The sequence below is a fragment of the Fundulus heteroclitus genome, chromosome 21 (genome assembly GCF_011125445.2).
Source record: "Fundulus heteroclitus isolate FHET01 chromosome 21, MU-UCD_Fhet_4.1, whole genome shotgun sequence".
Lineage (NCBI taxonomy): Eukaryota > Metazoa > Chordata > Actinopteri > Cyprinodontiformes > Fundulidae > Fundulus > Fundulus heteroclitus.
The window spans coordinates 471,674-543,762 of record NC_046381.1 but is presented as its reverse complement, the minus strand read 5'-3'; the positions used below and the strand labels follow the sequence as shown (position 1 = coordinate 543,762).

At 40.5% G+C, this 72,089-nt stretch overlaps 1 long non-coding RNA gene across 1 annotated transcript; it reads right to left on the bottom strand.

Annotated features, from left to right (window-relative positions):
- Window positions 1-42,304: 42,304 nt before the first annotated feature.
- LOC118556913 lies at window positions 42,305-60,215 on the bottom strand. The gene is made up of 3 exons (XR_004927485.1): window positions 60,193-60,215; window positions 55,518-55,606; window positions 42,305-42,432 (listed from the first exon to the last, which is right to left on the bottom strand). It is a non-coding gene; the product is annotated as an uncharacterized LOC118556913 (long non-coding RNA).
- Between the last annotated feature and the right edge of the window lie 11,874 nt (window positions 60,216-72,089).

Here is a 72,089-nt window from a genome sequence, read left to right as displayed (position 1 = left end):
CGTCCCAACAAGTCAAACCTATTTGGAATCGTAATTAATATTATTGCTTTTGATCTAAAAAGAAAAAACAACAAGTTATCTGGATGTGATAAAAGCCGGTGTGATTTGGAGACGATGATAGAGTGCCTCCTTCTTGACCCTGAAGCCAGAAGTTTGTTTGGATGTAAGTGGAGAATTAGTCCTTTAATCACTCAAGTCTTTGATCATTAAGAGGCTCTTCAGTTGGACTGATTTACCACGCTGCAGTTATTTGTGGTGCTCTCTGAATGCAAAATTGTGTAAACTAACAGGAATGTCTCCCAAACAAGCAGTTGCTGCCGTTTACCCGTCATCTATAAGAAAACCTTTAAAGAGGCTTTGAAAAGGTTCATTGTCTGCATCTTGAGGTGAACTTTGTGCTTTTAAAAGGTCTTGGGCCACTTTTTTTACTTTCCCAACACAAAGTAAATATGAATAAACAAAAAACATAATAAATGAGCACATATCTAAAACACTGACAAGTTTGAATGAGGAGAAGTGTTTTAAAAAACTTCTTTGTTGCATTTTTTCTGTTTTTTTTTTTATTCTTTTTACATGTTCTGTCTGGCATTGTAGCAATAAGAACGGTTGTCTTAATACCAAAGAGAGCTCGACAGATTTCACTTTCACAAGTGGAGCCTTTACTGCTTTCGCTATGGTGCTCCGCTTGATTTTAATACAAAAAGCTTTATTAGATTTATCCATAAGAGAAAATGGTCAAAGGTGGTTGTGAGGAGGCCAAAAAAAAACAACAACAACAGAGCGCTGAGGCAGACACCGGGCAAACCAGAACCCCAGACACATGAAAGGACCCCCACAGCAAGGGGGCCCAAGAGGGACCAACACAGGGATACCTGCCTCCCCCATCCCAGGGAAGAGCAGAGAGGAGCCCCAGGAAGCGAGTGCACCAGCCAGCCACACCGGAGCGGATCCAGCTATGGGCCCAGAGACCCTCCCCCACACCCTACCCTCCATTCTTAAAGCCCTACACCCATATTCCTGGGGAGAGCAGAGGCACCAGCCCCAGCGGACCCCCAGAACCCAAAGCCCATGCCCAGCCTAGACCCCGACCAGGTGGCCTGCTCCTTCTCCGCGCCCCAAACTCCGAATGGCAAACGGAGGGGTGTGAGACAGACAGACCCCGAGTCTGCCTCCATCTCCTCAACCTGGGAGGGCCAAAGGTTGCATTTTTTCCAATCAGCGAAACGTTGCAAATAATCTCCCCTGCCAAAGAAGGGCAGTGACATTATCAGGGTGAGGCATATCTCTGTTATCTCTTGTTAGCCCACAGTGAGTTGGGACAGTTGTTGCCAAATGGGTCTATTGCTCAGTACTATCCAAACAAGGTACAGGATGGTGAGAGTACACATACTTTACTAAAAGATGCCACGCTCCAGTAACCTGACTCTAGCCAGATGGATGTCGCTCCGCCTAGCTCCACTCACATCCATCTGGGACCTATCCATAGGAATTGCCTTTATTGAAGGCTGGGCCTTATCAAACATCCTTGCATATGATTGGATAAGCCACTTGTCTGTCATCTTTATCGACGTGCTATTTCAACCAATCACACCGAAGCTAACCCGTGACGCTGATGAGAGCGACGCAGGAAAAAAAAAACAATTTTTTTTTTTTTTAAATGTGTTTGTGGCTCTAGTGGAACGCGTTTTATTGACAGTGAGCTGACAGGAAGAGGGGGGAGACAGGCGGCAAAGCGCCGCGGGTCGGAGTCGATCCCGGTCCGACTGCGTTGAGGACTAAAGGCCTCCTAACATGGTTCACGCTAACCGCTAACTGCTCCAGGACGCGCCCCGGAAAACAAAACTTGCCAAATCCGGTCGGGAGAAGGGCGAAAACATGGTTTCCACCAACAAAAGCCTTCAGAGCCGTTCTCTGATGTTCTTTTAATGAAACAATATTAGGTAGATTGGACAACACGGAAGAAATAGCAGCATCAATGTTAACGCTTGCTTCCTCAACGAGCCGCCATTGTTATCTGAATCAAAACAGTCTCACGTCACGGTCGCGTCTCCACTACGTCACATCTATGAAACTCCAGCCCTGCGTCCTGATTGGTCAGACAATAAAATTGGTTGGAGAAATCACTCTCTATAGAAGATGGATGTGAGTGAAGCTAGGCGGCGCTAAATTCAGCTGGCTAGAGTCAGGTTAACGCTCCAGAGGAAGCATAACTTCTTGCCATGGCTACAAGTGCCACTCCTATCAAAGGACCGAAACCAAAAGTCACCAAGGTCTCATCCCACCTGTAAGACCCTAATTAGATGTACACAGCATGCATAGGCAATCAAAAAGCTTAGAGGTTGTTGGTTAACCCCTGGACATGCTCACACATCCCTTCAATGCCCCCCCCCCCAAAAAAAAAAAGAATAGGCCGCCACAGAAATGGGGCATAAATATCTCTTCTTCATCAGCTACAAGCTCCAGAGACCGAGGAGGATTTGATGGAAGATGGGTCACTTTTTGAGGAGCTTATGGACCTGCGACATACACCATATGGTGGAAGAGTCCACCTTCGGGTTAGAGGTGTGCAAAGAAGCCAATAGGAAACAAAATACATTGTTCTTTAGTTATAAAAGATCAGTCTAACACAGGAGTGTCAAACATACGGACCGCGGGCCGGATCCGGCCCGCCGAACAATTTAGTCCGGCCCTGTGGCTAAATGCATTATCATTATAAAAAATGATAATGTGTCCTGTCTGGCAATGTGGCAATAAGATGCCACAAAGAGCTCATCAGATTTGACTTTCACAAGTGGACAAGATAAAAGGAAGAGAATGATAAAACAATTATTGAAAAAAACATGTACTTCGTTTAATTGAAAATATGCAGTTCCTATATTGTCCACGAGGGGCGCTGTGTTTTAATTAGCAGATTAAGCTTCAGGTGTGGCAAAATTCAAATCATTTCTTAATTTTTATCTGTTTGATGTATTTTGTCATGCAGGACAGTGTTTTTAAGTTCCAAAAAATGTGAATAAACATTTTTCAACATTGTACAATCACTGTGATCAGTTCTTATGCATAATGCACAAGTAAATGTTTAACTGAGTAAAAGTATTGTTGAAATTGCACATACTTTTCTTAAAAACGCTGAGGTTATTCATAATATATTGTGTAAAAGTGAAATTAACTTAATATAAAAATCAACAACAAGTCCACATTTATTAGTTCTATTTAATCTTGCAATGAGTTTACTCGTGTGGCCCTCTTGAGATCAGATTAAGCTGAATGTGGCCCCTAAACCAAAATGAGTTTGACACCCCTGGTCTAACATATCCTTTTGTCCAAAGCTTAGAACAACAAAGGCCTGTTGGACGGAGAAGTCATCTGATTATCAACTTTTTTTCCAAGAACTTTTAGCCTTAGTAACAGCTGTAAAAGTAAAATCATTGATTTCTGCCTGTAGCAGGCCGATTACACGGTAGTTTGTCAGCTTTAAACAACATCACAGTTGCGTGTCACAAGGTCTCTGCTGAGATGTCCCACGGACATGTTTGGGATAATGACTTCGCTGTCACAGTTTTAATAAAGAAGGCTTCTCTTTCTGCGCTCCTCTTGCCAATATCCCCTGCAGCCTGCTTTAGCTTTTTCCACGGGAGTCCTGTGACTCCTCAAGAAGCAACATCAATCTGAGTGCTTATGTGATAACCTCCTCCATCTCCCAAAAAAAAAAAAAAAAAGATGAAAAACGTCGAAAGAACTGAGAATTTTTCACTCTCAGGTTAGAAATCACGGCAGCGATACATCAGTGCCTTTACTACCTTTTAGGGTAAACAGCCACTCGTCAGACCTGGTCCAGGGAAAGCAAAGTGAAGCTGAAGAAAAGACACTATATAAGAAAATCCTTAAAAGGACAATTAGCCATCAGGAGAAGCCATTAGGGTAGATTATTGATGTATGTGTGTATTTATGTGGGTAATAGTAGAAACAGAGTTAATCTACTCATCCTGCCCACAGAATAAAGTCCCTCCATCATGATCCAAACTCGCAGACTTTAATTTTAATCAGAAACAAACAGAAAGGAAGGCTTCAGCGTCGAACTGTGAGTTCTGACAGGGTCACAAGAATTACATCATGGCATGATATTTCCAGACCAGCAATCCATCATACAGTGACAAGGTCCGCTAAAGGTCAGAGGTTATCCGTTTAGCAATGAGGAAACCACTTCTGTCAAAAGGGTCTGTTTGAAAACGAAGGTTATGACGGGTTTTCTGAACTGCAGGGATTTCCACACACATCCATGCCTTTGGTTTACAGATAATAGTCCGAAACAGAAAATGTCCATTGAGTGGTACTGGTGTGGATGAAAATGATGCCCTGCTGATGTCAGAGGAGAACGGACAGACTCGTTGGAGATGGTAGAAAGGGGAAAACAGAATGAATCCATATTTTCTTGCATCAGTGGTTCAGACGGTGGTGGTGGTGTTATGGTGTGGGGGGTGTTTTTAGGCATAAGCTAAACCATTTATTGCCAGCCATGCAACATTTTAACACCACAGCCTGAGTGCTATTGCTGACCATATCTTTTAACATATGACCCATCTTGTGAAGGTTGTCCCCAGCTGGATGTTGCAGCATGTCATAAAGCTTATATCATCTCAAATTGGGTTTTTGAACATGGTGATACTTTCAATCACTCCATTGGCCTACACAGCCACCAAATCTTATTTCAACAGAACCACTTTGGAATGTGGCGGAACGAAACATAGAGACCAAGATCTGAGCAAAACTGGTTCTGATACCTTTTCGAATCAATGCCATGAGTCTTTAAGGTCTCTCTGGAAGAAAAATGTGTCCAACCTGGTTCTATTTAATACGGTGTACCTAATACATTGGCCAGTGAGTGTAGTTAGTGTGCTCATCTATTTTTGATACGAATAAAGGAACTCAACAGAAGCAAATGTAGAGAAACAACCGGCTATCTTCACGCTATTTGTTGTCACTGTTATAGAATATTTAGCTAATTTTGTTAGCTTCATGCTAACAATATTAGCTTAGCCTAGAGTGACCAAATTTCCTTGTTTTTCTGGACATCGCTTTTCATGTTCTGCCAAGGTTATCCAAGGGAGAGATTCAGAGATAAATGAAAATGTCTCGTTTTCATAGTTATTCACTGGACCAATAGGCCGGGGCAATGCGACAGTCTCTCTTGTGTGAATTCATCCACAGATATGTGGGTGACTCTTCTCCGCTTAGAGACAGAAAGGAACTGCTGCGCTTCACAATTAGTCAAAGCTTAAGTGTAACTTTAACGCCAAAATGCAAAATAAATTTCCCTTGTACTGTCCTGGAGCAGAGTTCACTGTGTGCGACCTGGGCATTAAAGATCTACCATAATTAACAGTGGGTATGAAGTGCTCGTGTTTATCCTATGTTTCCCACCTGGAGTTATTCCTAAAAAGCTGGATCGTAGTCTCATCTCACCAAAGCTCACAGCTCCAGTTAAAGTCCCAGTAGTGTTTACATTTGTGATGGTAGGTCAGAAAAGGCGTTTAAAGGTTTTCCAGGAGATTGGTGACCCAAACTTAGACTTAGAGACTTAGACAACTTTATTTGTCATTTTGTATGTACAGAGCGCATACAGAACAAAATTTCGTTGCATACAGCTTGTAAATTACAGTATAAAGTGCAGCAGTGGTTAAAAAGTAAACAATTGAAATGTAAACAATGCAGGAGAAAGAAACAATATGCGATCACAGTGTACAGGAGAATATTTAAAGATGCCACTCATGTAAAATAATTATTAACAACAAGTTGATACAAAACTCTGAATTTTAATAGGTAAATTTTTGTGTTAAAACATTTCCTTTCTTACCTAACTGAAACAAATAAAAACACATTTTAAAAAGTTTTATGATGAGATGCTACTGTAATATACGATGAATTCATGATTTTTATTATTGCATCATATCTAATAAATTGCTCTTTATAACTAATCGGTACGTTTGCTCCGATCACCGAGGCCAATGTAAGTTGGAGAAGGCTCTCAGAAAGTAACCTGCCACAGACCTTCAGCTGTAATTTATATAAAATAAAATAAAAAAAAACGGCAACCTGAACGGCTGCATGTGGTCTCCAGAGATAAAACACAAGGATGGAGAGAGAAGGGCTGACATTTATTTATAAACCCTCAGAGGGGGGAAAGCCCTCCTCCCTTCAACCTCCTTAAAACCCACTTGAATTAAACTAATCCACTTTTTACTTTCGCCGCAACTTGAATGCTTCCAGAGGGTCTCGGTGACACTTGACCACATGATGCACTGCCCTTCCCTCGCCGCCTTTATTTCACCCTCTGAGACGCAGCTGTTTTAAGTCGCACCACTGTGCGTATGAAAGGGAGGCGATTAAAGCTCCAGCGTCCCCGCTTTCCCCCACTGACAACTCTAATGAGGAGCATATTTCAACCCAACGTAAACGCTGTTTTCCTTCTTTAGTTCCCACTAAGTGCATTTAAATGGAGCCTACGAAGCAAGAAATAGGAGGTTTAGATTTTTTTTCTTGGACAGCCGTGTCACAAGTTACTCAATTTTAGCGCCTTTGCAGAGCATATGTTTGATTTTATGACAACTCCTGCCTTTCCTCCAGCAAGGATTATTGCATCAGGCTTTATGGGGTTTCTAAGGCAAACAGGCCTGTCATCCTGCAGCATATTCACTGAGTTATAACATTTCTAACCCTATTGTAATGCCAAGTCGATGGTTGCCTCTCGCCTCATTTATCCTCAAGGTTTCTCAATGACATGTTAAGCCTGGGATGGCAGAGAGAAGAGGAGAGGCGGAGATTGAGAGGCAGCGAGCGAAAATAAAGAATACCGAAGCGGGGAGACGGAGTACATAATGGGAGTTAAGGAGGGTGGTAACTGGAGAGACGCAGACGGAGATGGGATGGAGAGGCGCGGAGAGAAAAAAAGAGGCCGAGAGTGAAAGTCGCTCCGTCGTGTTCGGCGGCCGGCTGACCTTCACGTCTCCAAACCCACAATTGTTATTTCTGAACCGGGCGGCTTTGGAGGGAGTGCGTTTCAAAGAAGAAGTATAGGTGTGTAGGAGCGCCGACTGCTCCGGCTGTCAGAAGCAATGATTAAAGGGTCAGAGCGGTTTGTTTATCAGACAACAGCCGACCGTGGCTGAAAAGCCAGAGAAACACAGACTTTCTGGCCGGACTGATGGAAGACAAAACACCTGGGAAACAACTACCTTAAAGCAGCTGGAAACCAGCAATAATTCAGAAGCAAGACAATAGGGCCGAGCGATATAGACTTTAAATATATGTCCATATCGCCCATATGTTAAATATGTCATTTCAGCTTTTAACTTTTTAACTCTCTCTCTTTTTTCTTCATAGAAGGTACACCTGGTCTGGCGTTCTGTTAACTGTGACATCATCCAGAGAAGACAGATCACCCGCTACTACCATCTAATGTAGAACAGATTATTGGATCAATGTGTGCTTCTGTGCTTTTTTGTCTCTCTTGTTGTGTCTCTGCTCTGTCTTCTGTAACCCCAGTCGGTCGAGGCAGATGACCGTTCATACTGAGCCTGGTTCTGCTGGAGGTTTTCCTTCCCGTTAATGGGGAGTTTTTCTTCCCACTGTCGCTTCATGCTTGCTCAGTATGAGGGATTGCAGCAAAGCTATGTACAATGCAGACGACTCTTCCTGTGGCTCTACGCTTCCCCAGGAGTGAATGCTGCTTGTCTGGACTTTGATGCAATCAACTGGTTTCCTTATATAGGACATTTTTGACCAATCTGTATAATCTGATTGAATTTGACTTTGTAAAGTGCCTCGAGATGACATGTTTCATGATTTGGCGCTATATAAATAAAATTGAATTGAATTGAATTAAATTTATCACGATATATTGCGGTAATGTTGCAATAACAATAAAAGCGATGATTAAAGACTATTTACATTGTTTTTTTTAGCAGTGACTGGACATGTAGCCCAATAACCACAAATACGATCCTCAAAAAAAAAAAAAAAACACTCAAACATGTAAAATATATAAAAACAAAAATCAAATCATGTTTCATCGGGCCTCTGGTCACATATCAAAGTGTGATTTTTATTACCAAACTGCACACAGTAAACTGCATTTAACTATTTTTTTTGAATATATTGATATTCATTGATGCTCTCAATAAAAAAAATACAACAATACCGACAGTTTTGGTTTTTTTCAGACAACACTAGTTGGAATTTATCGTTCCAAATTCTTCTCATGGTAAAAAATTTTCCACGATAACGATAAAACGATACGATACAAAGAGAATATACCTTCTACCTTCCATGTCTTTCTGTTGAAATCAATACAATAGATAAATGTCACAGAAATAATTGTAATCAAGGTAATAATCAATATGCTGGATTGTTTTAGCAGCAGCAAAGTGATGATAAACGGATGGATGGACTCAGAGTTAAAGGACGGGTGTGTAAATTCAATGTTTCCCCCATCTTTAGAATGTAGCTGTAATAAAAACCATTTAGCTAGTGGAAACAATTATATAGGCTTAAATAAATAGAAAGATGGTTCTGTGTAACGTTTTAAAACTCAGAATAAATAAAGTCTGTTTTTTTTTTTCCTCCTGCAGTCACCTGTGGCACGCTCACATCCTACGTCCGCTCATTTGTTTTCCCTCCTAATTAATCACAACGTGGAAAGGAGCAGCGTGTTACCCAGAGAAAAGACCCGCGGCGAGCGAACTGGAGTTTCTTTCCCCTAAAAATCTGTCTGGCTTTTATCCACAAAAAGGTCTAAAATAACCAGAACATTTGACCCCCTTCCTGTCACCTGGGCGGCTCAAATGTTAGCCTGCAATTAAGTCTGTCACTTCTGACACGGCTAATTGTTCCTGGGGGTCGGCGGCCTAGCGGTGCGTAGGTGTGCGTCAGGAAAACGGGTCCAAACGCAGAGTGACACTATATTAAAGAACCTCGTTTCCCTCCGGTTCCTTTTGTTCACTAAAGGAACCGAGCCCAGTTGCCTTTTATCCAACCACTCAGGTCTGAGAGCCCACACCCACCTACAGACTCCTGAGATTTAGTTTATCAGCTCCAAAAATATAAACCGATCGTATCGCTTTCATCTCCCCTGACAGCAAAGACGTCTTTACTGCAATATTTGAAATGTTATTGCTGTCACAAATATTTTAAATGTCACCTGATGTCACGGCTTCATCGAGTTTCAGGCAAGAAAAAGGATCTGGCAAAATAAGAGCACAACAAGCTGCCAGCTCCAAAGATCTTCTCCACATATATATATATATATATATATATATATATATATATATATATATTTATATTTATATATAGAAGAAAGTCTACATCAGTGCCTAAAATAAACTGATTAATCTCTGCCTCACCTCCCTGGGGATGTATGGGTTGGAGATGTTTTATATTTTACAGCACGGTTGTGTCAGGAATGTGTCTGCGAATGAGACGATGCTTCTTCTAAAAGGCATAACGAACGGACTAATGAACAAACTACACAACTGCTCAAAGTTTTAATGTTTTCACCACTAATTAAATCAGAGTCAGAAATCAGAAATACTTTAGAAAAGCAATTACCATCCAATGTTTTCTGAAGCACGTTTGACAAAGTGTGCGTATAAGTGTCTAAACTTCAACCAGCGGACCTAAACTATCAACGTCAGAAGAAGGGAAGTTCGTCAAGTTGTTCATGGAGAACTAGATACCGAAGGTTAAGCCCATCATAGGAAGTGAAGCCAGTTTGACATGTGAGAAGATGCTGACTAAGAACCTTTAGCTGCTCAAAAAGACAAACCCAAGGCCTTCAGGGGAAAAGTTTCATGGTCATCAGAGGCAAAGTAATACAAATGTTTTCAATTTTACTTCAAATAGTAGCTGCTGTTGAAACGTCAACCCAGTTGGGGGGTCCCTAGAGAGCAAAGACCCCAAAACAGAAACAGAAACAACATAATTTCTAATGCTGGACATTTAAAAAAACAAAAAAATAAAATAAAATTTGGCCAGGAAACCAACTAGTTTAAATGAACTCCACCAACTGTGCCAAGAACAGCGATAAAGCCTCTTTTATTGAAGCACTTTGATGGTGATTTTAGTGCCGACATTTGCTAAAATACTCAAGGTGACGTAATTGTTCCTGTATGTAATATTTTGATGATAAAAGATAACTTAATTTTCCTCTGACTGTATGGATCCTAGGGTATAAGGCAGCTGTGCCCCTCCCCCACCTGTTGTTGCTCTGCCAGTTAAAAGGCAAATCAGGTTGTTTTATATTTTCTGGGAGCAAAAAAAAAAACTCCAACAGTCTTACTGTGGAAACTAGAGGAGCGTCATCCTTAACCATTACTCAAGTAAGCCGCTAACGTCTAACAAGCTAACGCGTATCACTCTATTAGGAGCAACAGAAGTGCTTAAACCATCTTTCTCATGAAAACGGATGTTTCTTGTGATTCAGCACTTTAGAAATTACTCTTAGCTGACGCCATCTTGATTAAAATCCCACTTTTAAAAGTTTGAAGCTGTAAGAAAGAGAGAGAAAAAACAAAAAAAGCAGACACGGCAACGCAAAGGTTTGAACAAAAATAAGCACTAAGTGAAAAGCTTTGCCGTTATCTCTGAAGAGGAAGAAGAAGAAGAGGGTTTCACATGTTTGTGTCTGGGGGTCCACAGCCTTAACCTGCCTCCACGCATAAAGAGAGCAGATGAAATGTGAGCCGCTGCCATTAATCCTTCGCAGACTCATATTCATCAGCCTCTGTGTGTCTGCAGACCTGGGAGCGAGCCTGCAGCTCCAACCCCGGCGTCTCGCTCTTTTAATGCCACTCCTGGGACGCCCGCCCCCCCCCCCTCTGCCCTCATTTGGTCCAGGTGATTAGGAACTTAACGCCCGCCCCCCCCTCCCCCCCTCCGTGCACATCCTCCTCTTGCTCTTACATCTCGGCATCAAGGGGGGAATGAAGGTAATCCTCCCGACAGTTTGCCAGGTGAGGTGAGCGGCGCAGGAATGGAGGGAAGGAGGATGCGATTCATCATGAGGTTCCTTTCATTTTGCTCGCCTGGCACAGCTGTTTGAAATGGCACCCCTCGCCTGCAGACTTTGGGGAAGGGTGCTTTTATGAAGATGCATGAGTCGGAAAACAGACTATTAAAGCTGGGGAGAGTTCATTAACCTTGTAGAAGTAGGCTCCGGCTCCGATAAAGCTCCATATTTCAGGATTTCTGCCGTCGTTTTTTCATCGTGAGTGCTCTTGGTGGGCCCGATAGTTCATTTCACACGAGACAAACATTAAATGAGACAAAGACAATAAGGACGTGGAGCCGCGCGCACGCAGCTCGGCTAACGACTGATTCTTCAAACTTATAAAAACACTTCAAGCCGTAGGCCCCAAAATTAGAAAACACAGAAGGTAATCAGAATCAGGGAAGCCGGTGCCGAGCTGACGCGGTTAATCACGGGCGACTCGGAGCTCCGGGGACGAGCTATCGGTCCAGGAGGAGGGCGGCGCTGCAGAGAGGACCGAAGATGGCCAAAACTCAGAGACGGAGCGATTTAACTTCCCCCTCCACCATCTGCGTGAGTCGTCTGCTCCCCGACAGCGCCGGAAAACCAGGTTGTCCCATCACCATTATCATTAGCATTTAGACTTCAGGAGGCGCCGCTTCTAAATGTCCAATCCTGCAGAACATCGCCGTCGCTCCTGCAGAACCAAAGCAAACACGGGCTTCCCCAGAGCTGAAGTTCTCTGCATGTCTGATTCCTGGGTGGAGTAGTTGGAGCACCCCCACCCTGGCAAATTATGGAGAAAACGATAATGACTAATTCAGAGCAGATGTACGATCAGGCTAAGCAACAACAACAAAAAAGCTAATATATGCAAATCATGGCTATTATTTGAATGTGATGAGGGAACAGACGCAGGCTCTCTCTCTCTTTCTTTCTCTGCATGTTCTTTAAAGTGTTGTTTCTAAATTTGTGCTGACTGATCGGGGCATTAGCAAGTCTCCGAAACCACGCGACTGCCTTCACGGCCAACATGCCACACCAGAGCGGCTGCTCTTATCAGCGGGGTCGGGGGGGGAATCAGAGGCGGCGTTCCTCTCACCAGGCGCACATCGGCGTCAACAATCTGGAAAAAAAAGGCAAATGATGCTCAGAAACACGGAGAGAATCCGTGGATGCGCCGGAGTTAATCGCTCGGCCCGACCCGACTCCCCGCTGAGCCGCTTCCTGGAGAAACTCCCACTGAGCAGCTGAGGAGGCAGCAGCTGCATCCATCTGCAGGGAGATAAGGCCTTCATCCGCAACATAAAGAGCCCTTTTCTACGCTAAACCTGCCTCTGATGCTCCAACCATATCAGGAATTATAGAAAAACTTCAAATTGACCACAGATAAGACAAACATGCCATGAAAAGGGGAAATATGATAAAAAAAGAGCACAGGGGAAACTTGGAAACAAGACAATATACCTCATACAGCAGAATTTATGAGTTATGTTGCTTAAACAAACATCTGGAACTTGTGCTTTAAATATCAGGAGCTTACAGGGTACCGCTGAAAACTAGTAGGGCATTTTCCCAGGACTAAATGGAGTACTTTTTCAAAAATTAGAGGGTAATTTTCTAGAAATTAAAGATTATTATCCAAAAAACGTGGCAACTACATACTGACTTTCCTGGAATTACGGGTCACTATCTAGAATTTATATTATATTATATTATATTATATTATATTATATATATATATATATTATATATATATATATATATATATATATATATATATATATATTCCTAAAACTTACAGACTGCTTTCCTGAAATGTACAAGTGAATTTCCTCGAACGCACCGGTTACTTTCCTAGAACTTGGTTGTTCCTTCTAGGAACTTATAGGTTGCTCTACCAGCGCTTAGGTGTCTTCTCTCCTCAAATAAAAAAAAAAAATACATTCTTGAAACTCAGATGTTACTTTTTTGACTTTCTTGGAGGATTATTTCCAGATGTTTAAGATTACAATCTCTAGCTTACAGGGTTTTTAAAATCTCAAATATTACAGTCTCCTATTTACAGGTTAGTTTCTTAATTTATGAGGTTTTATTCTCACAATTTACGAGTTATTTCCTGAAGCATCACTTTCCAATGCACTTTGTTACATTAATGAAACGTTAAGGATTATTTGTTTTTAGAACAAACGGCTTACTTTTTATTATAGTATGGAGTTCTTTACCACGATTTAGAAGTTATTTCCTCAAATGTTACTTTCTAAGCACTTAAAAGGGTACTTTTTAAAACTTAGAGTGTACTTTCCTGCAAATTGGAAACTAATTTATTTGTCAATTTATTAAAGGTATACTATGCAACCGGGGTTGATTTTCCAGCGAGGCTCCCCCCAGAGGGCGAAAGTAAAAGTGCACTGTCATAAAGATGCTCAGCTGTTCTGGTTTCTCCGTCAAGCCAGGCGCGGTTGTTTTGAGCTTAGCAGACAGGCGAACGCAACGAAAAGTAAAAAAAACGGCAGTACAAACAATGACTAACACAGTGAAAGTATGAACATCAAGCTTCCCGCAGCGCTATCTTGGCGAGGCGGCGGCCGCGCCAACATTCAAAAAAACTATTTAAAAAATAAATAAATAAATAAATAACAATAATAATAACAAAAAAACTCCATATGCTTTCATGTTTATTTGACATTAACACGCGGTTCTTTGTTGTTGCTTTCGCGCGTGCATATAGTGAATGGCAGGGCAAAAACACATGGAGTTCTCGCCGTAAAGCAAGACCGACTCTCGTGGTCTTGCACCAGACTTCTGAGCCTGTGGGTGCGAGCCTGTGGCTCCTGCAATTGCAAGTGCGGTATTTCCCCCACAGACCACCAGGGCGGCTGAGAAAACCTTTGTTCGACCTGAAATGACTCATTTAATCATCCAAATCGGTATGGAACACATTAATTAACTGAAAAATGTTGCATAGTATGCCTTTAAAACATACTGCACACATTACTTTATAGGTTATGTCTGGTACTTTTCTAGAACCTAAAAGGCATTTTCCTGGAAATATTTTCAAAAGTAAGCTACACTTTAAAGGTGCATAGCACAAGTTCCAGAGTTTTTGCAGAAGTCTGCTTCCTCTGGTGGCAAGTTGAAATGACATCTGCACAGACCTTTTGTATAGAGACGTTTTTGATGTTTTATTTATGTTTTTCTTCTTCTTAGGAAGATAAATTAGTAAAATCACACATGAATGGTGGAGCCCAACCCAAACGTTTCTACATCTCTTGGTGAACGAGGAGTTATGATGGACCCACCCAGCATCCAACAGGCTCATTTACCAATACATAGTAAGAGCAGTGTTGCTGTTGTTCAACTGAGAAAACAACAGCAAACAACACAATTGTCAGCAAAAATCATAAAACTATGCAGTCCACTAATGTAGCATTTGTTCATAGCAGTCACAAATGTTTAAGTTAAGTTGTGTTAAATGGTTATCCACTCAATCAGGGGTCCTAGTCTTAGTAAGCCATCAGCCGTTCACCGGTTGATACTTTTCTTTTTCTGCAAAGTGTTCGATAAATACTGTCAATATGAGACATAACATAACTATTACTAACAAAGCTGAAGTGGCAACTTATTTCTAACTTGAATAACGCAATTAAGAAAAATAAGTGACCAGCAGTTTTGGTTAAATGTCTCTTTTATCATTTAGTAAACACTGTCCTTTAACACAAACACACTTCCTAAGATCCAGAAATGGGGGTTTAAACTTCTCCCATTTAGGAACTGATGAATAGTTTTAATGTTTCTGGGAAGTAATAAAGTTAAAGGTGCTTCCCAGAGGCTCCTTGGGTCCACTCTCCCACCCCCCCCCCCCCTCAGGTCGTTAAACACAACTCGTTTGTAAATGAGAGCGCTCACTTGAGACGAAGCGGCGTTTGTTTCCGTCCTGAGAGAGCGTCCCCGGCGGCGTTCACATTTCCACTCACCTCGCCAAGGCAGGATGCCGGCTCGTTATGCGCATCCAATCAGAGGATGAGAGGGATTAGTTCCTGTCTTCTTCCCCTGCTCCTTCATCTTCCTCTTCATCTTTTCCTGTAGTGGTGCAGATGCGGCGGGTCCTCTGAGGGCCCATCTGTTGAGCCGCCTGAGCTCTGGCCCAGCCGCCGCCTGACTCGGGGCCAGACGATTAGGCCGCCGTCCAGAGCAATGCGCCCAGGTAAGCCGGCGCTCTGCAGCCGTGGGCCGGCCCTATCAGGGGGAGACAGGAGACCCGACGCTTCCTGCAAAGCTCCAAGTCCGGCTAAATCCAGCACAGGATTGCAGGGATAGAACCAGATTGGGAGGTGGAATATCCCTGCTTGAGCGATGACTTCAGCAGCAGCAAGAAGATGTCTAAACATGGCTTTATGTGCAGCTAACAAAACAAACCCATTCAACAGAATATTAAAAGTGTCCCTTTTAAATGTTTTACCGCTCTTCAATAACCCCCCCCCCCCCCCCCCCCAAAAAAAACCTCAACTTTAAGTGTAATTGTCCTCTCTAATTAGCGTCCTTATTTGTTTCTCTCCAGCTGTGACCAGCCGAAACATTAGGAAGTGAAAACTCATTATTCATCATCATGGGTGAAAACAGCCAAATGACAGCCTGTTTAGAATAACAAATGAAAGAGGCGCATGGAGAAACTCCGGTGACCTTGTTGTGTTTGTGGGAGACTAATATCCGAGCCCCGCAGTTCATTTTGTTTTGGAGACTCATCTCAGTGTTTTTCTGCTCTCTGTAATGTGACTGAGAGGGATAACGGTGTCCTCAGCTTCTCTGATGGCCCGAAATAATAAAAAAGGAAAAAGAAAGACTGAAATTTCTGATTTCTGAACATTTTCAGGAAGAATAAAACTTTACCCTCAAAGATAATCTGACGTGGACCCGAAATACTGAAGTTTTGCATTTTTAGGTGAGACATTAGAGTAAATATCAGGCAGGATGGTAACAGGAAGCAATTAAGTGAACCTCAATTAAAATGAGACTATGATGCATTATTTCTTAACCGTTTTTACCTTTAATGGAGAAGCAGCATTTAGTTTCTATGCTCCATTTATCTGGAACAAACTTCCAGAAAACTGTAAAAGTGCTGAAAGCCTGAATTCCTTTAAATCAAGATTAAAAACACATTTGTTTAGGATCGCCTTTGACTGTTCTAGTTAAATTGTTAAATGAAACATCATTAGTTTAAGTTTGTAGTCCAACTGTTTTTGTTTGCTTTCAGTTTATATTTTACCAGGTTCTATTTTTTTTTCTACTTTTAATTCCTACTGTTTTATTTTCCAATATTTTAATCATGTAAAGCACTTTGTATTGTCTCTGTACTGAAATGTGCTGTATAAATAAATTTGCCTTGCCTTTAATGTAAGATTTGTCCTGCAAACCGGACTGAAAAACCAGTAAATCTTTTAGAAGATTTTAAAATGTAAAGGCGCATTAACCTGGCAGCAGCAGTGTGTACAACCCTAACCTTATACTCTATAGAAGAACTTCTTGATTTGATTTCAGAGTTGGGTTTTCTCTCTCTCAGACCTGACTTCACCATATCGGGCCACTCTGTCTTGCTAAAGATCTTTAAACATCTCAGGCTGTGGGGAAATCTCAGAGACGTAGAAGATAATTCAATTCAATTTTATTTATATAGCGCCAATTCATGAAACATGTCATCTCAAGGCACTTTACAAAGTCAAAATCAATCAGATTATACAGATTGGGTCAGATTATACAGATTGGTCAAAAATGTCCTATATAAGGGAACCAGTTGATTGCATCAAGTCTCTCCAAGCAGCGTTCACTCCTGGAGAAGTGTAGAGCTACAGTGGACAGTCGTCTGCATTGTTGATGGCTTTGCAGCAATCCCTCATACTGAGCATGCATGAAGCGACAGTGGAGAGGAAAACTCCCCTTTAACAGGGAGGAGAACCTCCAGCAGAACCAGAACCAGGCTCAGTGTGAACGTTCATCTGCCTCCACCCACTGGGGCTTAGAGAAGACAGAGCAGAGACACAGAAAGCACAGAAGCTCACATTGACCCAGGAGTACTTTCTATGTTAGATGGTAATAGAGGATGATCTGTCTTCCCTGATGATGTCACAGCTAACAGAACGCCAGACCAGGTGTACCTTCTATGAAAAGAAAAATTACAGAGAACCAAAACTTAAAAGTTGAAATAACAACAGACAATGTAAACTGGAGAGCAGTAGGAGAACTCAGCAGAGTGAGAGAAATAGGCCCTGATGTCCTCCAGCAGCCTAAGCCTATAGCAGCATAACTATAGAGATAGCTCAGGGTAACATGAGCCACTCTAACTATAAGCTTTGTCAAAAAGGAAAGTTTTAATAGCTAGAGATAGAGATAGATAGCTTTATTTGTCATTCTGTATGCACAAAGTGCGTACAGAACGAAATTTCGTTTGCATACAGCTTGAAAAATCACTCTAGAAATCACAGTAGATTGCACTAATTTTCAGGATAAAGATGCAGCAGCGATTTATGTAAGCAATTGAAATGAAAAACAATGTAACAATGTAACAATGTAACAATGTAACGATGTAAAACAATTTAACAATGTAGACAATGCAGGGGAAATAGGCAGTGTGCTATTTCACGTGTGGTACAGAGTCCATTTTGTGGCTTCAGCTGTTCAGTCTGAAGCATATGTGAAAATGTGTAAATGTGCAGTTATGCGAGTGTGGTGCAGTGTCCATTTTGTGTTTCAGCGGTTCACAGTCCATTTAGTGGCTTGTTATAGATAATAGATAAATAGTCCGTCTTCATCTTTCCACCAGACATCCGACCTGACTGGGGTTCTGGTAATATGGCCGATCAGAACAAGGGCTTTGAAGACGAGCGGGGTGTCTTCTGTTTGTGTGTGGAAGGATCCAAACCAAGGTGAGCATCTCTGGGTGTCGCTCACGCTTCCCTGGCGGGGAACCAGCAGGAGACGGGGACGACGTCACGACGCAGGAACTGAGCTCTGCTAAACCAGAGGACGCAACACTTACAAAGCCAGAACCCAGAGGATTAGCAGGGCGACAGGCAGAGGTCAAGCACAGAGAGACAGAGATCAGATCACTTATCCCAGGGCTTGGCAAGGCTCGGTGGTCCAGGCCCAGAAAGCTCGATGTCCAGAGATCACACGCTTGATAGAAGTCAGAGGACGGCAAAGCGAGGCGGGAGGATCCAGGGTACAGAAACACGGTCGTAACGAGGACGCCTCCTCGGACAGCAGCGTTTGATAATCTGGCAGAGGCGAGGTTAGAAAGAGCAGATCACGCTGATAGCAGAAGAGCCGGCTGACTCAAAATCAACGTAATAAATTCAACATTTCATCATCGATCCCTTTATTTTCCTACTCCTGTTCATCTTAACCCTTTTATTTTCTTACAGTCTGCTCGTCTTGGCGTGGCTTTTTTTTTTTTTTTTTTGTTCAGCGGTTGCTCACAAAGCACTTCAGTCGGCCGCGGATGAACTTCTCTGCCGTATTGATTCGTTTCTTGGAAACTGTACAGAGAAGGCCACCGTCAACAATCAACAGAGGTCAGGTTTAAAGACGGCGTTCACCTTCTGATGAATTCTCTATTTTTCATATTTCTCCCCTCAGGCTGAATGGATTTACTTCAGCACGTTTTTTTTTTTTGTTTTTTCTTCTCTTTTCTGTTCAGCGCGGCTTCATGAGCCTTTTATTTAAGGGTTATTAAAAAATGAAAAGGAGTGAACTTTGGCCACAACAACAATATCCTGACGTCTCCAGAGATGCTGAACATCTCATAGAGGCAGCTTCTCGTACTGTAATTATTGTATAAATGCATGCATAAATAACACACGTCCCCAAGTGCAGCATGATTCTCAGATTCAAGGTTTCAATCCTCCTCAACTATAATTTAATAATATAATACATGCGCTTATTCCCCAACACAAAAGAAACTAAAAAAGTCCGTCAAATAACTTTTATGTAATTTAAATTAATAAATATTTGCCCAAGTTGTTTTTAAATTGGGGTGTTCAATAGTGCACTGCAAAAACAGAACTAGAAATAAGTAAAATGCTCTTAAAATTAATATATTTGTCCTTGATTTGAGCAGGTAAATAAGACTATTTGCCAATGGAATAAGATTTTTGCACTTAAAATAGGAAAAATTCATCTCCATCATCTTATTTCAAGTGCAGGATGTCTAATTATCTTATTTTAGGGGTCAAATTACTCATTCCATTGGCAGATAATCCATTTTACCTACTCAAATTAAGGATAAATACACTAACTTTAAGAACATTTAATTTATTAATTTATTTTCAGATCCATTTTTGCAGTGTGCTGTATGATTGGCCCTGCAGCACAGGCTGCTGAGGCAGATGGGGGTCGTTGTTTTGTTTAAATTAAAGCAAAATTTCGACTGACAAGTGGAAATCTTTGTAAAATGTGATTTGGTTGGTGTCAGATTCTCAACGTTTAAAAATCCTTGAGAAACATCACAGAGGTTTGACTGTTTTAAAAGATCAGAGACACTTTTCTTTTAAAACAGAAAAGCAAATTATATTCCCATTGCTCCCAGAACACAACAAAACTGATTGCCACAGTTCTCATCGTGTTTTGTGTAAACTGGGGGACATGATAATCTAAAGTGCTACAGTATAAAAACAAAAACTAGACTTCCTGTCTTCTCTCATCCAGAAGGTTTCTTCAGTTCTGAACATGGATCACATAAATAGAGTCAAAATTAGGAATTTATGAAAAACCTTTTAAAAAAACCATTAAATAGAGGAGGTGGCGTCAGATTTCACCATTCTAACATCTAGTCTGCAGCCCTGACACGTCTCCCCAGCAATTCAGACCTTAGGACCAAAACAACTGGCATACGTTTGACTTTCCAGACAACAGCAGCCCACACACTGATGAATAATTGACAGGGCCAGTGGCACGTCTCCTGTCTGCCCCATAAGTGACCCCAACGGCCCTGTTAGTCTGATTGTTCTGACCTGTTAAAGCCAACAACATTCAGAAGAGCAGAAATGAAACGAGGCGCCTAGCTGCCTCCCGCTTTAACGTTTAGGACTATTATCTGTAATTGTCCCATCACACAACGCTAAGCCAGCAATTATTACTCAGAGACAACAATTAAAAATTGCGGGTTGTGACACCAGAGGAAAATATTGAGCCAACGTCGACCTATCACATATTTGACACAGCTAGATACTGTATGCAGTCTGATAACCAGAAAATCACCCAAATTCTTGCAGGTTCCATACGCTGCATATGCTCTACAGCTCCAGAATCAAGCCAAATGGGATCCAAATATCTCAACAATGACCCATTAAGAAATATCTTACTCTCCCGCTATGCAATGCTCTCTGCAACGATAAAGATACACTCACCACAGCATGCAAGATGCTTGAAACTGAAAGTGAAACTGAAATTTTCCCCTGATTTTTGATTAATTTGGCTAATATTTATCTGACAATTTGAGAGTACTCTCAGTCATTTGAGCCAGTGATATTGAGGCTTCATTTACAGAAAAGTGAAATTTGATATTCCTTAGAATAAGTGTGTGCTAATAGGCAATAACAGCAGTGTGATTGTACCATGATGGACCACAAACCTCTCAGCAGGAGGTGTTTGCCCTCACAGCTTTTGGAAAGAAGCTGTTTCTGAGTTTATTAGTTCTGGATTTGATGCTTCTGAAGCGTTTAGCTGATGGGAGAGGGGCGAACAGTGCAATGCCCAGCAGTGAGGGATCAATGGAGATGCGTCTGGCCCTTCTCTGGACTCCTGCTGCATATCTCAAAGGCATAAAAATGACTTCAGGTTCCTCAAAAACCTCTTAAAAACTGAGATGCCTGTTTCACTTCCTATCAGAAACAAACTTCTTGGTTGAATGCAAATAATTTACCTTCTAAATCTGCCAGGAGTATGAATAATTTTTGGGCCACACCTGTAAGCCAGGACCCAGACTGACAACAGCTTTAGTTTCCTCACCATGACCATGAAGGACTTTTTAAACAGTCTAACTTGTCTTTACTATAAGCGAGGAATAGATTTGGCAGCCTTCTCCCAGCCAGCTGACAGGTGTGTGCAAGAACAGGTGGGGGAGGGGCAGAGCAGGATTGTGCTAAGCTTCACACAACCGGAGAAAACTCCGGTCATACAGACCCTTACTTCGGGATCTTATTAAACATACATAGCCATGTTATGTGCTTATAAAAGAGACCAAAAACAGTTTGATCATGATAAATTAAGGTATGTACACCAAGCCTCCATCCTGATAATGTTTTGATGGTCCTTTATGTGGATAAAAATGGCCCCAGCACCGGGCACAATTAGCAGATATAAACAGACGTGGCGCCATCTAGTGACAGTATTGCAGAACTATAATAATAATGATAATAATAATAATAATTTAAGTTTATTGATCTCACAATGGAGAAATTCACTTCTGCATCTTAACCCATCCCCTTGGGGAGCAGTGGGCTGCCACTGTGCGGCGCCTGGGGAGCAATCGGGGGTTAAGTGAGTTGAACTCAGAACCTCTGGTACCCAAGCTCAATGCTCTAACCACTAGGCCACCACTCCCCCTAATGCCGGATTGCTTAATGACAAACTGAGCCTGACCCTCTGCAATGCCTCACAGTAAAGCAGCTGCTTGGCGTGATCGAAGACCAACCGTTATTAATTAGATAAAAGAATCTACAGCAACTTTAAGAGCCTCATATCAGAACGTTTACTCACGTCGTCAACTCACGTCTGAACACCAATGTTCAAACTGTATTCCAAGTGATATTCCAGTGTATTCCCTCTAGGAATCATTATTTTTTGTGTTTTATTTCACTGGATCTTGGACCTTCCTTCATTGTTTCGCCTGGAGATGCTAATAGCTGTCAGCCGCTTCCTTGTTTTAACCCCTGCTGCACATGCTCAATACGTACTTCTGTTTAAATCGTAAATAAACACGAAAGGCTTTATTTACTAACAAGTTGAACAAAAACAAAACATGAAACATCAAAATAACAACCAATACACCAGCAGGATGTGATAATCTTTCAGAAAAATGTTGTACGCAACCAGAGTGAGCTGCTGACGTTTAAATAATAAAAGTTAAAAACGAGGCTATGCACCTTTAAGAAGGACTTTTAAGCGTGCGAGCAGTATGATGGAAAAATGTATTAACTTCCGATGCACCGTTTGGACATCAGTAATGTCCAAATTAAGATTCCACTCTCATGCTTTGTGCTCTTTAGGTTGTTACAGATTATTTTGACTAATTTATTTCTTAGTTTTTGTTTTTTTTTTTAACTCAACCCTTGACAAAACCAGATTTCTTCTACAAATCTTTGGCCGTCTTTGTGTACAACAGCATGTTCATTAATATCCGTCTGCGAAAAAAAAAAAAACATAATTTAATTTAAAAGGTATATCACAATGTCAGAAAAAGGCTCCAGCTCATTTCTTTTGTAACCTACCGCCCGTCTGAGATGCGGGGGAATGGATGCAAATTGATGATTTCGCTTTGTTCCACATTTTAATGCCATCCTGCCGTCGGTCGCAGGAACATAAGCCGTGAATGAATGAGAAAATATCAGTCAAAAACGAGATACTTGACGTACTGTACAGAATGTGAAAAATGGTGTGGGCGTACTCCGGCGCTCATATCTCACTTCCAAATCGAGTAATTTACAAAGGATATGGGAGCGCTGCCAGGGCGCCGAATCAAACAGGCTATTCAACAAGGAAATATGGGGGGAATAAAAGCACCATCAGGGAACAGTCCTATAAATATTCAGCGTATTTAGAGGGAATGTGTGTATATTGATCAGGCTGTCTGACCTGCTCAGTTTCATCTGCTTCTTTTTACTGCTTATACCAAGGGCATTAGGAGTATTACCCCCATGACAGATCTAACTCCCACAGACGAAACAAGAAAAAAAAAAAAAAAGGCCCTCTGAGATCACCGGCGTCCCCTCGTTTGTTGCTCACGGGTGGTGCCAAATCGGGTCAAAGACGACAGACAGCACATTAACTGGGAACAATGGGAATAAAACGCACTTTTCCACGCACAGAAACGGCTAAAAATACCCGCGAAAAATATTCCACCCCTCCTTCTGCATTTGGATGAAAGGGTAAGTGCTCTGGAAATCGCTGTAAACCAAGATGTTTACCCGTGAAGTATTGTTTGTATTGTCTAACTGTGAATGCGCGCTGGAGCTGGGGACGGATGACTAAAAGGGCATTCTCTGATTCGTGCTTAATCCTCGCCTCTCTCTGCTCCCGTGCAGCACATGCGTGCTTCCTCCAAAAAGGGAAACAAAACGTTTCAGGGTATTAACATAAACGTATTTACGCACCCCTGAAGGAAGCCGCCACCGCAAACAGCCGCTGCCGTCTGCAGAGTAAGCAGTTCTGCAGGTGGGTGTCGACGTTGCTGGCAGCTCAAACCCGCAGTTAAAAACGATCAAATCATCACCGCTGCCTGTTTGTAGGGCCGCGTTTTAAAGGTTTCTTTGCACTTCTTTGAATTCCCCACCGTCTTTGTGGCCACTCATCTCAATCAGACTGGATAGAGAGCGTGAATGGACGTCAACTTTTTAATCTTATTACAGATTCTTTGTTGGATTTAGGTCTGGACTTTGACTAGGCCGTTCTAATACATGACTATGCTTTGATCTAACCCTTCCTGCTGCACCGCTGGCTGTAGTTTTTATTGTGGTCATTATCTGAAGTATCCAACAGGTTTTTTTTTTTGCAGGATTTTCCAGGATGTAGCTCCAGCCGTCTTTCCCATCAACTCGGAGCGGCTTCCCCGTCTCTGCTCCACACCATGATGCTCCCATCTGCCATGTTTCCCAGGGCGGGTGGTGTGTTCAGGGTGATGGGTTAGTTTTGCATGTAATATGTTTGCTTTGTTGCCTTCATCACTGAAATGAACATTCGGTTACACTTTATTTGAAGGGGTGTACATAAGACTGACATTACACTGTCATAAACATGACATAACACCTGTTATGAACATAAATGACTCTTTATGAATGTTTAGGACTGTTGTCATTAATTGTCATTTGGTAAATTAAAGCAAAGTTGACATTGTTTAAAATGTCTGTTATGACAAGTTGACATTAACAGAGACAAGGTTAAGTTTAAGGCTTGATTTGGGATTAGGTTAAATTAAGGGCTTGATTTGGGATTAGGTTAAATTAAGGTCTTTATTTGGGATTAGGTTAAATTAAGGGCTTGATTTGGGATTAGGTTAAATTAAGGGCTTGATTTGGGATTAGGTTAAATTAAGGGCTTGTCATAACAAAGACATGTTAAACAATGTCAACTTTGCTTTAATAGTGTCATAATTTACCGAAACACGATAAAGTCTGTTAAGATGCGTCTGAACCAGATGAGACGTTTCAGCCTTAATGCACTCAGAGCGAGAAAACCGAACACGGAAAAACTCTCCGGACGTCTAATGCTGTCAGGCACGGTGGTGGAGGGGTCATGATTGGGGCTGGCTTGTGCACGGTGCTGGATCTTGGTTTGAAACTGCTACAACGCATCTAAAAGCTGACATTAAAAAAAATAATCTAAAAGGTAATGAAGCATCTGAGTCAAACACCAGAACATGAGTGCATCACACAGCTGAAATAAATGAAATACACTAATTATTCAGATTAAAACTGGAGTTAAAGAGTTGATTTGTTGCTCAAATCACATCATCATGAAGATAATTTGGGTTCAGTCAGGTTTTATCACAACTGCAGAGAGTAATGCTATTCATTTTCACCGGTATAATGTAACGTAACATGTTTTTGTTTTGTTGCGAAACCTTTCCCCACCCTGGTGAATGCCTCGGCAGACCTAATAAACAATGAGAAATCCTAAAAGGGTTAAAACTGGTCTTCAAGAACAATTACACACATTATGCTGGGTAAGAAAAATAGCCAATTTTCTGAGCGAGAAACACCCGGCCTTCGGAGAGAGAAGCTGATTGTAATTAGAAATTCAAGAGGAAAACTGCTCGTCGGCTGTTTGGTCCCCTGAGACGATGTCTCTCTTGACATTTAACAAGCAATCAACCTGTGGGAAACTTTTAAAATATCACTGGTTATTTATAAAGAACACAGCCTTGAGCTCCGGTCGTCCCTTGCGGAGCACTCCCCTCGTTCTGCAGGTCTTTGTCTTCAATTTACCATTTCTTCACGTCCTTCATGGAAGAAAATTAAAAACAAAAAAAAAATAAACGCCTCCAGCTTCTTAATAACTGATTTCATCATTTTGGGATTGTTGAGTATCTTCCTGTGATCGTGTTATTCCTAAGATGAAAACAGCTTTAGAGAGGCTCTGATATGTAGTTTTCTGGTGTTCGCTCATATTTGGGGTTCGTCCTGTGAACACCGAGACCTTAACCGGTTCACATTGTTGTATAAGAATTAGATTATTCAGGCCTTTACATGAACAAAATGCTCCCAATGGACTTTGATACAAACTAAAACAGATGTGTATCAAACCGTTTCAAAGCGCTGGAGGTTCTTATTTTCATCCTTTAATTAAGCAACTTTGAGGTTTGACCAGTCTACATCCTGCTCTTTTTAAGGTTCTTTTAAAGCCAGACAAACAACGTAAATGCTTTATGTCGTGGTGCTACTGTAAATCTCAGATGATGAGGGGAAAAAAAATCTGTTCTGTGTAGAAAACTAAGGTAAGGTGTGACTTAAAGCCTGACGTGGTCCATTTTAGTCAAAGCATAAATAAATGTGTGTTTCTGGCCATTTCTCAGTGTCATCAGCCTCCCAGTGCTTACTCTGCTCATGCAACAAGAAACGCCCGTTCCTATTACCTGGACTTTAGCAAAAGAAAACACTTTCACTAGCAAACCTGGATGTTTTTTTTGTTTTGTTTTTTTTACCTTGTGGCGCTCTCTCTAACCCTGTGTATGAGTCATCAATCTGACCAATGGTCACAGTAACTTACACATACCGTCTGTTATGATCTGTGCCACTAAATCACTAAAGCAGTCATGTGGAAAAATTAGGACATCTTTTACAAATATTGAGTTTTTTAAAAAGCTAGAACACAGTACGTCCTAATAGCTGGTCCTGCCCCATTTGGTTCAAGTAGCATCAGTGAGACGCTTCTTACAGACACCTGCTACTGTGAATATTCAGAAAATATAAATCTGACGTGGCCGTTCAAACGACTATTAAGCGACCCGCATGCGCCGTTAACAGGAGACGTCACACGCACGCTGTCTAGAAGTAATGTCGAATGTAATAGTTTCTAGAAATGTTCAATAAAGTTTTGGTTAAAAAAAATAACTCGAAAAGAAAAGAAAAAAACACATTAGAAAGCTGTTGAGCAATGAGAGCCGATAATGTTAAGACCACATTGTAGCGAGACAAAAAAAGGGTAAAAAGAAAGCAGCACAGCTGTTAATGGTCATTTATGGAGCGCTAGCTGCTGCTGCTGTGATGACGTGTAGAGAGACAGGAGAGAGACGTGACAGACGGATAAAATGAGACATGAGCATTTAGACTGCAGACGTTTTGAAAAAAATCTGATACGTATCTGGATTAGTACCACATGTGGAAGTGGCACAGATCGGATCTTTTTAGGGGTGAAAAAAATCTGAATTGGGCCGTTCACACTGCCGTGAAAAAGACTGATATGGATCGCATACGGGCAAAAAGATCGAATTTAATTTACGGCAAACAGGCCGTCTGTTCGGGTGTCCAAATAGTCAGTTTAAGAAACTCCTGTCCAAAAGTCTTATTTCAGAAATTACATTCGTGTCTTCCTTAGAAACCAAATGCATCCTCTTTGCACACTTCCAATTAGAGGAACCCTTTTATAGGAGTAGTAGGATATGTCTGCTGGGGATCCTCTGAGGACATTTTAGAGTATTAGAGGCTTCTTTTAGCATTTTTTACAGTAACCAGATCTCACTGCAAAAACGGATCTAAAAAAAGGTAAAATGTTCTTAAAGTTAGTGTATTTATCCTTGATTTGAGCAGGTAAATAAGATTATTTGCCAATGGAACAAGTATTTTGACCCCTAAAATAAGATAATTAGACATACGGCACTTGAAATAAGATAATTGTTCCTATTTTAAGTGCAAAAATCTTATTAAATTGGCAAATCATCTTATTTACCTGCTCAAATCAAGGACAAATACACAAATTTTAAGAGCTTTTTACTTATTTCTAGTTCCGTTTTGGCATGTTGGCAGTGTTTGTGAACGTCTTCCACTAGTAGACCACCTTCCATACAGTTAAATGGCTCATAAACTGCTAAAATACTCTCTGAAGGCAAATCTTTGGATGTCACTAGAGTGTTCGGTCTCACGTATATTACAGAATCTTACATTATACTACAAATAAATATGTAAATATGTTAAAAAATGTCAGCAAACACCCAGCATATTCAATAAAAAATTTTTTATATAGCGCCAATTTATGAAACATGTCATCTTAAAGCTCTTTCCAAAGTCAAATTCAATCAGATTATACAGACTGGCTCAGATTATATATCTAGATGTGAGGAAAAACACATGGCACCCAAATAAAGCTTGTCTGATTTCATGTTTCCTTTGCTGACGTCAACCAAAAGAAGTTTTCCAGATAGTTTCCCCCCTCAGTTTGTTGTAAAACATGAAGATCCTGTGCATCATGTCAAAGTGAAAACTCACTCTGCTTTACCGACTGCAAACAGAACCAGAACTTTGTAGACAGACTCTTTGTAAAACCTATGCGACAGAAGTTTAATGTCCTTTGCATCGCTGCCAGGATGGAGGTTTTACCAGCAGGGGGTCCCCGACAGGAATCCGATTAATTTTATTAATTTATTCTGCAGGTAAGCATGATGGACCTTCACAAACTCTTTGACAAAACTTTCAAAGTTCAAACCTCTCAGATGTGCAGATCTGTGCCTGAGCGCGGACAGAAAACTCTTTAGTTACCAGAGTTTTATAACAAATCACCAGCATAAGTGTAATCTAAACTGTAAAACGTGTGAAAAAAAACGATAAAACATAATCTGGATAAATGTCACATGTAAGACGAGATTTTAAAATCATTAAACGGGGAAGCTTTCCTAAAGCCCCGATGACTCTTTGTCTTACATTTTTGCTTTTTATTTCACCTGACGTGAGGTTTTGGCTTTATAGTTGATATAAAAAGTCTGAAAAGAAATCGTTTATCTGTACGTGGTTCAATATTACCTGAAACAAATAAGACCAAACTAGAGATGTTTGTCCTTTATGCACGGTGCCGGGTTTAAACAAAACCAAAAATCACATTACTGCATAAAAGTATCTGCCCCCGAAAGATGTTATATTTAAATGTTTAATATCAGATCAAAATAAGTAAATACACCACTCATTAAATCCTGAATTAACTTTGATTATTAGCATTACTGGAAGATGTAGCCACATCAAGTCCAGATTAGCTCCAGAGAATCAGAAAAAGCTTGAATAGAACCAGTCTGACAACATGAAGCAGGCGAATGGATAACAAAGAGCAACACATATTTGCACATTTGGCATCATTGCATCTCCAGCTAGCATTACAAATACTGCTGAACTCTTAGTTTTTAAATTCTGTACAAACAAATGTTTTTTTTAAATTACTCACCTGTACACTGTGACTTTTCTCCTGCATTGTTTACATTTCAATTGTTTTACTTTTAAATCACTGCTGCACCTTGTACTGTAATTTAATTTTTACTGCAATTTTCCAAGCTGTATGCAAGGAAATTTCGTTCTGTACGCACTCTGTGCATATAAAATGACAAATAAAGTTGTCTAAGTCATGATCCGAAGTCCAGACAGTCAAGAGAAGATGAGACAAACTAGTCCCTGACGTCTATCACTCCAGAAAGGAGCCGCAGTGAGAGCAATATTCTAGAAAAAAAGACAAACATGGAAAGGAGGCGAATCTTCCCAGGAATGACCGACTAACCAGATTTGCTCCAATCAACGTCTCACCAAGAAATCTCTGTGAGCCTGGCATCCAAAAGTCAAGGTCAGAATTCATGATTCAACAATAAAAACAGCAGAAATAGCCTCCATGGGAGCGTTTAAAGGCCAAAACAATTAAAGGCCGTTAATCAGCAGCTGAGCTACTGACGTCACTTCCTGTTTGCGGTAAGGCGTATTGTATCACTTCCTGTTTTCACTGCGTGAGCAACGGTTTGTTGCTCCAGATTCTCTCGCTTTTATCTTTAATCTCTTTGCTGTAACATCTGTTTCTAACACATAAGCACTTTTAAAACATTTTCTGTTGCTGCACATCACGCTTGGGAACTCCTCGTGTTTCACGGTTTGCTCTCTTGGCGTGGTAGAAGGGCGCTAGCCTAGCTTTAGCCTAGCCTAGCTTTAGCTCCACAATGGCTTCCTCTCCTACTATTACTTCAGCTTCTCCGTCTCTGACTAAGTCTCCCCTTATCTCCTGCTCTCTGTGTCAGATGTTTAGCTATTCCTCTGCCTCCTTTAGTGATAATGGTACTTGTAATAAATGTAGTGTTTTTGTAGCTTTGGAGGCGAGGGTGTCAGAATTAGAGTCCCGGCTCCGTGCTATGGAAAGACCAGCTGATAGCCGCCCCTCTGCTAGCGCGGAGCCACATAGACCTAGCGTTAGTTCACTTAGTGGTCCTCCAGAAGCACCCGAGCAGCCGGGTAAGCAGGCCGGCTGGGTGACAGTTCGTAGGAAGCATAGCTCTAGATTTCAGCCCCCAGTTCACCACCAACCCGTCTGCGTTTCAAACAAATTTTCCCCACTCAGCGACACACCCGCTGAGAAGCCGATCCTGGTTATTGGGAGCTCAATAGTCAGAAACGTGGCACTAGAGACACCAGGGACCATAGTTAAATGCCTCCCAGGGGCCAGAACGGGCGACATAGAATCTTACCTAAAACTGCTGGCTAAGGATAAGCGTAAATACAGTAAGATTGTTATTCACGCTGGCGGTAATGACACCCGATCACGCCGATCGGAGGTCACTAAAGTTGGTGTTGCTTCGGTGTGTGAGTTTGCTAAAGCAATGTCGGACTCCGTAATTTTCTCTGGTCCCCTGCCTGATTTGACCAGTGATGACATGTTTAGCCGCATGTCATCATTCAACCGCTGGTTGTCTAGGTGGTGTCCTGAAAACGACGTGGGCTACATTGATAACTGGAGAACTTTCTGGGGAAAACCTGGTCTGATCCGGAGAGACGGCATCCATCCTACTTTGGATGGTGCAGCTCTTCTTTCTAGAAATCTGGCCGGATTTATTAGTCCTCCTAAATGCTGACAATCCAGGGTCCAGACCAGGAAGCAGAGCCGTAGTTTAACACACCTCTCTGCAGCTTCTGTACTGTTACCCATCCATTATCCTATTGAGACGGTGTCTTTCCCACGGCCAAAACTTAACAGATCAAAAACTTATCTAAAAGGAACAAATCATAAAAACCTAATAAAAATCAATACGGTTCACCTTGAACCTAAAAATAAAACAATTAAATGTGGTCTATTAAATATAAGGTCTCTCCCTCCAAAGACTTTGTTAGTTAACGAATTGATTTCTGATAAACAGATTGATTTGTTTTGTCTCACAGAAACCTGGCTACAAGAGGACTACGTTAGTATAAATGAGTCAACTCCCTCCAATTATTCAAATTTCCACATTCCCAGATCTGTGGGAAGAGGAGGAGGAGTGGCAACTATCTTTCAGTCTGATTTATTAATTAGTCCCAGGCCAATTAATAACTACAGTTCTTTTGAACATTTAACCCTCAGTTTCCCTCATCCAAGCTGCAAAGCAATAAAACCTCTTCTGTTTGTTGTTTTGTATCGTCCACCAGGCCCTTACACTCAGTTTTTGGATGAGTTGTCAGATTTCTTATCTGATTTGGTGTTAAATACTGATAAGGCTATTATAGTGGGTGATTTTAACATCCATGTTGACACAGAATGTGATAACCTTAGTGTAGCCTTTAAAACTATCCTAGATTCAATTGGTTTTGCTCAAAATGTGCATGAACCGACGCACTCTCGGCTCCATACTTTAGACCTTGTTCTGACATATGGCATTGATTGTGAAGAATTAACAGTATTTCCTCACAACCCTGTCCTATCTGATCATTTTTTAATAACATTTGAGTTTAATCTAACTGAGTTCTCCACCCCCAAAAGAGGGTTCCATTATAGTAGATCTTTATCGGATAATGCTGTATCAAAACTTAAAGAGTCTGTCCCCTTTTTAATATCCTCCGTATTGCAGAAATGCCCTGCAGATAGCAGCAATGTTGTTTCTTCCAATTCACAAATAGATGTCTTTGTAAACGGTATGACTTCGTCATTGCGTTCTGCATTAGACAATGTAGCTCCCTTGAAAAAGAAGGTGATTATTCACAGGAAGCTGGCTCCTTGGTTTAATTCAGAGCTGCGTTCCTTGAAGCACAATGTTAGGAAATTGGAGAGAAAATGGCGCTCTACACACCAAGAGGAATCCTACCTAATCTGGAAGAACAGTCTGTTGTTGTATAACAAGACCCTTCGCAGAGCTAGAGCAGCATATTTTTCATCATTAATTGAGGAGAATAAGAATAATCCTAGATTTCTCTTCAGTACAGTTGCCAAACTTACTCAGAGCCACAGCTCTGTTGATCCATCCATTCCCTTAGCTCTTAGCAGTAATGATTTTATGGGATTCTTCATAAATAAAATTGATTCCATTAAAAATAAAATAATTGGCATCCTCCCAAACATGATTACCTCATCCTCAGTAAGTGAGGCAGCATTGGAGGAATCCTTAGAACCTGCGCAGTGTCTGAACTGTTTAAAAGCAGTAGAGCTTTCTGAGTTATCTAAAATTTTAGCTTCATCTAAACCTTCTACCTGTATGTTAGACCCAATCCCAACCAAGTTGTTTAAGGAGGTATTCCCTCTGATCAGTGGTCCTATTTTAGACATGATTAATGTATCCTTGGTAAATGGATATGTACCACAGGCTTTTAAAGTAGCTGTTATTAAACCTTTACTTAAGAAACCATCTCTTGATCAAGATGAGTTAGTAAATTACAGACCTATATCTAATCTTCTTTTCTTATCTAAAATTCTTGAGAAAGTAGTTGCTAATCAACTATGTGAACATTTACAAAGTAATGACCTACTTGAGGAGTTTCAGTCAGGCTTCAGAGCTCATCATAGCACTGAAACAGCTCTGGTGAAGGTCACTAATGATATTCTCATGGCCTCAGATAATGGACTTGTGTCTATACTTGTCCTGTTAGATCTCAGTGCTGCATTTGATACAGTTGATCACAATATTCTCCTACAAAGACTTGAGCATACTGTAGGGATTAAGGGAAAAGCATTAGGCTGGTTTAAATCTTATCTGTCGGACAGATTCCAGTTTGTTCATGTTAATAATAAATCTTCCTCAAACTCTAGGGTCACTTGTGGAGTACCACAGGGTTCAGTCCTTGGACCAATTCTATTTACTATATATATGCTTCCGATTGGCAAAATTATCAGACAGCATGGGATTAATTTCCACTGTTATGCTGATGACACTCAGCTATATTTATCCATAAATCCTGATGAATCCAATCAGTTACTTCGACTGCAGTCATGTCTTGATGACATCAAAAGCTGGATGACTTTAAATTTCCTGCATTTAAATTCTGACAAGACAGAAGTTGTAATCTTTGGGCCAGAGTCTTCAAAAAATAAAGTTCTTAATCAATCCCTTAATCTGGATGGCATTAACTTGGCCTCTGGTAATAAAGTTAAAAATCTTGGTGTTGTTTTCGACCAAGACATGTCATTTAAATCCCATATTAAACAGGTTTCCAGAGTTTCCTTTTTTCACCTCCGGAATATCGCCAAAATTAGAAACATTCTGTCCAGGAGTGATGCTGAAAAACTAGTCCATGCATTTGTTACTTCAAGGCTGGACTATTGTAATTCTTTACTATCAGGAAGTCCACAAAATGCAGTTCGAAGTCTTCAGCTGATTCAAAATGCTGCGGCAAGAGTTCTGATGAAAATCAACAAGAGGGATCATATTTCTCCAATTTTAGCTTCCCTTCATTGGCTTCCTGTTAAATCAAGAATAGAATTTAAAATTCTCCTTCTAACGTATAAAGCCCTTAATAATCAAGCTCCACCATATATCAGAGCTCTGATTACCCCGTATGTTCCTAACAGAGCACTTCGCTCTCAGACTGCAGGTCTGCTGCTGGTTCCTAGAGTCTCTAAAAGTAGAATGGGAGGCAGATCCTTTAGCTATCAGGCTCCTCTCCTGTGGAACCAACTCCCAGTTTTGGTCCGTGAGGCAGACACCCTATCTATTTTTAAGACTAATGTTAAAACTTTCCTTTTTGACAAAGCTTATAGTTAGAGTGGCTCATACCCTGAGCTATCTCTATAGTTGTGCTGTGATAGGCCTAGGCTGCTGGAGGACATCAGGGTCTAATTTTCTCACTCTACTGATTTCTACTGTTCTTCAGTCTACTGTTCTCCAGTTTTGCATTGTATTACATTGAAATGACTGTCGTCATTTCAGCTTTTAACTTTTTGCTCTCTCTCTTTTTCTTCATAGTAGGTACACCTGGTCTGGCGTTCTGTTAACTGTGACATCATCCAGAGAAGACGGCTCACCCGCTACTACCATCTAATGTAGAACAGATTACTAGATCAATGTGTGCTTCTGTGCTTGTTTGTCTGTCTTGTTGTGTCTCTGTTCTGTCTTCTGTAACCCCAGTCGGTCGAGGCAGATGACCGTTCATACTGAGCCCGGTTCTGCCGGAGGTTTTTCCTTCCCGTTAATGGGTGGTTTTTCTTCCCACTGTCGCTTCATGCTTGCTCAGTATGAGGGATTGCAGCAAAGCCATGTACAATGCAGACGACTCTCCCTGTGGCTCTACGGTTCCCCAGGAGTGACTGCTGCTTGTCGGGACTTTGATGCAATCAACTGGTTTCCTTATATAGGACATTTTTGACCAATCTGTATAATCTGACCCAATCTGTATAATATGATTGAACTTGACTTTGTAAAGTGCCTTGAGATGACATGTTTCATGATTTGGCGCTATATAAATAAAATTGAATTGAATTGAATCATTTCCCTTCTAAAACATTGAGACTGACGAGACAGAAGTGGAACCTTAGAAGTCTTCTCAAACTCCAGTCCTCCACGGCCGGGATCCTGCAGCTGTCACAGGACACCGATTTGATTTTAAGACCTCTGATGTGAAGGGAGTGCAAAACGTAACGACATTTCTAAAAAAGGTGAACCCACGGTGGTGGTAGTGTGATGGTGTGTAGCTGCTTTCTGCTTCAGGGCCTGGATTCTTTGCTGTTATTGATGCGCCCATGAATTGTGATCTCTACCAGAAACGCCATCAGTCTGTAGCATTAAGTTCAAGCACGGCTGGATGAAGCAGCAGGACGAAGATCCAAAACAAAACAGCAGAACCACAATTTAAAGGGATAAAAAGACTGAAATATGACTATTCTCCAAAAAAAAGAGTGGGTCCATATATCCTGCCACAGCTCTCTAAATGATATCAATGCAAAACTGGTTGTTTCTCTGAGATTTTATACTGCTGCCGGCGTCCTCACTAAGACTAAGAAAGTAGAGCACATAACCCCAGTTCTAAAGTCCTTCCATGGCTCCCTGTATATCAGAGAATAGACTTTAAAATCCTTCTGTTAGTCTATAAATCCCTGAATTAGCACCTAAATACATCACAGACTTGTTATCAGCGTATAAACCCTCCAGACCACTCAGGTCTTCTGACTCCAGCCTGCTCTGCAGAACCAGAACCAGAACCAGACATGGAGAAGCAGCATTTAGTTCCTATGCTCCACTGATCTGGAACAAACTTCCAGAAAACTGTAAAAGTGCGGAAAGAGTTCCTTTAAATCGAGATTAAAAACACATTTATTTAAAATTGCCTTTGAATGTTCTAGTTAAACTGTTTTACTGTTTTTAATGTTACTGTTTTTTTTTTGTTTCTGCATTCTATCCTTCTATGCTTTTATTCCTATATTTTAATCATGTAAAGCACTTTGCATTGTCTCTGTACTGAATTGTGCTATATAAATAAATTTGCCTTGCCAATACGAAAACAAGCAATTATAAGGCCCAGAAATGCTTGGAGAAACGTGGTCCAGCCACAGACAGCCAGAACTAAAACGTCTAAAGACTGAAAACACCGTTTTTCTTCAAATCAGCCTCCCCTGATGGAAAAAGTGAGAGCGGGTTTTGATTATTTCTGCCGTGAACTCTCCTAATCAAGCCGCTGATCCGTTCCCCGCAGCAACAATGCCTGAGCCCACTCCAGACGGGCTTGATGCGAACGCACGCTGTTATTAATTTGTCTAAAAAAAAATAAATAAAAAAAACACACAGAGCTCATCCAGAGGTGAGCGCCTCTGATATCCAGCCTGCAGGGCGGCGGCAGACGTGTCACGGAGCATCGTGTCCAGAGTCCCGCGGAGCGGAGCCGCATCCGACGCCCGGCCGTAATGGCCTGTAATTAGAGCGCTGATTAACGGACCTAACGACCCAGGAAATGATCCCTCGCTCATATCTGTCTTTGGGACGGCGCTGCAGAGGCTGATGGGGACGACGGCGGCGCTCGTTAAGGCCAATGCACTAAAGTACAGGTGTGGGGGGGGGGAAGGTTCTGTAGGTGGGTTCTAGCTGCAAGGAGCTTTCATGATCATCTCTCTGTGAGGGAAGCTCTCCGTTTCTGTATTCAGCTCAGACCGCCGCAGGCCACAGGGTAATAGGTGGCTCTGGGCACATCAGATGGGGAATAACAGCGGTGATTATCTTCTCTACCTCCTTGAAGTAATAGATGAAAACCTCACCATCAGACTTAAGTAATAGGCTACTTAGGCCTGTCGAGGCGGGAGAGATTTTCAGCCTGTCCTTATTCCCCCCCCGGCTGCTTTCTCCCCTCTTTTGTGGCTAAATATGCTTTGTCTGAATTACCCTGATCAACGGCGCACAGGCTCCTTTCCTTCTCTGACACGATGATAATGTAACAAAACAGAAAAAGCACAAAAGGAAATGTGCTTTTAGTTCCATTCGGGCCAAATCCCGGCAATCAGGAGTCATTTAAGATATGCCAGGCGGGAATAATCACAGTGATATCCACACTATGACATCACTAATGAGGCGGAAGGGAGGGACGGACCCCGAGGTGAACGGAGCGGATAAATGGGTTTGTTTTGCAGGGAGATGGCACGGCGGATGTTTTCGTCAAATCACTTAGTGCCAAGGCAGCGACTCCGGGGGATGTGAGGCCAGTTGTTAGCCGTAATGACAGCCTCCGGGGTGCCAAACTATTCACCCCCCCCCCCCCCCCCCCCCCTTTAACGATGGCCCCTCTATGCCGCCGTGAAAGCACAGGCTGCGCCCCCTTTATTAGGATTTCACGCAAAAGATGAAGTGGAAGGAATATGACGCATTGCTTTCTAAACGTCTTGCAACTTGAAAATCTGAAAAGTGTGGTGCGCATTTTCATTCAGCCTTTTTCACTCTGGTAGCTCTACATGAAATCTACGACCAGTGTTGTATAGTAATGAAGTAAAAATACTTCACTACTGTACTTAAGTATATTTTGGAGTACTTTATACTTTTCTCGAGTATAACATTTTTTTGATAACTTTTACTTTTACTTCACTATATTTCTGAACTTAATTGCATACTTTTACTTCAATACATTTTCAATGTTTGGTTTAGTTACTCGTTACAAAAGGAGAGAGAGAGAGAGAGAGAGAGAGACTCACGCACGCAAGTGTTTTTACCCCACCTACTGATTGACTGCGACAAAGTCGGGACTTGCCTGGGCTTGTTCATCACCACCAACAGGATAAGAAGCTGGTTCAGTGGTAAATCAGGTTAAATTAACCTTGTGGTAAAGGTAAAGCATCTAATAGTAGAGAGTCCTAATTTTCTTAACTAAATGATACCTGCAGGTGTATCTATTAGCAGGTTTACCACTTCCTGTAGGTTAACTGGACCTGGTTTATCACTTAACCATGTTCTTAGTATACACTCCCTGGTCTACATTTTGCCTGCACTTGGTTGTGTACAATTTTAAAGTGCATAGCACTGACCTTACTTGAAGAAGGAAAACGGAAAGCTTACAAAAAGGTTGTATTTTCTGTTTAAACTTGGTCTAAATTTCTCCTGCACTTGGTAGTTGTAAATTATTATTTTAAGTGAATTTGACTTTCAAAGTTTACCAAAATCTAAAAAATGTCATACTAACTGCATTTGCTTTGTTTTACTTTTTACTTATACTTTTCATTACATTACTTGAGTACATCTATTTTTACAGTAATTTTCATACTTAAGTACAAGACATTTCAGATACTTTTACTCAAATAACATTTCAGTCAGTGACTTGGACTTTTACCAAAGTCATATTTTAGAGAGGTACTTATACTTTTACTTGACTCTGAGATTTCAGTACTTTATACAACACTGTCTACGACAGACGCAAAGTGAAACAATTCAACTGATTGGTCCGACAGCGGGAAAAGGAGAGAGGGTGGCCGACCAGCAAACCGTCAGGCTAAAAGCAGCAAAGAGAGAAGTGGAGAAGCTGCGCAGATCCACAGCTCAGGTGGAAGAGCCTGCAGCAGAGACATGACTCCTTCATGAAAGATTTAGAGGAGATTTACAGGCTGTTGGCAGAAGGCCTACAGACAGGGTCACAGTCTCACCTCGAGTCTGTTTGTGAGCAAACGGGTGAAGCTCGCTTAGCGTGGTTCTTATTTCACTGCAGAGAGTGTTGAACAAGTGGCAGCAGGAGAGGACAACACTACACAGCCTGACCTTAAAACGCTGACTTTATGGCAGTTTTTTTTAAGTGGAAATAAAACTTTGTCTTTATCCATCCATCCATCCATTTTCATTCCAACCAGGGGTTGCTGGTCCCTATCTCCAGCTGTCAACGGGTGAGAGGCGGGATACACACTGGACAGGTCGCCAGTTTATCACAGTTAAACTTTGTCTTTATAATCAACCATTTTTGAAAAAAAGGACTAATTTGGGGATGTATGATCAGCTGAAAAAGCAGAACACATTCAGTTAAATGTTATTTATATAGCACTAATTCATGGCAGGTCATCTCAAGGCTCTTTCCAAAGACTCCATCAGATCCTCCAGGTTGGTGAGAAAGTTTCCTCTCTAAGGAAACCCAGCAGGTTGCATCAAGTCTCTCCAAGCAGCATTCACTCCTCCTGAAAGAGCGTAGAGCCACAGTGGACAGTCGTCTGCATTGTTGATGGCTTTGCAGCAATCCCTCATACTGAGCATGCATGAAGCGACAGTGGAGAGGAAAACTCCCCTTTAACAGGGAGGAGAACCTCCAGCAGAACCAGAACCAGGCTCAGTGTGAACGCTCATCTGCCTCCACCCACTGGGGCTTAGAGAAGACAGAGCAGAGACACAGAAAGCACAGAAGCTCACATTGACCCAGGAGTACTTTCTATGTTAGATGGTAATAGAGGATGATCTGCCTCCCCTGATGATGTCACAGCTTACAGAACGCCAGACCAGGCGTACCTTCTATGAATAAAAGATGAAGAAAAAGATAAAATAACAACAAATAATGCAAATTGGAGAACAGTAGGAGAACTCAGCAGAGTGAGAGAAATAGACCCTGATGTCCTCCAGCAGCCTAGGCCTATAGCAGCAGAACTGCAGAGATTGCGCTGTAGTTATGCGGGAGGGGAACACATCCCTTCCAAACGTGGTTTAAGTCATAAGACACCATTTTCAGGACCAGAAATGACAAAATGTTCTGTTTGCAGTTAACTACAAGCCATGTGGGACAACATCAGTCATACAGAAGAGGGTCACACTGACCTGTATGCAGATTTTGTGTGGCACCTGTGGCAGAATCACGCTGTGGAGATGCTTTAAAGCGAGAACAGGGAAGTCGGTCACAGCTTACTGGAGGATTATTGGAGCAAAATGCAGGACAATGCCGGAAGAAATCATTCAGCTGGACGACTAACCTTACAGCCAGAGTCACAAAGGACTACACACCTGAGTGAAACGGCTAAACTACCTCACCGTCCAGCACTCAAGCTCATATTGGGCCCAGGCGTGTTGAAGGAGAGATGCATCTAAAGGCTGCAGGACACCGGCCCTCGTGGACTGGAGTTTGGGACCAATGGTTTAGACCAAAGGTGTTGGGTGTTAAAAAAGGCCTAGTCAAAGTCCAAACACAAATCAACACTGTTGCAATACTTGATGGTAGAGTTTTTAAAGATGTTCTCTATCTAAATATGCAGAAACTTGAGCAGTTTTGCAAAGTTGAATCAGTCTGCAGACGTGACACCTTCCTACAGTCCTGCAGCTGAGATTTGTCACAAAGGGCGGTTCCACTGAGGGGGGCTGAATAGAAATGAAAACCCCTTTGCAGAGTCTTCTTTGTAACAAGATTAGATTAAATTCAACTTTATTGTCATTACAAAGGCAACGAAATGCAGTTTAGGTCTAACCAGAAGTGCAATAGCAGCAAGTGCAGGATAAACAATGGTTCCATAGTACAGGACATGGGTTATTGCTGAATAAATATAGAGATGGATACTATTATAAACAGAATTTTACTGATAGATTTGTCCTATGAGTATAATATATAGATAACTAGTATTGTGAACTAAATTTACAGCTGGATATGTACCGAATATAATATACAGGTGGATATCACTATGAATAGAGTTTTACAGATATGTACAATAGAATAATATACAGATGATTGTTATTATAACAAATATAAACAACTAAACAATGTTCCGCCTTTCCTGTTTATGACATGGAAGTCCTCATTGGACCTTTTTGGACTAAACGCTGCAGAGATCAAACTATGGAAACGCAAACAAAGCTCAGGATTATGTAACATTAAACTCAAAGTTCTTCATCCTGCAGCTTCCGCACCAAACCTCGTTTTAATCCAACGCGTCCCACTGAGGCGTCATTTGTTTGTAACTAAGGACACAACCTATTACCCCCTTATTGACAGGGGCGGCGCTGTTGGTGGGGTAAAATCATGAGCTGAGAAGTTCCCCCCCCCCCCCCCCGGGAGTGGCTCCATTTCTTTGGGTTTTCTCTCCATCAGAGCTTGTTTGCCCAACGCCGCCTGGGTGAAACTAATCTTCGGCACCAGCCACGGTGGAGACCGAGGGTTCCCCACTCTGATCCCTGCTCCCACACACCTGAAGCAAATGCCTTAATTACCTCCTCAGCGTGTCAGCGGGTTCTACGGGGAGCCGGTAATGAGCCATTTATCTGACTCAGGTGTGCTGGAGGAGAAAGAACACCTGAAAGGCGCAGGACGCAGGGACAAAAAGTCTGGGAGCGCTGAATCGTGTTTTTAGCTTATGGCGCCATCTAAACCTGAGGAGGATGAGAACTAAGCCCTAAAACCAGTTTATTCATTGTTGCAGAAGCAGAATTTTACATGAAACATTGTAGAAAAATCCAACATTTAATTTGATTTCATTTATTTAGTGGGGAATAAAATCCCATGTCCATAAAGAACTGCTCAAACATACTCCACGGTGCTTTATTAGTCTTCCTATCAGTTCCTGAAACATTTTATTGCTCTTTTACGTTGTTTTAAGTTGATCAGAGTTCGTAATAATGCAGGATTTCTAGTTTATGAATGAATGAATGAATCTTTATTGTCATTGTCACAAGAACAATGACATTTTATAAACAAAGTGCCATCAATCAATGCATATGTTTTTTTTTTTTTAAAAACACTGACAATTTACACACAATATAAGAAATAAAAAACAAATAACTGATAAAAACAACAAAAAAACAAAAACAAACAACTAATAAATAAGAATAGCACATTCTCACATACATCATCCATGATGATTAATGGTTATTTTTGCTTGGATTTAGTATTGTTATTGCTGTCGGGTAAAAACTGTCTAAGACGGTTGGTTCTTATTCTGATTGCTTATCTGGGAGGTTCTGGGTTTGAATCCTGCAGGCTACCACTCTGGGTCCCTGAGCATGACCCTTAGGCACCTGCTGAGGAGGGGGTTCAGGCCCTTGAATCAGGAGGAAAACATCTAAAACATGAAGAGCGAGTACCTGGGGAACGGCGTTCTAAAGAGGGGTCTCCTCCATCGATAAGGCCGACTACCTTCAGCTACGCTTCAGTTATTGCTCAGATGGAAACAGGCAGACACGGACTTCATGGCAGACTTTGCTCTATGCACTCAGGGGAGGATTATCTGGAATATGTTTGGCACAAAAACTTCTATTGCTAAAACGTCCTCCTGCTGTGCCGGAGAAAAAAAAACCAGCGACAGCTTTGCTCACATCAGCGGCTCCAGCACATCAATGGTGACTAATTCACTTCCTGTTATTTAGTATCAGTCATTACACTGCAATAAGGGAACTAAAAGTAAGTAAAATCTGGAAATTTAGTATATTTTTCCTTGATTTGAGCAGCTAAATAAGACAATTTGCCAATGGAATGTATATTCTTACCCTTAAAATAAGATAATTAGATATCCTACACCTGAAATAAGATGAAGATGAACTGTTCGTATCTTAAGGGCAAAAATCTTATTCCATTGACAAATAGTCAAGGAAAAATACACAAATTTTACTCATTTTTAGTTCTTTTTTTACAGTGTATTTGTGCTAACTTGACAAAATGGACATGCAGGAGGTTAGAAAACCGGGTCCGGTTGCGCCGAACGATCAATGCGGCCTTTGAAGTGCTGGAGCTCCTCTGGAAAAAGTGAAAAAAGTGATGAAACTTCTCAGTGTCTGAATCCATTTCTCAGAGCAAACGGGTAATTATGCTTTTTTTTTTCACTGAATAACACCTTTCTGACTTTCTGACAGCAGCGTTCTGCATCTACAGTCACTGTGTTACTAACGTTATACTCTTCACAATTACAAACCCCAATGTATTTTATTGTCCTGTTATTTAATGGACCAACACAGGGCAGGGCAGATTTGTGGCATGGAAAAAAACAAGGCTTTGAGAGGAGGAGAGAGGATAGTAATGATCTGAGAAGCAGTCCACAGGTTGATGGTGACTTTGGAGGAGCTGTAGAGATCCACAGCTCAGGTGGGAGAAGCTGACAGGACAGCAGTTTGTGCTGAACTCCACAAAGCTGGCCTCTATGTTCGGGAAACCGGCGAGAAATAAATCCTTGTTTGCAGTTTAACACAAGTAATTTATTGGAGACTGCTGCTCAGGTCAGATGAGCCCAAACTTTATATGCAACAGGCCACGTGTGGAAGAAGACCAACACTTTTCAGCTCCCCAGAGGTAGTTTGTGGTGAGAGCATCATGCTGTGGAGATGCTTTTGTTCAGCAGGGAGGGAAGGTGGCAGAGTTGACAAGAAGCTGGAGCTAAAAGCAAAAAAAAAAAAAAAAACCCTGGAAGAAAACCTATTAAAGACTGGGGAAGAATTCACCTCCGAGGAAAATAATGACCCTAAACATACAGCCGGTATACAGCATTCATGTGTTAGAATGGCCCAGATGTTCAATAAAGACATTTTGGACACAGATGTTTTCCATTCAATGATTGATACTGAGGTCCATAGTTGGAAAGAAGAAAAAACATCAAATTCATGCTGTATTCATGCAAAGCTAGCAGAGCTGCACCGTAAAGAACTGCAGCTCTAACTGCAGTGAAAGGGAGGGCTGGAAACAAATGCATGCCACACTTTTCAGATCTTTCATTGTTGTTGACTTTGCAAACCATGTAGAATTTTCCATCCACCTCATGATTATAAACTACTTTGTGTTAATCTGTGACATGAATTCAGAATTATCTTCACTCTGTCATAATTGTGTGCACGATCAAGAAACAGTAAAGCGATGAGGTCTGCAGACATGTTAGCTGGACCTTTCCTGACCTGTGCAGGTCCTGGATGGAGGGAAGATCAACCCTGATGATCCTCTCTGCAGCAGACCTAATCTGGACCAGTTCTGTTCTGTGGATGAGCCGAACCACACAGTGATGGAGGAACACAGGACGGACTGCATAGTGGATGCATTGATGGCATAGACATATATACGTAGACGCGTCATAGGGCGCAGGTTCGCACGTCAACGTCACCGCCATATTGTATGTGGCAGAAAAAAGTTGAGTTCTGTTATTGTGAACGTGGATCAGAGAAGATGCCTCATTCCTGTGCTGCATGGAAATGAATTCTGGCTGATTTCACTACTTGTATCTGCCTTCTATAAATTAAGGCTGCACCATGTTACAAAACTGGACACACTAAAGCTGCAGAGTGGCAACACTAGAAAAAAGCTGTGCAAGACCATTCTTTTTCAAGATTTTTAGCTTGCATAATGCATATATATATATATATATATATATATATATATATATATATATATATATATATATATATATATATATATATATATATATATATATATATATATATATATATATATATATATATATATATATATAAAATCACACAGCTATTTATTTGGCTTATTTAGAATACTTGAAAATCTATATATGCACATCTAAGATTAATAATAGGAGAAAAAAGACCTAGGACAGTAAAGTAAAAAAAAAAAAAGTGGTAAAGTTATGAGAAAAACGTCATATTATGAGAATTAAGAGGGAACATTTCCAGAATTAGTAATAACCCTAACCCTTTGCAGAATTATTTCACTTCTGGAGTAATAGGGCCAGGTTAGATTATTTAAATTTTTTTTTTCTTTACGGGAATAAATTCAGGAGTATGAAGCTAAAGGGATACGAAAATAAACTTGTTAAATTACAAAAATAAAAATATTACGAATACAAAGTATATTCAGAGATTAAAGTCCCTCTGATACTGTTTAAGTGACTGAGTAACAGCAGATTTGCCACATTTAAGATGGCGGACGCTCTGACGCATCGCAGCATAGGCAGAACCCGCCCAACGACGCGTCTACGTATATGATGTCTATGTTTGATGGTCCCCAGTTGTGCTTCTGGAGGTGCAGCAGGAAGTCCAGTCTCTGCTGTCTATGTGTGAGAAAAATCCCAATAAAATAAACGTTTGTGGATGTTATGTGACAAATCCTAAAAAATAAAGAGCTACATATGGGTATAATCTGATGTGGTGAGATCGTTTACTCATGTGACCATCAGCTACTCCAACTCTAAACAGTATTTATATTTAAAGCTTCTCTGAGGAGAACAGCTGGACAACCAACTCAGGTTTTGTGCACAGAAATATGTCATAAAACTAAATAATTGCCAGGAATATCAAAAGTAGCCAAATATCAACCTATGACAGAGGTTGTGAAACTATATGCAGAAGGACAATGTATTTTTATTACAACTATTATTCTCTGCAAAGTTGACAGAACCAGGAAGTTCTGTGCTTAAGGGTGATTTGCCATTGTTGCATAAATATATTTATGCATAAATGTTGGTGTTGCTGCTTTATGTTTTTCCCAGCTTATTGCAAATACTGAAATTGGGTTTGTTTTCTTTTTTTTTTTATCCAGAACATGAACGCTTCCATCCAGATACGGATGCAGGAATAAATTCAGAGAAATGTGGCTGTAAAACCTCAAAAAATACCCCTCACAATAACAATATGGGTTTAAAATGTAGTTCTTTTGCCACTCTGAGTGTAATAGTGATAAAAAAGGATTTTCTTTTGCTCCCAGACAAAGAAACAGCATCAACCGCCCACGACAGCGCCGGGTCCACATGTAGTACAGCGTGTTGTTTGAAATAAAGCATGCACCTCCAGCTGACACGCTACCCAGCTCCAGCGGTCTCGTCTAAGCGGTTATTACGGCCTGAGTTTCAGCCGGTACCTGCGGACAAATCAGACTCCTGTTTATTATAGCTTCTAAAGTCCTTTCAGCGTTCTGTAAATTGTTATACTGTCAATCAGCACTTCAGCTTTTTACATTTCTGCAATGCCACATTCCTCCGAGCGCCTGACGGATATGGTAAAAAGATTTACTCCTGACAAAAAAAAAAAAGAAGAAATGTTGGGTTTTTGCAGTGAGCGTTGCCTGCTCTGTTTACAATGACATGAAAAAGAATACAGTTTCTTTTTCTGTTTTTGCTTATGTCTTTGTTTGTGTAGAACGTCTCCTATCAAACTAATTTTAATGTCAGAGAAAGATAACCGGGAAAAAAAAGCTGTTTTCAAATAATTTACATTTCTACAGGGAATAAATCTATCCAAACGTGGTCCTGTGTGAAATACTAATTACTCGCCTTTAATTCTTAAATAAAGAAGCCTTATTACCACCCGACCTACAGAATCTGTGCATTACTTAAATAGAACCTGTCTGACAGCATGAAGTAGGCCAAAAAGTGTCAAAAAACAACACATCATGCCTTCATGTAAACAAATCTAAGAACTCATGAGAAACAAAGTCTCTGGCATCTATCAGGATTATAAAGTTATTTCTAAACCTTCCCAAGAGTGGATGCCCTCCCAAATTTACATCAACCAGAGGGTTAACATAAGATTATAGATTAATCTCAAAATCTCTGATGGCAAATATGGCAAGCAAGATCAAAACCAAAGACATCCAATGAGAACATAACGGTCTAGTTTATAATCCCCAAAACATCTTAATGATCCTGGTGACCTTTGAGAAAACATGGTGGGGACAGACGAGACAAAAGCAAAACCTGTTGGTAGCAGATCACATCGTTATAAATGACATTAAATCTAGAAGAACACAGTAGAGGGATTGTCTGTGGCTTGTTTGCTGCTCCAGTAGAACTTGTAATTGATAAAAAAAAAAACAGGATCTCTGCTCTCCAACACAAGATCCCAAAGGCGAAATGTGCAGCCAACAGTTTGCTTCCTGTTTAAATCAAGTATAGCTGCAGAATTAGCAACCGTTTGGTATTAGTGTGAAAGTAAGACATACATTTATATTTCTCCAGTGCAACCACAGTCACAACTGTTACCATGTCAGATTTATTTGTGATTAAACAAAGAAAAAAAATCTAAATTTTTGAGCCTCAACTAAAGTTTTTTTTTCTAAATAAACAATCAAATAAACTATGAAAGACGTTTTCAAAACATACGAAACACTTCAGATTGTATTTATCAAGTTCCCTACTATAGGTGCACCAAATTTGGACTGAATCAGCTTCAGCATTTTTGATCTAGAATGATCTTTGTGGCTGTTGTGCCAGGCAGCATTGTCATTTTGGCACAGTTCAGCCAAATGTGTTTTTTACCTCATAAAAGGGAATCTGGTCAAATAAAAGTGCTGATTTCCATTGCAGGACTCTTCCTGCATACGATAAAGAGGTCACAATATTTACGCTGTATACCGTCAACTGTGTCCAGAGTAGTTTGACTAAAACTTTTATCACCTCTGTTATGTGCGGTAGGTCACCTGACAACGTGGCAAATAGATATGAAATAGTTTGTTGGAAAGGCGTGACTCTCTAGTTTCCAATGATACCAGCCATGAAGGGCAGAGCAGGAACATATCTGTGTAAAGAGGCATTTCTCCAAAAAAGTTCCTGTCCTTTAAGTAGGATTTAAACCGTCCAATAGAACCAGCACGGTGGTTCTTCCACAGTCTGTATTTATATGGATGTTGTTAAACTTCTTGATAAGGGCTCTGTACTGTGGTGAGAATAGAAACCTGACTGCAAAACTTTAAAGCTGCTGGTCATTGTTAAGAAGGTGTTTAACTATTGAGAGCTACTGTTTCATGCTACTGACCTTAAATCTCTGCAGAGAAGACTGCGCCACAGTTCCTAAAAGACTCATTGCTAGTTATCGGTGTAAAAAAACTTTACATTTTATAAATAGAGTCAACATCTGAAAGAATTTTGTACCTGCTCAGCTTATCTTTGTCAGATATTAAAATTAGTTGGATGATCTGAAATATTTAGGAGTGATTAAAATAATAATAAAAAAAGTAAAAACAGAAGAAATCTGTGAAGGGGAAGATAATTTGCCATGGGACCAGTTCTCCACAGCAACAAGCACCACCTACTTTAAAGCTCATCCATTACAAAAATGATGTCCATTAACGAGTCGCATCAGAAACCTCATTTTATACATTACTTGTTATTATCTTTTATTCAGCTGCAGCGTAATCAACATGTACAAAAAGCAGCGCTGAAAGCATAAATCATCTGTAATGTCATAAGGTGGCATTAAGGCCTTGTTATCGGCTATTGTGAGCCAGTGTCTGTCAAGGTGCATTATTATGTTTGGACAATTATAAGAATTAAACCCAACATAAGGATTGTAATTTATGAAACTCTGCCTCATTGTGTGAATACACCACCAACCCCTGATAAAAGTATATAATCTGGGAAAAAATGAGCTACGAAAGTGTTCTCAACACGTCTGACAGGATGTAATGAAACAGGCAGAGCAGCGAAGCGTGGCCATGACAAGTAGCAGTGGGTAAGCGGTGGGCAGGGGGCCGACGATGGCAGCAGGGTGACAAATACGGACTCCAGATTGTTGCTGACAACTGATGTGAGTTCATGAAAGAGACTCCACAGAAATAATAAACAATAATACTTTTACTGTGTTGCATTCATGAAATAATGCTAATTTCTGCTGCTACACTAAGCTCAAAAGAACTGAATCAAAGGTTTCAGGAGAACGGTAAAGGCTATGCATGGTAAATTAAGCTCTTAGGAGCTTTTTAAGCTCCTATATTTTCAGGTCCTTTGCAAGCAATAACCTGGAATATTAGATTTCTCCCTCTCATTGTTCTGCTTAGGAATGACCTATTATACTTCATTTTAATATTTATTTAGGATAGGTTTATGGGCTTTAAGAAACATGTTCATTACATTATTTTGCACTAAATTATTCTCAGATAGTGATATTTCACCTCTCCAGTTTCACCTGTTTTGAGCTCCTTTCAGAATGAGATGGTTTTGTAGCTGGCCATGCACCCAACTCCACATTTACACACAGACTTTACACATGTGAAAATGGCTGCAATGCACAATGGCACAAAAGTTGACACTGGGTCAGACCCAGAAGTTGGAGAAGAGGAACCTCCTGCACAACCAGCAAAGAAGCAGTAACAGTTTCTGAACGCTGGTAAGTAGCCTATTCCTACGACACTGCCTCAGTCAAAGCCACGTTTCTGCAGCGTTAAACTACCCTCGTATATCTTATCAACTGCCTAGAAACATTTATCTTATGTTTTTTTAGAATGTGTTGGCTTGGGTAATACATTTCTTGCATTTTAGTTGTTTTACGTCAGAAGAGTCTAAGAAAAATAAGATGTTAGGAGCTCTAGCGTCCATATCTGAACTCCAATGCAAATTAGCGTCATGCTAACTGTTAGTTGTCCGTGTCTTTTCAACAATAGTTGAGTGTGAAGGTGCATTCATACCAAATGTGAACAAACCAGATTTTTCTCTTTGATCACTTGAAATTTCGCATCTCTTGCAAACAATTCTTGCGGTCAGCGTGGCGAACTTTCACCCAGCTCGCTTCGCCGCGTAATCAAATAAGACAATAACAATGCTGTCTGGGATGCCGAAAGCCATTAGGCAGTGTTGCCGTCACTGGGTCCACCAGATCGTCTAGAGACAGTCCCTTCCAGCGGTACTTTCCATCTGTCCAGGGACACAAACTACCGGCGCTCTGTCCCTGCTGCAGAGTGCCTGTCCATCTGTCGTCGGTCAGTAAGTCAGTCAGTCCTCAATAGAAATATGGTCTAACTGCACTTGTCTAAATATGTAACGTATAAAAAACATATTTGGGCATAAATAAATGGATGAGAAGGATTCTTAACATGACACGAATTGACTAAATGTTCTGATTGTTGCCAGATTCACAACATTCGTATCACTCGAAACGCGTCGTCGTCGGTGACTGCAAATTTGCCCCTGATTGCGCCTTTACATTGCATAAACACGTTAATCGCTTGATCTATTTGTCTTGTACGTGTTTGGTGTGAATACACCTTAAGGGAATTATATGCACATTTCCTTTAACATTGGCATGTATTAATGCTAATGTTAAAGAAGAAAGCTACACGTTTAACTCCTCCCAGCCAGTAGGTGGCGACCTTGCACGTTTCTTGTTCTAACCTTTAAATGTTCTGCTTGCCAGCTGGCTGCCAGATCCGTTTGCAGATGTATTATTTTTTTTAAAATGCATTGTTTTGATGAAAAAGCTGTAGCTATAAACTTTAAGTTGTGCATACTCCAATAATAATTATGTCTTCATTAAAAGATGTGATATAAAAATCATGTGTTACACTCTTTTACGCTACAGTTTTATTTTTGCTTGGGTTGCTAGGTGAGGGCTGGTGCGAGCTGATTTTGACGTAATAACTGGGAGGGTTTTTAAATGGCTCGTTTTCTAGACACCAACAAAACATTTACTTAACGTTAAAAAAACAAACAGATTTTTAACTTTTTAGCACTTGGACTGTTTATAGAAGCAGTGGAAACCCAGATGGAAGTTCAAAAAGGTGCAAAAAGGGAATTTTTCATAACAGGTCACCTTTAAAAATATTTTTTTTTAATGAAGTCAAATGCATGAGGCAGCTATGACGATTTGACTTTGAGACTCAGATTAGGAAAGCACTTAAGCATTAAAAATAAATATAAAATCTTTAGACACGACTGAGACTTGTGCCCTAAGGTTTGACTTGGACTCCAGATCTGGGACGCAAGTCTTAGTAACGTTTTTTATCTCATGTATTGAAGAGTGACAGGAAGCAGATATATGAGCTACAGAGTCCAGCTGCTAAGCCTGTTTAATTGTGAAAGGATGAGCTGCTTATTAGCTAGAGGTGTTGGTGGATTATTATGGGATGCTAATGGCTCATAACAATGTTCAGTCGCTGCAGCTTCATAACGATCGCATGAATCTCTGCTATGGTCAAGGCTGCACTTGTAACTTGGAGTTAACAAGACTGCATCAGTGCCAAACGTATAAAAACTAAGAACATGTATTCAATGAAGTTTAACTATTTTGTTTTGGGTCAGCTAGTGCGATATATGCAAATGCATTAACCTTTATAACCTTATAATACATCTTCTGTTCCCTGTGTTCTATTCTGCAAACTTAGGCCATTTTTATTGATAATAAATTTTAAGCAAGACGGTAAAGCTTAAAAAAATGACAACATCTGAGATCTGGCTTCTTATGCTGTAAAACTGAGTTGCAGCTGTGACTCTATCATAAATTAATGTTGATATCAGTATTGCCTTGTTTCACATGTTTGAACTTGCCGTTCCAAATCGTGAATCTAATCATGCGGTTATGCTGACTTTTTGAGCCGTATAAACATGCGATATAAACATGTTTTGAAAAGCATGAACGCCTGTCACTTTTGTCTGTGTGCACGGTGAAATAAGTAGCATTATCGCTGAAATGTGCATCATTTGAATAATAAAATGTTTATTTGCCCACAGTGAAAACAGTAATGAGAGCAAAAAGTAGCTGTGACTAAATTCAGAAGATGAATTAGTGCCAATTAAGTTCCTGCAAAAGCCGGAGACTCCCTGATGAGTGAGACATCTTCAGGTCAGACCACCGCGGGGGAAAATTCAAGAATTAAAACGAGCGTTTAGCGCAGGTAAAAGTTTAACTCGGGGAAGTTTGAGCAAAAAGATTACAAAAACAGGCAACAGTTACTTCTAGGAAACAAATATTTGCAAATCCTAGTATCTACCTAGATTAAATGCTAACATTTTCCCGCTTCATGCAGAGAGAAACCCACAATAGTGAAACGAGGCTCCTCTGACGGTCTGATCAATTGATGATAGAAAAGTGGGCACGGCAGGACTGAAGTTTCATTATTTTAATTTCTTTATAGGAAAGCCTCAAGCATTAAGTCACATTACATTTATTCGTAGCCAGATGAGACTGTTACACAAATGAATCTAACCGTTTTATAATGAGGGCTGCTGGGAATTAAATTATGGACTGAGAATGTGCTCCGTGACATTATCACCGTCTGTATATTAAATCAATAAATCATAAACATATTTTAAAACAGTCATTTCATGCTGCATTGTACTCACGGTGTTAATTATAACAAAGCAGGAATGAACATTTTATCTTGCAGCTCATTTAAGATAAAAACAAGGAATCAGCAACCATTATTGTTTATAGGGGTTATAGGCCTATTTTTGGGCAGGCAGTGTTTTAGACTCCTTGCACACCAGAGTAAGACCTTAGAGTCTCCATGATATTCAGGATTAAACGAGGAATCCACACTTATGGCCAACTTCCCCATAAAGGTGGTTTCTGCAACTCTACAGTCAGTTTCAGCCCTACTGTGCAGAAGAAACCAGTCAGTGTTTTAGCAGCTTGTTATTCAGCTCCAGCACATTCATTTTGCACAATAATTTTCTATTTAGTAGCCTAACAACTCCAAATGTATAATTTTAGACACAAATATTTCTGAGACCTCTTCCTCTCCAACAAAGAACATACAATTTACAACATACAAAGTGATATATTTTACACACCCTATATAAAATTGCAAAAAACATGAGGAAAATATGAATTACGATATAAACTAAATTTGAAAGAGTACTTTTTTTTTTTTAAAGGAACAAAAAAGATTCTTTTTTTTTTTTAAATGTGATGTTTCCTCAAAATTACCTGTATCAAGCTTTAAAGGGTTAATGACTAGAGAGCATCATTAACCTTCAGAAGAGGAAATAATACTAATAGGGATAATTTAAATTGTGAATTAGATTTACAATCTGACTTTAAATTAACTTTATTATTCGTATTACTCAGTCTTGGGTGTAAGTCTATGTGTCTTTCCCACCGTCATGCCCAAATGTTCCCATTGTGGGACAATAACTGTATTTCTATTTAATTATATTATAAATTACATGTAAGCATAAATCTGTAGCTAAAAAAATAAAAGCTTGAAAGCATCAGTCTGCGGGGAATTAATCTGTGTTCTCCTTAGTGACTGAGATAAGTAGAATATTATAACTTATTGAATAACATGGGTAATATTTACTTTGAGGTACAATTCAAGCAGAAGGACTGATTCAAGAAAATATTTTATTAGTTTTTAAAAAAGGTAAAACTCTGATACTTTATTGGAATACAAACTATAGTTACTTTTGTACTGGCTATAGAAGAACCTAATTAAAGGAAAACTTTTATTCAAATTGCAGATCAGTCCATCTTTTAAACATTTTTAAAGACTTAAAAACATATTTTGGATGAAACATCCCTAATAGAATGGTCTTTTTTGTTTTGTTTTTTTACCTTGTAAATTTGCAACTAGTTTTAGGCATTTCTAATAGTTCTTACTTTTTTGTTTTATGTTTCGATCATTGCATGGTTCATTTCTTCTATTTCCCTCCTCAAGTGGTAACTTGAAACAATCAATTTAAATGTATAACTTGACAGTGATGAGACTCATAAATAGCCTCTCTGCGTTTTCTTACCTCACCAGAACATTTTATCTCTTCCCTCCTGGATTTGCTATGAATTATTTTATATTTATTGCACAAAAACAAATCCTGCCATGACCTGTACATGTTGATGCTCGCAGGCCAAACCTCCTGGATGAAACAACGCTGCCGTTTCCAGCCTCCTGCACGCCGAGACGCTGCCAGGACGATACCTGACCCCCATCAGGACCACAGGGGATGAAACCATCCTTTAAACCATCAGGCTGTAGTTTTATTACAGGGTCAAGGCAGTCTTTGCTGAATACAGTCTGTGTGATTTCAGTTTATTTCAATCAGGGACAAAACCTTCCAATGGCGTATAAATATTATATTCTTTCTATGGTATATTAAGAACATTGTGAGGAAAAGCATTTCAGACTGCTTTTATTTCCTGCATAATTGGACTTTCGAGAGCTGTGTAAACATTTTCTCCATAGCCATAGTCTTCAGCGCCAAGGGCATCTACTTCTTTGCCTCCTCCTGAATGGTTTCTGCACAACTATTAGGAGAGTTGCTCATATTCTTTGTGTTCTATATCACCAACGGATTGAAAAGATGACCAAACTTCAACAGCAACTTAATCCTTCAAACTTTGCTCCCTTTTTGTTCTCCATTTGTTCATAGAGGGAATAGATAATAATTAGCTGTTCTGTCTTTTGATGAAAACAAGACGGCGAGCAGAGGGAAGTCGTCTGGATTTACCCTCTTTTAGCAAAAAAAAAAAAACACTCCAGCCACACTTTATGTGCAGAACTGCAAATCAACAGAAAGTCGGCGAAGAGTTAGCGGATGAAAAACAAATTAAAGCATGACAGCCGCCTTTTAAACGCTGTCAAATGTCACAGTGAATACGTTTTTCAAGATGAGGCGGGGCGCTTTATTGCTGCAAATCTGAACAGGAACGCAAATGAACACCTTGGAGCACGTTCACCATAAATACATTCAAGTAGCAAAGTTATCATGTAAGAAAATATGCTCCGTTTTCTATGAAATTGCACTGAAAGGACAAAAAAAATGACAGAGTTTCTGAGAAGGAGCCCAGTTTCTCTCAAAGTCTCGCTCTCGTGTTGGGGTAGCTGCAGGAGAAAACATCACTTTGGATGCTTACCCTGACAAGTTTGCTTTTATACTGCAGGAAAAAAAAAAAAGAAAAGTATCTTGGGGGCAGCTTTAGCTCGTCAGGCACCTTGCAGATAGTGAATTTGTAGCTGTAGAGTCAGACTCTAAAGGGCTGGAGCTCAGGGAAACGAGCCTCCGCAGCTTGAACAACGTAAACCAGTTAGTAATTCCTCTTTTCATTAAAAAGAGCTGTTTTTAAATCACCTTGTTAGTATAATGAAACTACTGATACATCAATCACCTGCTGGCACACCGAGCTGGAAAGAGGCTTACGCCCACTCATCACGCTCATAAATGCAACATTAATATTGTCCTTTGAAAGGTTTATTTGAACAGTTATTTTTCCTGGGTGAAAGGATTATACTAAATACATTGGAAATGATTTACAAAAAAAAAAAAAAAAAAAAAAAAAAAACAAGAATTAGAGGGGAAAAATTAATTATGATTTCATTTTCAGTTTCTCACAGAGTCAAAATCAGAAACACATCCTCAGATAAAAGCTCCGTGAACGTCTTCACTTTACAAGACCGTTGACTTATGGTTAGTGGTCATGCTGGTAGTTTCTGTTTGGCAGCATTAATAAGGATTTGTCTCTGATTGCACCGACTAATGCACTGGAGACAAGACTTACAACAGTTAGGGAAGTCTTTGGAGACATTTCTAAACAAAAACAGGTTCCTACACCAGCGGTCCAAACAACTGTACATGAGCACTAATTATTGAAATTTTGAATTGAGAAAGCTTCTTGGATAGGAAGCGAAACGTCTTCAAACTACGGAAAACAGTCCAGTTGTTTTGCTTTTTACTGTTTTTGGAATGTAACTAACCTTCTTATTCGCAAAAATCAAGTGTTGTTTTCATAAATACATATTCTGCCAAAGCCTAATAACAACGATCACATTTATGCAGCCAAAAGGAGACTAACTTGTCAGCCTTGCGCGTTCTCCTTGTTTGCACTGCAAAAAGGGAACTAAAAATAAGTAAATAAGTATTTTCTTAAAATATGTATATTTTTCTTTGATTTGAGCAGCTAAATAAGACTATTTGCCAATGGAATAAGAATTCCTACCTCTAAAATAAGATTATTAGACATCCTGCACCTGAAATGAGATGATGGAGATGAATTGTTCTCATTTTAAGTGTAAAAATCTTATTCCATGGGCAAATAGTCTGATTTACCAGCTCAAATCAATGAAAAATACACTAATTTCAAGAGGATTTTACCTACTTTTAGTTCCCTTTTTGCAGTGTGGATGAAGACGGACTGTGGAGACGTCTGTGGATGAGCAGTAGAAACAAGCAAAGACGACCGTAGATCATTATATTTGCCGTTTTCTGCTGAAAAACCATCTATACTTTTTCCCCAGCGAGAGAGAAGAGAAAGTAACCAAGAAAGGAAAAAGGAGTAATAACCAGAAGAAAACAAGAGTCTAAATCAAGAATTAAGAATCTTTTACTGTCGCCGCATGTTAGCGTAGTACAGTTATTATTACCAGACGAAGATAATTCATGAGGGAGCGGGGATTCAGAACGGACGCAGAAGTTGCAGCTTTGTGCCGGTCAGCTTAGTTAATTCAATATAACAGAGAAGTTTATTGTGTCGTAATGTTAGAAACAGGGCAGTGTAAAGCAGCAGCTACTCTGTCTTCCAGGCAGAGACGGCTAGTTTGTTCATTTTTATCTAATTTTCACTTCATCAGACGATTTCTGAGTCTTCCGGTCACCAAAAACCATTTCACACGATGACCGTAGCTGTTAGCTATTAGCAGTGGCCTGGTACCAAATACATGGAGTACATGTTGACGTTGTAACATTTATGATACTCTGCAGCTTCCTTAGTAGTTATTACACGCTTAACAGTGAGGTTGTTTATGATTAATTTAGCGCACCACTGGATGGGAGTAAATCTAACACACTGGGGGTTTAAAGTTCAACTTACATTAGCTGCTGCTCCTTCCTCTTTGAGAACAGTTTTATGTTCAGATGCTAACAAGAATGTTAGGTGGAGTCGAATCAGGGCTTTCAAACCTGAAAACACACAAACATGGAGGTGGTCAAGTCATGCTGTGGGGTGTTTAGCTGCCACTAATACGTGGTAAATGGTAAAAGGAATAATAAGTACTTTTTCTAGCCATACAGACCACTCAACGTCGTTTAAGCTGGAGCCACGGTCACCCAATCACACTAACGAGCACACATTCATGCACCGATACAATGAGCGGTGGGCAACTTTGGGTTCAGTGCATTGGAGTGTAACTGTAGAAATCTGGAATCAAACCCAGAACTTTCAGCTACTCTTCCCACTAAGCCACAACCGCCCACACATGAGCACTTCTTTAATCTGAGTATGCAGATCAATGAACGAGGAGGACCACCTCGAACCCAATCACCCTCAAGGTTTTCATGCAGCACAACCGTCAAACCAACACATTATTATATATTTATCCTGATGTGCATGGGGAGAACCAACACCTCCAAACTGCTTGTAGTGAACAAAGTTAGCCAAAAAAGGACAGTAACACATTAAGCTTCTACCCAATCCTAGACGTCAATCCAATCCAATTACAATTATGCTTAAAGGCTTTGTCTCCTCATAGTTCTGACCACAACCTGAGGACACCACTGCACAACAACTGTCATGTGTTTCACGTATCATCGATATGTGTTTCATTGAGCAGAGCTGCCTTATTCAATTTCTCCTCAAAAAGACCAAATGTGATAAATTTAACCAATTCTGCCAAGACTTGACATTCACTCAACAGGCCCGTTTACACAACACCTAAAAACCGAGCCATGCCGAGACCAGTCCGAGCTTGGATCAGTTACCCAAGACAAGGCTACCCGTTTACACACCAAGCTTATCTCGGTTCCTTGGTATCTCCTCACCTCCTAGTGGCGATCTGCGGTACTACCACTCTGAGATTGAAGGCGGAAGCAGCAAAACAAAACGGCGGCGCCCGTAACATTCACGAAGTTATGCTTGATATTGTGATATTTCGGTGTTTGCGGAGAGTCAGGGGAAGAAGGCAACCATTGGTGAATTTATTTGAGAGAGTCGGCTTTTGGGAGGTGGATGAGACAAACGAACGTCCAATTAGGATTTACAGATGCCAGAAACAACAACAGACGCTGAGGTTCATCACGCTGCTAAGCAGAATCATCTCTGGAAATCGTGTGGCACGGTAAGGAAGCTAGTATTATTATGAATGTCTGAAATTTGTCTGAATGGAGTGTGAATCGGGACGTGCAGCCAGACACGCCGGAAAACCCGCGGACAGTCAGCTGACTGTAAGGGGATGACGCGGTCTGCTCATTCGCTCTTTATCAGATAACCGGGACAGAAAAAAAAAAACAGGCCGAGACCTGCTCAGGAACTGGTCTGCAGTTAGCGCGGTCCGATTCAGTCTGCTGACCATTTACACACAAGAGTTATCTCTTGTGTGTAAACGAGTCTTGGCTCGGTTAAAAAAAGTGTAGTGTGAACGGGCCTAACGTCTCTAATCGTTTATGCTTGCAGGATCGCAGGGAGTGGCTGGTGCCTAGCTCCAGCAGTCATTGGGTGAGAGACTGGGTCGACCCTGGAGAGGTCGCCAATCTACCACAGGGCAACACAGAGACACACAGGATATAAAAACTACGTAGCACTGCAAAAAGGGCACTAAAACTAACTCTAATTTTCTTGTAATTAGTGTTTTTTTCCCTTGATTTGAGCGGCTAAATAAGACTATTTGCCAATTAAATAAGATTTTTGCTCTTAAAATAAGAACAAATCATCTCCATCATCTTATTTCAAATGCAGGATATCTAATTATCTTATTTTAGGGGTGGAAACACTAATTCCATTGGCAAATTATCTTATTTAGTTGCTCAAATCAAGGAAAAATATACTAATTTCAAGAAAAGGTTACTTACTTTTAGTTCCCTTTTTGCAGTGCAGTCGTGTTTTTAGAGAAAACTGGAGTACCTAGAGAGAACCAGATGTGCATGGGGAGAAGCAAACTATGCAGAAAGGTCCAGAATGAGATTCTAACCCCAGACCTTCCTGCTGCAAGGCAACATTTCTAACCAATGTCCCATCACACAGTTAGTTGAGGGTATAGAAGAGCATATAAAATATTAAGCTTATATTGTATGATCATTCCACCCTGGACAAAGAAAGAAACTCTTAAATAAATAATTGAAATCAATGAAGATTCATGCTCCAGATGAAAATATGTTTGTTTTTAAATCTGACTGTAGATTTAAAACACTAAACAGACACCCGTCTGTGTGACAACATGTAGGAGACGTGTGTCTACTGAAATCCATAAAGTACAGAGCACTGGAGCAAATAAGAAGGCATTGTTATGCCTGAGAGCTGTTCCTCCCACAGAAGGGATATAAAGAGTAAAACCATCCAGATCTTGATAAGTACTTTCCACTGCAGCAGTGGAGCTGTGTGACCCTCTCAGCTCCAATTAGACATCAAGCCTCTCGCTGAGAATCCCACCCAGCTCACCTAAGATGTTATGTTTGATCTTCATTGGCTCGGCAAGAAATGTTTGTCCCTGGGGGGCACCCCACAATCTTTGCTAATTACCCCTTGTCTTCATCTCACATCCCAGAAAGGCCCAGATCTCCTCGAGTGGAGATGAAGAGAATGAAAGTCTGCGTGTTGAAGTGTGCAACTGTCCCCCCCCCCCCCGTATTATCCCAAGTTTCTACTGCAGCCTTTCAACCGGGCGGTTTAACACTCTCTAGACACCCCTGAACACACTTTACTTCCAGAGAGTAGATGTGAAAATAAAACATCTCACTGCTTTTTGCCACAAGGCTTGAAGATTTTCCACATTTATTTAAATTATTAGACTTTTTTGCACCTGAACTTGAAGACGTTGGAGTCAAAGACGGTGGTCTACAGTGCAAATGGCCATAGCTTTCACCGCTAAACGTTTAAAACTTTGCAAAGTGGTCGATAAAAAAAAGCATGAGAGAGATTCTTGGCGTTGTGGTTTAGATGTTCAGCTCTTTAGAGAACGCAGACTCTGCTGGCTTTGACCAGGTTGAACCACTTGGCTCTAGATCTGAGAATCTCTAATCCTCTGGAGAAATCCTCGTGGGTCTGAACTTCACCCTAAATGTTGAGTTGAGCAGTGAGTGGCCAAACCGACAGATGTTATTGTTAGGCTGGTAAAAGCTGCGGCTTTGAGGCTCAAATCTCCACCAAAGCTCAGCAGCCGTTTGGTCTGTTATTAAATCTCTACGAGATGTTATCGGAGTATATCATTTTTACACCTACCTGCCTACAGGGTTACAGAAATCTGGACATTTCCTGTTTCTGACAGGGGAAATTTAAATTAACGGTTGTGTTTAAAGATGCATCACAGGTCGAGTTTCTCATGGTTTTTGATCAATAACAACAAATACTGCAGACATGAACGATCGAGCAGACGTCAGTATAAAATAACAACGCAGTCACCGAATGAATGCAAAGTTCCTGTGTGAGAAAATGTGCCGGACATCAGTTACACCACATCTGTCAGGAGGAATGAGCCAAAAATTTTAAGGATGCCCAAAATGTTTGGTCCAAGTCATACAGTTCAAAGGCAATTCTTCAAAAATACTAAACACACGTATGAAAAATACTGAATTGAATTAAAGTTAGAAAAAAAAAAGTCTACCTCAGTATCTTGGCATTTAGAGAAACATGTGGTTGTAGAAATCTGCATCCAGTGAACATTCCTGGGCTAAACTGTTATATATTTATGTCTAGTGTTTCTCAGCTTCACCATTTAAAGCAAAGAAATAAAAGTTTCAAGTCAAACAAAATAGATCCTCTAGGTTATCAAGCCTCAGCCCAGAGACCCAGGTGAGTGGGAGTTCAGCTGTGTTGTGAATTTCTCTCCTCTTTGTTCCCCTTTGAGGCTCACTGACGATGCATAATTTGGCTCATAGTTCTTGACTTTAAATTAGGTATTAAAAAAAAGACAGAAACCACATTTTTCTGCTTTAAATCAGGCGTAAAGCTAAGCCTTCAGGTTCTAAAGCCCCAGCCTGGGCACTCCAGTGGATCTAGGCTCAGCTATCTTCTGTCAACTCTTATTCTTTTTTTTTTTTACTTTCTAAAAATTTGGCTTAAATTATTAACATTTGATTTAAAAATGAAAAAAAAAACATCCTATTTCTGCTACATATCAGAAACTCACTAGATAAATTGTTTAAAGGTGCATAGCCACGTTATTTGACTTTTTATGTCAGTAGCTCTCTCTGGTTGCATACAAAGTTTTTATGAAAGATTATCACCTCCTGCTGGTGTATTAGTTACTATTTTTGCCATTTTAAGCTTTGTTTTTGCTCAGTTTGTTAGCAAATAAAGCCGTTTGTGTTTATTTACAATGAAAACTGAGGTACAACAATACGTGTGCGCAGCAGGGATAAACCAGGAAGCAGCTAACGGCTATGTGAAGGCCAAACCCATGGCCACACTTTAAAACTCGTTACCACACATGCACCTTCACCTTTTTATCGACCAATCAGTATACGTACACTTAAGCGCGCACATTTAGTTCACTTGTGTACTTATAGCCACTTATCCATATTTTCTTTGTGTTTTGTTAATAATCTTTGTTTCTTACCTTCCATGGTGCCTGGAAGCTTGGCCACTCAAAAGATGGCAGCCAGGGCTGAGATCTGCTAAATACAGGGAGGGGAAACTGGACTGTTCCACCTGCTGTTGCTGGAAGGGGGAAGTTGTATTTTTATTTTTATTTTTTTTGCATTTCACTTAGGATTTGTATTTAGAGCTTGGTGTGTTTTCATTGTTCTTAGATTAGTTTATTAGTAAACTTAGCTGTACTGCTTTGTTTTGTAATTTGTGATTGTTTTATTGGTTTTAATTTCCCCTATTGTGTTATTGGTCTGATCAGCCAGTGTATAAATACCTTTGTGTGTCATTTCTTTGAAAGGTCAGTTATGATTAGTTGTGCAGTCAGTTAGTTTGGGCACAGTTTTGCCTGAGTTACACTTTTTGTCTTTTTTTTAATCTCTTTTATGACTCCGGACCCCACAGTTTTTGTAAGTTTGGCTTTTTGGGTTAAAAAAAATAAATTAAAAAATTGTTGAATTAATCCCTGTGACTCCTCATGCATCTTACCTCGCTCCCTCACAAGCTATTAGCGTCTGCCATTGAACTAATGGAAACAAAGGTCCAAGGTACAGTGAAAAAAATGCAAAAGAATATATGATTCCAACAAAGAAAAGACTGGAATAGCGCTGGGGTTACAGTAAGAACTCTGGTGTTCACTGAAGCTAAAGCTAAGCTGGTTGACATTGTTTAACGTTAGTAAAAGTTCGGATTTATTCTGCGATAACAGTGACAGCAACGCTCTTCTTAGCCCATACAGTCTGAAATAAAACAACATTATAAATAAATAAATAGATCGACTGATTGGTTCTTACCTTGGTGCTGTGTCCCTGCTTAGGTTTCAGAACAGAAATGAGTTCCTCTGTGATGTTCTGATATGAGGCTCTTAGAGTTGCTGTTAGATCGGTTTATTTAATTAATATTCATTTATACTTTTATTTATTACTAAGCTTTCTGATAGTTCTGCAGTACTGCCAGCTATATTTATTCACAAAAAGGACCTTGAAGACGTCATCAGGATGGATGCTTGGTGTATATAACCTCATTTTATCATGATCAAAGAGCTTTTGGTCTTTTTCTATAGGCATATAATGTGGCTATATACATTTAAGAGGGGTGCTGAATTGTTAATCTAAATCAGGAAGAACCTGATCTAAGTTTCTTATTAACCGCTCATGTAAATGTGAAATATTTAGAGGTAAACCGAAGATGGACGGCCTGTAGATAGACGTACAGCATGTTCTCATTAGGCTGAACAGAATCACGTCTTTATCTTCTGTTTAACTAATTATCTTGTGAAGCGAAGAACCCTGTCATGTTTCTGAGAAGGTCACTGAGTGTAGAGCATCTAACAGGCCACCAGGAGATTTTATGCCTTTGTTCCAGGAAGTGATAAACTTCTGCTCATCCAGTCCTGGTTCTGAGCTGAAGCATGTGGTCTCCTGATAGCCCGTTTGATTGGTCAGTGATTGAAAGTGGGTGTGGTTAGTGCAGAGAAGTGGAAATGCAGTGATTTTAATCAGTATTTCTTCTCTCACTCCGTCCCAGCAGTTCTGCGCTTGAGTATCCCGTGGAGTATGAAACGTCCGGCCCAGAATCAACAACCTTCTTGCCACCTAAAGGAACCACTTGTTTGGTTCTGGTAGAGAACGCTCCTCGTTACGTTAGTCACCAAATAACATCTTTTGACCCCCTCTCTTTGCAGTTTGCAGTTTAAGTTGGTGAAGTTGTGTCAGAAACTTTCGGATCTCAGAGTATATCCCTAATTTCAGAACCGACACACTTGTCGCCAGCTGATAAATGATGCAGAGCCATTCCTGAGACCCCTGACACCCATTTCTGCTCTATTTTCCTCCTTCAGCCACACACTTACAATGCAAAACTTGACGTCCACGACTTAGCTCTCAGTTTAGCGATAACAGGAGAGAAATCGCCTTTTTCTACTGCAAACTTGAACCTGAAGGCTGCACTACATTTCTAAATCTGTTGTGAAACGTTACTTTCTTTATTCCTCTCGTAGTGAAAAGTCACAACACATGATTTGGTTGATCTACTTAGTTTTCAATTTAACAGTTAGAGGAAAGACGGCTTGTTCTGCTGTGTTTTATGATCAAACCGGATCGGTGTTCATTTGGCTGCTGTAAACTTTTATTCTCTCCATCTCCAGTGAAAGATTCATGGTTAATTACATGGTTTCTACTTTTTATCTTTCAGTTCACCGCAAGGGAAGTCACTGACCTCTTTTGCTGTGAATTACCAACAAACATGAGCCTTCAGGCTCCGAAGCCCTGGAGACCAACGGGACATTTTTTTTTTCTGCTGTAAATTTATATTTTTCTGCTCGGTGTATATCAAGGTTGGAAAAAGTAGAAAACTTGATTTAATGCTTTCCCAGGTCTAGATATCTGAAATAAAAAAAACTCAACATGGAAAAAGTTTGAGTTTCCAGAGGTTATATCTTATTGTATGATCTAAAAGATAAATATCTGAATATCTGGACAGTAAAGAGAGTTTTCAGATTGAGTTCAAGATAGATGACGACCTTTAGGTTTGCTTCATCACGGCATTCTTTTAATCTTTCAGTTATGAACAGAGAAATCAAAGTCATTCTACATCAATCCCCTAAAACCAGAACAATTTCACTACTTTTTGGACTTATTTTACTTCTGGGTTTAAACTGAACCCAAAGCTCTTGAACTGGGCTCGGTTTAGGTGCCAAAAATGGATGAAATTCCTTTTTATTTGTGCCAATTTGAGGAAATGATTCAAAGAATTTTCATGAATTCACAACATAATGTTTGTTTATTGTTGTTTTCTTGGTTTTGGAGTTTAAACCCGGGGACTCCTGCTGTAAGTTTCTTTTATCCCCCTCTTTGCTCTCTTCAGTCCAAAATAATGTCGGATTAATTGGTTTCTACTTGTTAGCTTTCCGTTTATCAAAGGAAAAGGTGAACGAAGAATCAATTCAAGCAAAAATTTTTATAAAACTGCCGTAATTTCCTTGAAATGCAGGATTTAATTTTCATTTTAATACCTTTTCACACAGTGACCCAAACATTATTCCTATGAAATGAGAAAAATAAACACAATATCTGAGGACCTCCACTGTAGAGGGTTGAAGCTCCCCTTAAAACGGTGGAGCGACAAAATATCAGATAATTAAATGAAAAATGAAAAAGATTTTGTAATGAAATGTCCCATAAAACTCCCCCCTCGGCTCGTATTCAAGGATGTTCTTCTTTATTTTTTATGTTCGGTTTCGAGTAATTCAATTTTCACAAACCAACAGCAAACCATAATTATGGAGCAATTACCATGTGTATTCATGTTTTAATGGTTGTTTCAAATTAATATAGCAAACTCTGCTCTATTTTATGAAAATATCACATCTCACTAAGTGAGGTTTGTATGGAGGCTCGGGAGTTTGATGCAATCTGTGTTTTTCTGCAACACAAAGCAACTTCTTCAAGCTTTGTCAGACAAACCGCCACACAAGGTCCTTCCTGCTCACCGCTAACAGCAACTCCCCCAGGAAACCTGCATAATGTGAGTTACATTCATTTTTCCTTTGGGATTAATAAAAGGATTTTTTTAATTGATTGAAGAAGGAGTAAATGACTCAATGTAAAAAGAAAAGAGCAGTTCCTGATTAATCCAAACAGCCTTCAGGACCAATTGCAATTCTTCGTGAGTAGCTTAATTTCTGGTGAAAATAAAACTTTTTTTTTTTTACATGTGCCGATTTTACCCAGTTAAGCGTGGCGTACTTAAATAAAGGTTTAAATTAAATTAAGATGATTGATTGATTGATGCATTGATTTCTTCTTATGGGTCCATAGTCACCTGTTGACATGCTAATGTAGAGCTGTGTGTCGTCTGCATAGTTAGGGTAACTGATGTTTTTGTTTTATACCTCCGGAGAAAAGCTTCAGACGTTTCCTTTAATATCACCATGTGTGCAGTTTTATCTCAGAATTCATCACAGGTCGAACGTGCTCTGCTAACCATGTGTCTGACAGCTTTATTATGAAAACGTCCTTTCATCTGTTTTAAGAGAGCTAATTTTATTAATGAGCCTTTGGCTGGGTGATAATTGACGACTGCCAAAGACCAGGTGTCTCCCCGCATTTGAATTTCAAAAACTGCGCTGGATAGATGTTTGCTTAGAGCATGTATTCAAATGCTGAGTGTGTCAAGATGAAGGACCAGCTCTGGCACCAGCTGCCTGGCACCGCTGAGACCCTGATTACAGCACCGGGGGCGACATAGCCTGAAACGCTGTGGGTTAGGCCGCTCTGAGGCCAGCAGCTCCGGTAAATACCCCAGCTGGATCATGACTTTGTTCGTTGATGGCGAATAGAAGAGATAGTTTGCGATATAGGAGCAATTCTAGGCGAATAAAGCCAATAAATAATGGGATATGCAAGGAGACGGGGAAATGGCCGGCTGCATTTACTCTCATCCTTTCCTGACAGCTCCGTTGATGCGGCACGTTTCTTCTTTTTAAACTTCTGCCTGCAGAGGGACAATTAAAAACGGCCCATGCACTCTTCCAGACTCGGTGAATGATTATGGAATACTGATGAGAGGTGATGCCCCGCCGACCCCAACAGCAGAGCCCTGCATTGATTTGTTTTTGCTCCTTCTTGACTGGATGAAAAGGCCTCCGACAACTGAGAAAAAAAAAAACATTTATGTTTAGATCAGACTGATGAGCTGCTGGGTGAGAAATGTAAAAGACGAAGTTCGGTGAGGAGGCAGTTTTGTTTTTTGGGTTTCACATGGCTTTGCCCTTACAGTGCTGTTAATGCACTGTCTGTGTTCATTAAAACTGGGAACAGATGCAAAACTCACCATACAGTGGATGAAGATCAACATCATGCAATATTACCAATCGATCTACCATCAGTCCATGAAATGTTGCCTTTAAGGATTCAGACTATGGAGAGCTATGATATAGTAAGTCTGAAGGGACCTGGACGATTCCCTTTGGGAGGTCCGTCCACTGAGCTATATAATACACTGGAGTGCTGATTTTGCCGAAAAACTGAAGTCACTGGCCGCCATCTTGCTCCTCCCTACTGTTACAGAATCCCATAGGATTTGGTTGCAACAACAAGCAGTTTTCTGGCTGTGTGAAAATGTTTCATAGGTAATTCTACAGTCAGTGGATGTAATAACACTATCAACAACTAGGAAATTAGGTGCTGAAATATTTTACATGTTTTTGTATATTGTTATTTATATACTTATAAATGTTTATATATATATATATATATATATATATATATATATATATATATATATATATATATATATATTTAAATAAATAAAATGCAAAATATTTCAGCACATGACTTTCTCGGTACTTGATACTTTTAGAACATAACATAAAACTATATGGCATTTGACTTTTTAAAAGTTTTAAGCCCCCCTGAACATGAGAAAATCCTCGTTATTCGATGCTGTAGCGCACATATTCCCTAGTTACTGGGGGAAAATAGGGAGTACCAATATGGCGGCTGGTGGCTTCAAAGCGACTCGTTCTAACAGCGGCTATTAGCACTCCAGTGTATTATATAGCTCAGTGGGTCAGCATGACTGGAAAAGCGCTATATAAGTTCAGTCCATTTACCATTTAGTCCATTTTACCATGTGACTGAAGGAACCATGAATTCAGTAGAAGGTCCGGCCCCGGTCATGCTGCAGGACAGTGATTTGAAACCAGACAGTCCACCTCCACATTGTCCCCCAATATAATCAAAAGAAGATCCCAGACTAGGGCTACACATTATTAAATCATGCAACGGCAAAATAATTGGTAAATATCAGTAGCGATATGTGTATATTTTCATCATTTTTCGCCTATTTTTGTGTTTGAGTTGGGTTTTTGCAAGGTATTCTCTGCGTTTCCTCTACAGTTTGGAGATACGCCTCACATCCACTGATATTAAAGGTGTTTAGAGTGGCCTAGTCAAAGTCTGGACTCAAAGCTGATTGAGACGCCGTGGCATGACCTTAACCCAAGCCGTTCCACTGGTAACTTCTCACTGAGCTATTTAATACACTGGAGTGCTGATTTTGCCGAAAAACTGAAGTCACTGGCCGCCATCTTGCTACTCCCTACTCTCACAGAATCCCATAGGATTTGGTTGCAACAACAAGCAGTTTTCTGGCTGAGTGAAAATATTTCACAGGTAATTCTACAGTCAGTGGATGTACTAACACTATCAACTACTAGGAAATTAGGTGCTGAAATATTTTACATGTTATTCATTTTAAATATATATATATATGTATATATTTGTATGTGTATATGTATATAGGTATATATGTATACATGTATGTAAATATATGTTTATATGTATATGTATATATATGTATATTGTTATTTATGTATTTATAAATGTTATATGTGTATATTTAAATGAATAAAATGCAAAATATTTCAGCACATGACTTTCTCAGTACTTGATAGTTTTAGAACATAACATATGGCATTTGACATTTTAAAAGTCTTTCTGAACATGAGAAAATCCTCGTTATTCGATGCTGTAGCGCACATATTCCCTAGTTACTGGGGGGAAAATAGGGAGTACCAATATGGCGGCTGGTGGCTTCAAAGCGACTCGTTCTAACAGGCGGCGATTAGCACTCCAGTGTATAATATAGCTCAGTGTAACTTCTAGGCAGTTGTTGAGGACGTTCATGTTTCAGATCCTCTTGTCCAAAGCAACTTGAAATGCAGCAAATATCAACGCTAACAATGAGCTACTATAAGAATTTCTTCTTCACAGTTCTTGTGGCTACTAGGCGCGAGGACCACCGGTCAGTTATTTTCACGTTCAGGGCCGCGTTGGTTTGGAAGTTTTATTAAACCAACAAATTAAATCAACATTTAAAAACAGCCTCAGGGGTGTTTTCCCCTGACATAAACATTTAATGGTCTGAAACTGTAAATTGTGTTAAAAAAAACAGAAGAAAGGAGTCCGTAGAGTAAAACTCGACAGGTTTTAGAAACTTTCTGACTTTCCCTCCTGCTAGTTCCTCTCGTTTCCACTCCATCTCTCGTTTCCTTTTTCCATTTCCAGCAAACTTGGGGAACTTTGTGAGCCTTGGACAGTTTCACTCTCTCCGTGAGCCCAGACAGAATGGGCTTGTCAGAAATCAAACAGAAACCGTTGTTGGACTTCAGCTGCTCTGGATTTACGATAAGCCCTTCCTCCTGCTATGAAGCAGCCAGTGACACATGGAAACCTCGCTCAGCAGAACCAACAGCTAAGGGAGAAACTTCTCTGTTCTCAACTTCTGTTTATTAAAACCAATCAACCAGGGGGGAGCTGTCCTGATTTGGTCATTGAACAAATGCCTCCATTGTTGTTTTTAATGATATGCTTCTCATCTAATCTACACAGAAGCTCAAGAGTGTCGCGCTGATTACGGTTGACCCTAAAAGTAATTGGCAGGCTGCTTGCCAAAGCAGGGAATTAATCTAATGTTTCGGAGCAATGATGAATCAAAAGCATTCAGGATATAAATCACAAGAGGCCCAACAAACAAATGAGAGACTGTAATTATCAAGAGGACTTTGTTTAGCAGCTTCACCTAAGAACAAAGAATTGAAAGAAAGACGATGGAGCTCGTTCAGGCCCTGCATGCAGTCTCAGCAGATTGCCAGGTTGTTTGTACGACTCCAGGCACCGCAACTGCTTTTCAGCATCATCCACAATCGACTTCATGCTGCAGGCGAGGATGTAGGAATTTCCAGGAACAGGAAACAAGAACTTGTGTCAAAGGTTCTTGTTTCCTGAGGCTGACTAATGGAAACTAAGAGGCTAAAATACTGAGGAAAATGTGGAGAATGACACTGATTCCTACTGAGCTGAATTAGACGGTTTCATAATAAGAGAATTGTGTCAGAGAGTCTAAGAGGATTCTATTTTTGTCAATAGTTTCAGGTTTTTTTTTAAAAAAAGAAAGAGATATTCTAAACAAAATATAATATTTATATGGTACATTATGACCCAGTCCAATCTAGAAGGTGCTGATCACAACCCTGGATCATGAAACATCTGTGCTTTCAGTAAAAGAAAAAAAAAAGCAATTAAATACAAAATGTGAAGGAAGAAAAAAGGAGGCACCGGTCAAAAACTTCCAAAAAATGTTTCAAACATTGTAGGTTTGGAAAGATTTCAATATTTTCCCACGGTTTGAATGCAAGAATTAAACCCCCCAAAATGCAGACATGCAGCGTAGACCCAGATATGAGCTTTTTTTCTTCCCCGTCTGACATTAAATCAAACTAATCTTTTATGTTTTTACCAAAATTGGTTTTGGTAAAAAAATAAATAATAATAACAATAATTAGAGAGGTGATTCTGTATTACTTTCCTCAAAATCAACAGTTCATTTGCCAAAAATTACTACAGGCTAAAGATGTTCACAATACTGTAATGACCGGGGTCCGAGCCCGAATTCAAACCACACACAGAGCCGGATATTTAGGAGCTTTATTGCCACAAAGAAGGTAGGATATCAGGACCGGGCTGAAGAAGACTGGAGATGGTGGAGATTTAGCAGGCAGACGGGTACGGTGGTCCTCAGAGCCACCGCAGACGGGACGCTGGAGCACCGACAGAACGAGCCTGATGAGCTCCGGAGCTGGGTCCAAAACGTGCTGACGAAGTGGGACAGGTGGTGCGTCGGTACAGGGACCAGGATGTGAAGGAGGACTGTGGCTGTGGTGCGTCAGGGTGAAAGCCAGGACGTGCTGGTGGATCGAGACAGGAGGGAAGGCTGGAACACAAAGTAAAGAGGTGAGTGGGAGGCAAGATCCACTAACCTGGGATGGCGTGAGGTAGCAGGCTGGCTGGCGAGGAGTGCACAGGCTGGGGAGCAGAAGGGAAGCTGGACATCTGGTGATTGAGGGAGTGCAGAGTCTTGGAGATCAGACAAACCAGCAAAGACAAACTGAAAGAGGAGTGCTTATATAGGGATGGGCTGACAGGAGTAATTAGAGCAGGGAATTAGTTGCAGGTGACGGTGATCAGTGGGGAGGAGGTGATCAGGCAAAAACTGAGGTAGAATCATTACAAATACATCCTTTCCAATTTCAAGTCAAGTCAGAAAAATCAACATTTTCACATCAAACCTGCAACATCTAGTTCACCTCCAATCCTGCATTACTGTGAGTTAAAAAAATGAAAATGAATCAAATGTAATATTTAACCATTTAGAAATATGAATAGTCATACAACGGGATTAAAACTTGTTGTTAATGAAGTTCTTAATGACTCAAACATAATGTTTTTGTCTTTGTAATGACCTAACAGCTGGTAATTCTGCATATTGTCCACTCCATTATATTTCGCATTAAATACGATTAGGAAGGTTTTCTTCTCACTCTGAGCTGAGAATGTTTAATTATCAGAAAAATATTATTGAAATTTACATATAAAACCTTTGTTTTGCATTTAAGGCACACCTTACATAATAAAAGAAACAAACTGTAGTAAGTAAGTAAATGAGGGTTCAACTTTTGAATGAATAGGAAGTGCTGTATTTAGATTTTTCTTGCCCATGGTGTCCTTGTGACGCCGCAGCTAGCTTAGCAGCGAGATAATGTTGGAGGTAAGTTACGCCTATTTAGTTTCCTAAATGGTCCCAATAGTGAAAATTAAATATCTCTATTATTATTAATTAAACTTGCCTTACACCTGTAAAACCTGCTGTACTGTGCAGGTAGCTTTATTAGCCATATTATTATACTATATAAACTACATTTGCTGACTACATGCTTTTGAAACTAAAGTTAAGAGCAATACAGAGGAGATCACTGCTTCCTTTGGTATTTCAGACAAATCTGACTGAATCCAAACTTTACATTTAATAATATAAATTGTCATAATCACTGTGCTGATGGAGATGCTTTCTTACACCGTTTACTGTCAGCATGATGATCTGACATAATGTTAGCCCTTCACAAGTCTTCCACTACTGCATGGTTTTACATTAAATAAGCAACAATTTAATGACAAGACGCAGAAAGTAGTTTTTCTTCAATAAAAAAGCAACTGGTGTTTACATTGGTGTATAATATGTTTGTTTTCCCTGGAAAAGGGACAAAGAAGGAAAAATTAAGCTCAATTTACTCTAAAAACATAAAAAACAAAAACTGAGGAAAAGGTTAGGGTGAGTTTCCGAAGTGGCAGAGCGTTTCCATTCATTTTGATGCTGCCATGCCAGTCAATGTTCCTATGTGGCGGGGAGAGCCGCATGGGCCTTTTCGGTATCATTTTGAATACAGCCATGCGGGAACCCCTAACGCCATTTCGGTAAAACTGCAATGATAGGCAAAATCCACTAGATGGCGATACTGTATCATAAGTTAAAAAGTGCCCTTGTTTTCAGAGAGCATGCCACAAGGGACTATTGTATGCCATTTGGCTATTATGTACATGTTAAGCATGCCACGAGGGATTATTGTGTGTCAACTAGGTATTATGTCCATTTTTCAAGTGTTAGAGTTCTGATGGTCCATTTGTGGGGGAGGGGCGGCATGCCACAAGGGATTATTGTTTGCCATTTGGCTATTATGTACATGTTAAGCATGTCACAAGGGATTATTGTGTGTCAACTAGGTATTATGTCCATTTTCTAAGTGTTAGAGTTCTGATGGTCCATTTGTGGGGGAGGGGTGGCATGCCACAAGGGATTATTGTTTGCCATTTGGCTATTACGTACATGTTAAGCATGTCACAAGGGATTATTGAGTGTCAACTAGGTATCATGTCCATTTGAATTGTAGTTTCTAAGTGATAGAGTTCTGATGGTCCATTGAGTGTGTGGGGGAGGGGCGGCCGGCCACTGGAGGTCATTGGCCGGTGTTCCTAAATGGCAATGGGTCTTCATGCTATTTTCTAAGTCTATGAGTGCTGCTGGTCCATTGGGAGTGAGTGTGGGGGGGAGGGGCGGCCTGCCACTGGAGGTCATTGGCCGGTGATCCTAATTGGCAATGGCCTAGTGTTTAAGTTGAGACCATGATACAGATTGACACATGTGTCAATCGTATCATGGACTCAACCAAATTTAGTTAAGGGTCTTAGTGAAAACCGGTCATGCCACAAGGGACTATTGTGTGCCACTTTGGTATTATGGCATGTTAAACATACCACAAGGGATTATTGTGTGTCACGTGGGTATCATGTGCATATTAATGCTATTTTCTAAGTCTATGAGGGCTGCTGGTCCATTGGGGGAGTGTGGGGGGAGGGGCGGCCTGCCACTGGAGGTCGTTGGCTGGTGTTCCTAAATGGCAATGGGTCTTCATGATATTTTCTAAGTCTATGAGTGCTGCTGGTCCATTGGGGGAGTGTGGGGGGAGGGGCGGCCTGCCACTGGAGGTTGTTGGCTGGTGTTCCTAAATGGCAATGGGTCTTCATGCTATTTTCTAAGTCTATGACTGCTGCTGGTCCATTGGCCGTGTGTGGGGGAGGGGCGGCCTGCCACTGGAGGTCGTTGGTTGGTGTTCCTAAATGGCAATGGGTCTTCATGCTATTTTCCAAGTGTTTAAGTGCTGGTGGTCCCTTGGGGTTGTGTTTGGGGGAGGGATGGGGGGGTCCAGTTATGGATGTTGGTTCTAGAGAACCAGGGGCTTCTCCATAGAAGTTCCTGCGGGCCTAGGGTGCACATTTCCTGGGTAGGAAAGGCCCATGTGGTGCCCTGGTTCGGCTTGCATCCGTGCATCCATAAGGAGCACTAGACTACCGGAGCCATAAACCTCAATACACCTTTTGCCCATCCAATTCATAAATAAAAATACAAAAATAGCCACCGATGTGGCAAAAGATGTCCTTAGAAGGACATCCAATGCTGGACCGGATCGGGAAT